This window comes from Mya arenaria, chromosome 7 (assembly GCF_026914265.1).
Source record: "Mya arenaria isolate MELC-2E11 chromosome 7, ASM2691426v1".
NCBI classification, from domain to species: Eukaryota; Metazoa; Mollusca; class Bivalvia; order Myida; family Myidae; genus Mya; species Mya arenaria.
In genome coordinates this window covers 50,057,507-50,129,595 of record NC_069128.1, presented here as the reverse complement: position 1 = coordinate 50,129,595, position 72,089 = coordinate 50,057,507, and the positions used below count along the sequence as shown (strand labels likewise).

The 72,089-nt window shown below is 34.8% G+C and overlaps 1 protein-coding gene and 2 long non-coding RNA genes across 8 annotated transcripts; 1 reads left to right on the top strand and 2 right to left on the bottom strand.

Moving 5' to 3' along the window:
• Nucleotides 1-11,381: 11,381 nt before the first annotated feature.
• Nucleotides 11,382-23,253, bottom strand: LOC128240650 (uncharacterized). 5 transcript variants are annotated; one of them, XR_008262248.1, is made up of 12 exons: nt 22,953-23,253; nt 21,964-22,072; nt 21,131-21,251; nt 18,724-18,910; nt 18,064-18,227; nt 17,760-17,884; nt 16,797-16,919; nt 15,861-15,927; nt 14,622-14,790; nt 14,306-14,412; nt 13,449-13,555; nt 11,382-11,813 (listed from the first exon to the last, which is right to left on the bottom strand). It is a non-coding gene; the product is annotated as an uncharacterized LOC128240650 (long non-coding RNA). The 5 variants fall into 5 exon arrangements; XR_008262246.1 differs by having other exon boundaries at nt 13,449-14,412; nt 18,712-18,910; XR_008262245.1 differs by having other exon boundaries at nt 13,449-14,412.
• Nucleotides 23,254-45,378: 22,125 nt separating this feature from the next.
• Nucleotides 45,379-51,806, top strand: LOC128240661 (uncharacterized). 2 transcript variants are annotated; one of them, XR_008262262.1, is made up of 4 exons: nt 45,379-45,512; nt 46,369-46,471; nt 47,075-47,196; nt 51,324-51,806. It is a non-coding gene; the product is annotated as an uncharacterized LOC128240661 (long non-coding RNA). The 2 variants fall into 2 exon arrangements; XR_008262263.1 differs by having other exon boundaries at nt 45,396-45,512; nt 46,350-46,471.
• A 6,569-nt stretch (nt 51,807-58,375) lies between these two features.
• On the bottom strand, nt 58,376-66,365 carry LOC128240643 (uncharacterized). The gene is made up of 5 exons (XM_052957357.1): nt 66,208-66,365; nt 62,724-63,027; nt 61,900-62,018; nt 60,847-60,900; nt 58,376-59,693 (listed from the first exon to the last, which is right to left on the bottom strand). The coding sequence occupies exons 1-5, from the start codon at nt 66,266-66,268 to the stop codon at nt 59,437-59,439; spliced, it is 795 nt and encodes a 264-aa protein (XP_052813317.1). The 5' UTR covers nt 66,269-66,365; the 3' UTR covers nt 58,376-59,436.
• Between the last annotated feature and the right edge of the window lie 5,724 nt (nt 66,366-72,089).

Below are 72,089 nucleotides of genomic sequence, written 5' to 3'. Positions count from 1 at the left end.
CTCTCAACTTAAGATTTAAAATCCTCAAGCGCAAATGAATGAATTTTAACTCAAACAACCTTAGTACTTAAATAATCATCTAAATTTATGGGATTTGAAAGTCTGTATCATGTATTGTGTGTATATCAAAATTATTTTGTCCTTTATGGTGACATGTGATATGTGGAATAAACTTTAAAACTTATAAATGCACATAATGAAGTGAGATGGCACCATTCTTGATACCTTGATACATATATCTTTAATTTCAACACAGACATCCATGCATCAAACGTAATAGACAATACAAATCATCAAATACATAGTATATATGCGAAACGTATATAAAAAGTTTGTTCTTAAACATGTGTGAGGTCATTTCTTGGTTACTTTAACTAGCATGTCAATTTTACGTCGATGGCTTAGGGTACAGTGTTTTTAACGCAAAATGTTGGTTTTTTGTTACGAACATTTACTAGCTTGACGAAAAGTAACACACAAGTCCCCTTTTGATTTGAATCATTGAACATTAATATTGCACTGGACGACAACACGCTAATTTTACATTAGAGTCATAGATGCCTTTTTTTGCGCAATGAACTTGGTTGAGGTTATATTTGACATGTAATGCAATCTTATGTGACAAGTTAATTTCTATACCTGGGGAAAATATAATCCCATTTTAACTCACTGTCATAGAATGAAAACATAGTTGTGTGTTTCAAAATAATTGAATTAATTTGTTTGATCTATCTCTTTCTCATAAAGTAAGATAGGGGTTTCATATATTAAGCCTTTGGCTTTATCCTGAATTCTTAATTTGTATATGCAATGTGGTATAAATATATTGTATATATAATTGAGTTTATACTGTTTAAACCAAAGTAGGATACCTTCTGTTTTGCAGGATACAAACAAAGTGATGTGTCTGTTACATACATGAAATCAATATGTTAGTGGTTTGTCTCATTTTTGTTCGATATAATGTTCAAAACAAACAATGTAATGTGGAGAACATTGTAAAAGTTACACCCGGTAAACTCAAATGGAAAAAAGGACCATGGTTCACAGGAGATATGCCTTAATTAGATTTTGTTGTAAGATTTTACATGATTATATTAATGTAGTCCATATCACGCAAGTTTTCGTATATTAATTATCAAAAGGGGAAAAGTATATCGCAACATATACTCAACTTTTCTATTCATAACTTCAGTTTATCATCATATGATTCAATTCAATCAAATTCAATACTTAATTGCCGCTAACAATGAAGATATGGGAAAAGGAAATTATTGTAGAAAATAAGAAGAACACATACAAAAGAAATTAATGAATTAACAAACACGTATTGCTAGGATAAATATAAACTATTGTAAAATGATAAAATACCAAACAATATAAAAGATGAAACAGATATCGTTCAGCTATGGTACTTAATATGGAGACTGTACCAAACGAAACACTCTCAAACAACATTCAAAGGATGTTCCCCATACAGTGTTAAAGCTGCACTCTCACAGATTGACTGTTTTGACAACTTTTTTGTCTTGGAACGAGCCAATATTTGCGAAAAACCCATGTAAACCAGTTATATAAGACTGCTGACAAAAATTTAGATTGCATATTTTTACATATAATTTGTAATTTGGATCTATGGCATGTTGCTCCTCCTGTCCCAGCATCTGGTCTCATTTATCTACCAAACAACGTCTACCACTTTGTACTGTTGAAATGCAAGCTTGTCGTTATGCTCCTCGCTGCTTACCGCTGTCTGCTCCAAGTGGGCCCATGCCATCCGGTTGGCCAGTCGATTCTTTTCTTGGATATCAAGTACGTGCTGGGCCGGTTGTAAGCTCTGGTTACACCCCGGGATCACATAAACGCTGTCGGCAGGCATTCGGACTTCGTGGTCCTTGGCCAAAATATTTGGGGTGATCTCCTATTGTGTTAACCGGTATGCCCCAGTCAGACAGCTCATGTGTAGGTCCCATTCGCTTTGCTCCTATGCCAGATAGGCCCGTACCATCTTCATTATAGAGCGATTGAATCGTTCGACCTGTTCGTTGGCTTTTGGGTTTCTGGCGCTCATTCTTGTCTTTCTGCTTTCAAAGATGCGACATAGTTCCTGGAAAACAGTGCTCTCAAATGTTGCCCATTGGTTTGAGTGTATCGCCAATGGGGCTATCCATCATGAAGTGAAATCGTTGACCATCCACGCCATGCAATCCTCTGCAGTCTGATTTGGAACAGAAATCACCTCGACATACTTGTCTTATAGATGTCGGTCAGAACTAGAAAGTACCGGTTGTCCTGTTTAGTTCGGCAGAAGCAAAAGGTAACCAATGGCCAACACATCCCAGGTGCTCCCGCCCTTAAATGGCCCTTAGGCGCTCTTGGTGTCTTGTTGTGTTTTTTGTCGGCTTCACATTGCTCACATGCCAGCAGTGACTGCTCCGTGAAGTTGTTGTGGTAGACCATTTCGCATATACATAGGGACCACCAATTATTGTCGATTGATAACGACATTTACTCCTTGAAATTGACTCACTCATGTTTTTGAACCAAAAAAAAGTTGTCCCGATAATGCATCTGAAAACACTTATTTTATCCTTTTTTTACTCTATGATATCGAAATTGCAGAAAAAATACAGTTACTATGTTGCATTGTGATACCGAAGTCAACAATCTTAAAGACATTTTCTAGTCTAAAAGTGTTATCTTAATTAATTGGTTTGAAGATAGTCATATGCATGCAAATCCTGATAAATTTCAATCTCTATGTATTGGAAAATATACAGGAGGAAAAATACATTTTCTTGAGAACACAGAATACCCTGAGATTAAAGTGTTAAGCTTTTAGGTGTAGAGAATGACTCATTGTTTAATTTCGATGTTAATGCATATACATGTAGGAAAAATCAAAACAATTACCTATTCTACCAAGCGTCAGATGCTCATTTGTTATGTTGTTTTTTTCGTTATATATATATAAAACAAAATTACTATTGCCCTTTAGAAAATACTGAAAAACTTATAAGGTTACAGTACAGAGCTTTGAAACTTGTCTTTAATGACCACATGTCTATTTAAAAAGAAATTTTGAAAGGGTGAATTTGCCAACCTACATATAATTCGCCTGAGGCAAATGTTGCTAGAAGTTTTCAAATGTTTACAAAATAATTCTTATGTATATGATCAAGAATACATATAGGCCGCCTAAGTCAAATTACTACTGAAGTTTTCAAATGTTAACAAACGAGTTTTCCTGGATTATTTCAAGAACTTGTCTCTGTTTAATCTTTAAATTAGTCTTTTAGATACAGTAACATGCTTGAGATAACAATTGTAAATACAATAACTAATGGTAAGAAACAATTTCGGTTTGAAGCCGTCCAGGAATGGATCAGTCTACTAAACGAATTACGTACAACCACGGGTTTCAAAGAAGTCAAAGACTGATCCATATCCGGAATGTCTACAAAGGCAGATGTTATATGTGTCTCATTTGTTTCAACCATTGCTTTGTATTGCCATGTGTGAATTTCCTAGCTTTATTCATCATTCCTACTATTTCCTTAACTAACTACAATTGCTTGTTGTTTTAAGAGTGAGATTTGTGCACGTAAACTGGTTTAAACCCCCTGTAAATTTACATTTTACTGACTGTTCAAAGGCGGTACCTAACAATCCTTGATAAACATACCTAGTTTTGTATATATAGTATGTTTGCACTTTGATGTTTGATGAGTTTTGTGCTGTTATTCCATGTTTCGTGTTTTTGTTTTAATGTTATATGTCTTTGGCGAATACCCAGTGCCAATAAACTGGGTTTAAGTTTTAAAATTTTGCTACTGAGCTTGTTTCTGTAGCTTTTCGCATAAATATTGGTGAGGAAGCGAGGAGAATAAATAGTCATAAATAATTACGATGGAAAGTGTTGACTAAAAGACAGTGCCTTTTTTAACGTCCAGCAAATGGTACATCACTTCCTCATCAAATATTGGGCTAAATTTAATTTACTTAACACTTTCGAGAGGAAAGAAATGTTCATACATACAAGTAAATAGGTTTATCACTATGTTAATTGCTAACAATTGTTCAATGTACGTTACCTTTTCTTAATATAATGACAGGCAAAAATCGGTTGTAACCGTACATTTTGGGGTCACAGTTTTTGGATTCGATTTTCATAGTCTGTGAACAGAATTGTAATAAAAGTAAAATCACTCTTGTCGCGCCTACAGCCTTTCAACGCTTTCAGCGCTTTGATTTTGGTTTTGTTGGGTTTTAACTCTATCAATCGCTCTGGTCATTTAAAGGCGTTGTCAGTCCATACAGGATCTACATGGGCTTCAAAACAAGTGCATTCATCGGTTTCACTGCTATCGACTGACACCTGTCCCACTCAAATTAGAAATATATTTTAATGCATTGCCCATCAAATCGCCTGTTTGTCCGCTCTTTTGTTCAGACTGTGTAACATGAATAACACTTACTGCTTTTTCTAGAGTGTAAATCAAGTGTATGGCGTATAGCAAAGATCACTCATGTAGTCACATTAAAAAGCCAAAACCAAATTTCGGAGTACATGTACTTGTTCACTATTGTTTTTTTCTTCTTTGAAATGTGTGATATATGCAAGTGACACTTCATACATAGATTAATTTGTTTTCATTATATCCATTTAATAAACTAAACTGTGCCTAATTATTATTTAGATAAATGTATTTTGTATAAAACTAATTATTCTTGTGTCGTACCGCGACGAAATCCAAAATTCTTGATATCTACGTGTACTAGTAAATATAAAATGTATTATCGCATCAAGAGATGACGTAAACTCACTATTCAGCTTGTTTGGAAATAAAGTGTCGTCACAATGGCAGTGCACATGGAACCTTTTCTTCGTTCCTATTTATTGGGAAACTTATATGCAGTTTGAGTAGTATAAAAACCACTATTTTTAAATACCGTTTCCATGGAGTGTGTATTAATCATATATTTATGTTAATCCCTTACCGTTCCTGTGTTAAAAGCATTGTTTATGTCTCACTTTGGCTAATATATCCGGTGTGCGGTGATTTACCGTGATATTATATGTAGGTGCTGTGTTCCAAATATACCGTGCGTGTTCGATGTGTATAGCCCTGGTCATTGCATTGGGAATTGCTTCGGATGTTGCCATGACTTTATTTAAGAGTGAGATTTGTGCACGTAAACTGGTTTCAAGCCCCAGTAAATTTACATTTTACTGACTGTTCAAAGGCGGTACCTAACAATCCTTGATAAAAATACCTAGTGTTTTTATATAGTATGTATACACTTTGATGTTTGATGAGTTTTGTGCTGTTATTCTGTGTTTCGTGTTTTTGTTTTTATGTTATATGTCTTTGGCGAATACCCAGTGCCATTAAACCGGGTTTAAGATTAAAATATTTGCTACTGAGCTTGTTTCTGTAGCGTTTCGCATAAATATTGATGAGAAAGCGAGGAGAATAGATAGTCATAAATAATTACGATGGAAAGTGTTGACTTAAAGACAGTGCCTTTTTTAACGTACAGCAAATGGTACATCACGTCCTCATCCAATGTTGGGCTGTATTTAATTTACTTAACACTTTCGAGAGGAAAGAAATGTTCATACATACAAGTAGATAGGTTTATTACTATGTTAATTGTTAACAATTATTCAATGTACGTTACCTTTTCTTAATATAATGACAGGCAATAATCGTTTGTAACCGTACATTTTGGGGTCACAGTTTTTGGATTCGATTTTCATAGTCTGTGAACAGAATTGTAATAAAAGTAAAATCACTCTTGTCGCGCCTACAGCCTTTCAACGCTTTCAGCGCTTTGATTTTGGTTTTGTTGGGTTTTAACTCTATCGATAGCTCTGGTCATTTAAAGGCGTTGTCAGTCCATACAAGATCTACATGGACTCCATAATTAGTGCACTCATCGGTTTCACTGCTATCGACTGACACCTGTCCCACTCAAATTAGAAATATGTTACAATGCATTGCCCATCAAATCGCCTGTTTTTCCGCTCTTTTGTTCAGACTGTGTAACATGAATAACACGTACTGCTTTTTCTAGAGTGTAAATCAAGTGCATGGCATATAGCAAAGATCACACATGAAATCACAACAAATGGCCAAAACCAAATTTCGGAGTATATGTACTTGTTCACTTTTTTTTTCTTTGAAATGTGTGATATATGCAAGTGACACTTCATACATAGATTAATTTGTTTTCATTATATCCATTTAATCAACTAAACTGTGCCTAATCATTATTTTGATTAATGTATTTTGTATAAAACTAATTATTCTTGTGTCGTACCGCGACGAAATCCAAAATTCTTGATATCTACGTGTACTAGTGAATATAAAATGTATTATCGCATCAAGAGATGACGTAAACTCACTATTCAGCTTGTTTGGAAATAAAGTGTCGTCACAATGGCAGTGCACATGGAACCTTTTCTTCGTTCCTATTTATTGGGAAACTTATATGCAGTTTGAATAGTATAAAAACCACTATTTTTAAATAATGTTTCCATGGAGTGTGTATTAATCATATATTTATGTTAATCCCTTACCGTTCCTGTGTTAAAAGCATTGTTTATGTCTCACTTTGGCTAATATATCCGGTGTGCGGTGATTTACCGTGATATTATATGTAGGTGCTGTGTTCCAAATATACCGTGCGTGTTCGATGTGTATAGCCCTGGTCATTGCATTGGGAATTGCTTCGGATGTTGCCATGACTTTATCCATGAGTGTTGCTTTTCGAATCGCCTTGGAACGACCTTGTCATTAATAAAACGTTTGTGTTGCCGCGGACGTTGCCGTTTAAAAAACCCCTGGTGAGGTAGCGGACATACAACCATGATTGTTGCATAAGGAATCGCCTCGGCCCGACCTTGTCATGAATACAACGGACGTTGCCTTGTATATAACCCCGGTTGTTGATAAAGGTGTAGCAACATATGTTGGACTGTAAATTACCCTGCGTGATGAAATGGTAACTGTCCATCTGTATTGCCTTCTGTATAACCTTAGGCGTTGTCTAGGGAATAGCCCTGATCATGTGTATACCCCTGTTGGTTGCCGTTGAAATTCCGTTAGACGTTTCCATGTATAAAACCAAGGACGTTGCGCTGGGTATATCTGGCATTGCCTTGGTATTTGCCACAAATATTGCACTCATGATGAACCTTGGCGTTATTTTGATATTGCCCTGACCTTGGCATGTGAATAACCATGAATGTTGCCCTAGAACATATCCACAATGATGTGATGTTTATTACCATGGATGTTGCCTTGGGAATGACCTCGGACGTTGCCATGTATATAACCCTGGGCAGCTTCTGAACCACGATTGCCCATAGTTCCAGGGCTAGCACCAGTCCTTAACATACGAAATGAAGAAAGGCTAGCACAACACCACTGTATGTTATAATCAAGGCAAGAAACTTAAATATAAATGTATCGAGCATCCAAGAGTTTCTAAACCTTTGTGTACATGACATCCTCACTTATAGATTTAAATAATTGCTAAAAAGACTAAGAGCACAGCCAGTTAGACATATATTTTGATAGTTCACAATGACACAAGAATACACTCATTAGGACACACGGCCAAAGGAATGAAAATGATGTGCTAGTATGATCATCAAAGGTTGCATTTATGTAGTATTATAACTCGTTTGGTCTTAACTATTACTTTACTGAAAATGCTTTGCTTGTACAGATGTGTCCCTTTCTTTAGAAGCAATATAAGCTAACCTTAAAAAAAAACCGCTTGATTATAATTAAAATGATGGGAAATGCTCCGGACGTTGTTATAAATATTACCCCGTACATTGACATGTATATGACCCTTGGAGTTTCTAGTGAAAATGACCCGGGAGTTGCAGTGAAAACAAAACCATGGGTGTTTCCTTGCAAGCTGCCCCAAGTTGTTATGTATGATCATGACGTCGCATTGAATATAAATATGGACATTGTTGTTAAATTATATAAGGTATTGGCATGTTTTTTTTTTTAAACTCTTGGTGCCGCCTTTGGAATTTTACGCGTAATTTATATACAAATAATCCTTGGCGTTGCCTCGGAAATACCCAGGACTTTGCAATAATTCTTACTATGGGTCGTGTTTATAACCCCGGGTGATGTCGTAGCTGTGGCAACGGATGTTGCTTTGTATATAACCTTGTGTGTTGCATTGGGAACTGCCCATCGACACTGCCATCTTTATAACTTGTTGTCTTGGGAAGAACCCTGGTCGTTACCGTGTAAATACCCGGTACCTTGCCTTTAGAATTCCCCCAGCTGTTGCCTTGGATAATGTCTTGGGAATGGCTTCGGACGTATATAACCATAGGTGCTACCTTGCAAAATTTCCCCAAGATCATAGACCTATCGCAAACAATGCTCCTTAAACCATACCTTACCATTACAATTATTGGCATATTTAAGATGCATCTTCTTAACCACGATTGCCAAGGCCTTGCAGCAGTTCTTAAAATACGCGTTGATGCAACGATAGCTCAACATAATTGTATTCTATAATCAAGGGAAGAAACTCTAGGATGTTTAAGTGTATATAGCTTTAAAGAGTTCCTAAACTTTTGTCTACTTGTTATCTATACTTTTAGCTCTAAATAAATGCAAATGGTTCGAAGAACACATTAATTTAGACATATATGTTGATATTGCATCGTTGCGATATAATCCACGCCTAAATGGTTCACAGCGAAACGAAACAAAGTGATCAATAACGTGTTAGTATCAGTATCAAACCTATCAAAGGTCATATATATGTGATTAAATCCTTTTTGGTCGTAACTCTGACTCTACTGAAGAGGGCATTCCTTATATAGTAGTGTCCCTTTCTTGATAAAATTACCCTAAAATGTTTAGTAAGGTCATTCAATAAAACGTTTAATTGCATTGAATGAAATGGATTTTTGTTATAATCTCATCGAAATTTGGATACAATTATTGTTAAAATAAAATTACAAAATACGTACGAAAACAGACAAACGTGGGTAGTAAGATCGAGATAAGGAAATAAAGACGCTGAATAATAGTTTCATTTTTTCTCTATTTGTCCATATGAATATTTATCAACGAATTAGACATTTTCCAGTTAATTCACACTATAACGACAATGCATATTATGGAAATGAAAAATATGAGTATTAAAGGCAACAACCTACCTGAATAAACAACTCAAAAATTTACACAGCCTGACTAAAACCTTTTTTTAGAACAGACATCCACTTGGAAAGAAACCACTATTGTATTCCCGATGGGCTCGATTAAAAACTCGAAAAAGAGAGTATTTTCTTTCCACTTTATACAAAATACATTCGGAATACTTATTAGAAGATATACACCTCCTGTAAGTTCGAAGTCAGTTCTAAATGTGACAATAGGTCAACAATTGACAACGACATATCTAGTATATACATACATACACTGACCTACATTGGTAGCTATAACATACTATTGTCTTTATTCCGTAATAATCTGGAGTATTATCGTGGTACTATATAGATACCGAATGCATAAGGGGAGATTATACGTTACCGATCCAGTGTGATAATTCCCAATTCTTTTAAAGTTGTATATAAACATTAAGAACATGAGTAATATATCCAATCTGCTGCATATGAAGACATCTAACATTCATTTGAAATATGAACAACTAGTAGAAACAATATTTTATATCATCTTAATGTTCGCTCTGTATAAAGGAGTAACACCCTGCCATTTGCGTGTTGAATACTTTATTTTAAACAGGTTACTTACGTAGAGAAACTATTTGAAGATTTTTTGTAGCAAATGATACTAAACAATAAAATATGCCAACTGGGTTCCTGAGTACTCCATACAAAGTCAATCAATACTGCTAACAAACGAAGGCTTGGGTATTCATCTCGTACATGTGTATGGGTGAACCAATGTTTTTTTTAAGATTTAAAAATATCCATTTGGTTATGGATCTCCTCCATTTGTAGTCCTGTACTATTCAATACAAATTACTTCAGTTAAATGCCACATTAACAGATTAGCAGAACATACTATGCTTAATCTCAATTTCGGAAATATGTTCATAGTTTCATGTCTTAGACCGGCTCCATCGGTCACCTCTAATCTCAATTTATCGCTTTTGAGTATTCAAACCCCTTTCATATGCTAAATATTTTGGCCACTAAAAATAAACATTGTGAAATGTGGAAAATGTGATTAAAGTATGAATACGGCCTTGTGCGCCGGTGCATATTGTCTTGACAAACTTTACTTGTACCAGGCCGTTTCTTTCGCTGAGCATTTATTACATTACAGTGTATGATTGTTAACGCAGACGAATTGGCATTGGAATAGGAGACTCTATAATAAACAGTCGTCTTATTAATATTGAATTTTCAACGTTTTTTGTACAAATGTGTAAATAAATAAATGCATTAATTGTTACCCAGAAACCTAAAACAATATAGTGCGTTCATGGTGTGCCATTGTACTTGCACTTTGCTGCTTCTTACGCAGAACGTTTATAACGTCGCATCGTATGACGTTTTAAAAATAGGAGCATAAATATTCAAGGCTGCCTTATTAATAAAGTAGAAAAGGTCATTGGGAAAAATGCTGAAGACTAGCTGCTCTAATATTGATTCTTGTGGAACGTCTTTCTGGATGGTGTCAAACTCACATGCAATTTGTCCAAGTTTGACCAGTTGTTTTCTGTTTGTTAGATAGCAGTGCATTAATGTAAATACTGGGGCTGAGAGACCATATACATTAAGCTTTTCTGTACGAGATCAAAGGGCAGGCAGTCGAATGCTTTAAAGATGTCCATTAAAACTGCACCTTCATTTTTGTTCATGGGCATTTTTCAGACTTTCACCGTTCTCAAAGGGTATTTTGACATCCATTATTTGTTATGAAAGCTGTCAGGAAAGGATGAAAAATGATACCAAAATGACTTATCAGTTGATCAAAAATGACCCGTTCAAAAACATAAAGCAATTTCGATCTTAAATTTAAAATATTGACAATTTTCAGACACCTTCAATTTGGTTAAAACAATGTTAAGTGAGATTCACTACACAGAGTCAACTACCTTGCTCCGCTAAGCAGACAGTAAGTCAAACTAGCAACTAGTTCCTGCCTTCTCTTAAGCTGCAGTCTTTGGATTTGCTTACAGCGGTCAACGGGAGACAACTGTGATAATTATTGATGGATAAAATATCGTTCACATTTTAATGCTGTGTCTCCAGGCTGTTTCTTCTCTCAATTCCGTTTTCCGCCATGGAAGTCGGCTTACCCGAAATTTCGTAAACAATACAGTACTTCAGAAATAAAGATAAAGAAGTAACAAATGTGTATACCTAAAACACATGATTTTCCATATAAACAAAGTTATACATGTATTGCTAATGACTGAATTGAGACCAGAGAAAAATGGAACACACTCTTTTATTTGCAATTGCTTTAAATGCGATTAATCAGCTTTTCATCCATGGGCAGATGTAACATATAAAGTAATGAATCGACACACATGTTAAATGCATCACTCTGTTTTATGATCGTATGTACATATTCTTGTAATTGTCAACTTGATACGCCAATAAAAGCTTCAAATTAAAGTCAACTTTTTTGAAATTGGTCGTTGCCAAAATGCATCACATGTATCTAGCTATCGACATGTTAGTCTTGTCTTCGCCGGACATCTAATTACTATATCCTGCCAGGATGAGCCCCATGTGACCTCCACATCCGGGACTTAGTTTGGGAATTCTGCTTATATTCCTCTAACTGAAAGAGAAAATAATGCACTTACGATTAAATCTGATGAAAAAACTAATTCTTGAGCCCAACAAACTTAGTTAACTACAATGGTACTAAGGGTTTATGAATATACCAAGAATGAGAATACATCAATAATTCAATAAAACATACGAGGTAGTCGAAAATGCTAATAATAACAATGTTCAGGGGCACAAAGCAAGGACCCAAACGACAATAAACAAGACAGAAAGACTTGTGAACACCACATACACATAACAAATACCATAAATAGACCGCACAATATCGAACTTGTTTTACTCAAATGATGGGAATACCGCCTTGGAACAGTCCATGAAACAAAAGCTCACAGGAGGCAGAGTCAAGTGGGGGCTTAACAGATCGAAAACTACTAGACGATTGCAATACTGCAACAACCTAATACATATCAGATGATAATGTACATCTATACCTGTGTGGTCTAAATATGCAGAATATTCTCTACATATCAGACTAATGGGGACCATTGTAATAACAGTTTAACACTTTCGAAGTGTATCACAGTCAAATGCTGTGTAGAAGCATTCCGCTCCATCTCTCGGTCAATAAAATCAACATCATTGAGTAAACTGTGTGTTTACATAGTTAATCAAAACTTGTTGCATTGAATTATAAACGTGTGTTCCCATCAAATTGACATCTAGTTTTCATGTATACCAAATATTGTGTACATCCAAAAAACAAAGCTGAAAGTATGATGTTGACAATTTCTCTTCTTTATAATGCTTAATCACACTGACATTGTAGATCCTATAAAACACAATACTACACTGCTACAACAATACCAAAGTAAGTTAAACAAACTCTGGTCTTGTAAATGAAAAGACTGTTTGTCTTTGGACACAGGGTACATACCAATCTGTGACATATATTTCCTAATGCCATTTTAAAACCAATGGAAGTCTTATGAATTATCAGCACCAACACTATTAACGTTGAGGTACATTATATATACTTCTTCAAATGAAGCTCTATTAGCAACCAATATCTGATTTTCTTATATCTTCAGATACACAATCAATATCAGTCTAAGGGAGGCAGCTGCGATACCAAAAAATACACTGACCTTTTTGTAAATGAAACTTGGTGTCTGGGTCCAAGGAATGTAATTGTGTAAGTGGTTTGACAAAAATCAGTCGCTACTGAACAGAATAAAAGTGCTAAAAGATTTAAAAACGGCAAACACCTAATAAGTATCAGTTGATAATGAAAATCAATATTTTTGTGTCATAAATATGCAGAATATTATTTTATATTCAGACAATTGTAATTGCAGGTTAACACATCCGAAGATTTTGACTTTCAAAGGCACTATTAAATGATTCCGCAACATCTCCTGGTCCATGAAGTCAACATCATTAAGTAAACTGTATGTTTACATAAATAATCATAACATATTGCTTTAAATAACATACGTTCTTTTGTAAAAGAATGTACCAACAATTTTTCTGTGACAAAGGATACACACAAAGTTATGACCTGTTTTTGGTGTCATTTTAAAACTAATGGGAGTCGTATGTTTTTTCAGCACCAATAATATTAACGTTTCCTTACATTATCAATATTTCTTTAGGTGAAGCTGTATAATGTCAAGCTGTGACCTACCTAGCCATGTAGCTTGTGAATGCCGGCCAGCATAGAACAACATCCTGCAGTGAAATGCCTCTTTTGATTTCAATATCTTGGATTCAGTGCTGGTCGTATAGGTATATCTGAATGAAAACAAACAAAACAAGTTCAGTCTCAAAAGTTATTTAAACCAAGTAAAACAGTAAATATTAATTTGTCTAATTAATGTTTTCCGGCACCCAGTAATACTTATTATCTAAGTTAACATCAATCATGTTCAAAGTTTAAATGACACTGTTTTTTTAAACAACAAAGTTTTAAAATACCTCATATTCAAATATTAATGACATCTGATGGTGGAAAATCATGAATCTGTCCTAACAGGTCTTTTTATTTTACATTTCTGTTATTTAAATCTAAATTTGATGTTGTCCATTTCCTTACCCCAGCTTTCTTTATCACGTTTTGAAAATACAATATAACTAAGTTGTGAAGATGAACTGAAGAAAAAATAATAAGCACAGCTTTGGTCAGAACATTATTTCAATTTTGTTAAAGTGTTAATGATATTTTCTAAATATTTAGATTCCTTTTTAATCTCATTAATTATATACAATTCTTAATAAATGACACTAAGGAGCAAATATTGACAAGATTAATAAAGTAAGTCAATAACATATCATACGCATGTTTTAAAAAAGGCCAGTTATTTGTCCGTGGAAAAAGGATACACACCAATATCTGACTTATATCCTCTTGTGTCAAATTAAATTTTAAAACCGATGGGTTTTATGTATTTGAAGCAACAGTTATATTAACGTTTCGTAACATTAAGAATAAACTTTTAGGTGTAACTGTATGATGACATGCTGTGACCTAAATACGCTACCTACCCATCTATCTGCATTTCTGGTGAATTCAGGGCACCATAGAAAGGCCTCTTCTGACCTCAATATCAGGGATTCAGTGTGGGTCGTCTGCTCGTTTAGGCATAATATATCTGAAAAAAATATCCTGTTCAGTCTCAGAAGTAATGTACACCAAGTTATACTGAAAAGTAACTTTAGATTATATATCAACTTCGAACACAGCATTAAACGTTGTTTTAGTATGCATTAAGCAGTTTAAATATTCAATAAAACAAGTTGGCAGTTAATAAGAGTCTTACGTATTTTCAGCACCAATAATATTAAAGTTTCGTAACATTACCAATATCTCTTCAGGTGTATCTGTATGATGTCAAGCTCTGACCTATCTAGCCATCTATCTGCATTTCTTGTGAATGCCGGACATCCTAGAACAACATCCTGCCATGAAATGCCTCTTGTGATCTCAATATCAGGGATTGAGTGTAGGTCTTCTGCTCGTTAAGTCATATCTAAATGAAAATAACATATTCAGTCTCAACAGTAATTCAAACCAAGTTAAACAGATAAGTAACATTGGATTATATATCAAATTTGAATCCAGCATTAAGCGTTTGTTAGTATACATAAAGCAGTCTTAATCTACAATAACACAAGTTAGTTTAAATGACAACCGCTTTTTTGTTTGTTAATCCCCGTAAATGTCACATCTTACAAGCGATCAATATCGGCTGCTCTAATATCGTACGATAAACAATAAACATCAGTCTAAGGGAGGCAACTACGATGCCAAAAAAATCACTTACCATTTGTAAATGAAACTGGGTGTCTGGTCCAAGAAATGTTATTGTGTAAGTGGTCAGAAAAAGACAGTCGCTAGCTTAACGGAATGAAAAGTGCTAGAAGATTGCAACACTACAGTCACCTAATAAGTATCAGTTAGTAATGTACATCAATACTTTTGTGTCATAAATATGCAGAATATTATTTTATAATCAGACTATTAAGGGAGACAACTGTAATTATAGGTTAACACATCCGATGATTGTGACATGCAAAGGCTCTAATAAAGCATTTCGCACCATCTCTCGGTCCATATAATCAACATCATTGAGTAATCTGTATGTTTACATAAATAATCATAACCTTTTGCTTTGAATAACACAAATGTGTTCCCATCAAATTGTCATCTACCTTTCATGAAAAGTAAATCGCGTGTACATCCAAAACTCAGTGATTTTAGCATCTAGAACAATATTGAAAAAATAATGTTCTCATGTTCTCTTCTCTAGAATGCTTAATCACACTATCTTTGCTAGACAATTAGTTCAACCTTAACTGCACTATACTACATTAAAACAGCTTTAGAAAAGCAAGTTATAACATAGGTTTGTTTTGTTAAGGATATACCAACTATTTGTCTGTGGACATAGGATACAAACCAAGTTATGACCCATTTTTCTTGGAGCAATTTGACAACCAACGGGAGTCTTATGTATTTTCCGCACAAATAATATTGACGTTTCGTAACATTATCAATATTACTTCACGTGTAGCTGTTTGATGTCGAAATGTGACCTACCTAGCCATCTATCTGCATCTCTTGTGATCTCAATATCTTGGATTCAGCGCGGGTCGTATAAGTATATCTGAATGAAAAGAATATATTTAGTCTCAAAATAAATTTAAACCAAGTAAAACAGAAAATTAATTTGAATTTTTGATATATTTCGGAACCTTTCATTACTTGTTTTGTAAATTTGCATATAGCAGGTTCAATATTTAATTGAACACCTTTAAATGACAACGGCATTTTAAACAACAAAGGTTTCAAATATCTCATATTCAAATATTAATGACATCTGATAGTGTAAAGTCATGAACCTTTTCTAACTGGTCGATAGTGGCCGTTCAAGTCATCGAGCTAAAGGATATTCTTTGTATTTTACAATTTTTTATTTAAATCTAAACCTGATTCGCAATTTCTTTACTCCAGAATGCTTAATCACATTTAGAAAATATAATAGAACTAAGAATTAAAGATTAACTTAAGAAAAAAGGAGGATAAGCACAGCTTTGGTCAGCACATTATTCCAATTTGTTTAAGAGTTGATGATATAATTTAATAACTTTAAATGCCTGGTTAATCTCATTTGAAAGTTTTTCCTGTCAATCTGTTATTTAATATAGACAGAATTTCAATGATAATGGACATTGCAAGAATTACAGTATCTTTATACACACTTTTTAACAAATGTGACTTAGGAGCAAATATTGACCAGATACATAACGAAAGTCAATGACATAACATACGCATGCTTCATAAATGGGAAGACCGGCTATTTGCCCGTGGACATATGATACACACCAAGTTCTGACATATATATCTCCTGGTATCAAATGCAAGTTTTAGACCGATGGGCCTTATGTTTTAAAAGCACTATTAACTTTTCTTTATATTATGTATATACTTTCAGGTGTAGCTGTATGAAGTCAAGCTGTGGCCTGAATACACTACCTAGCCATCTATCTTCATTTCTGGTAAATGCAGGGTAACATAGAACGACATCCTGCCATGAAATGCTTCTTTTGACCTCAATATCAGGGATTCAGTGCGGGTCATCTGTTCGTATAGGAATATCTGAAAGAAAATAACCTATTCAGTCTGAGAAGTAATGCACACCAAATTATACAGAAAAGTTATTTTGGATTAGATATCCACTTCGAACCCAGCATTACGGGTTTTGTAAGTATACATTAAGCAGTTTAAATCTTCAATAAAACAAGATGGCAGTATAAATGACACCCGCTTTTTTGTTTGCAAATTCCAACAATTGTCAAATCAACCTATTTCTGCTTGTCTTAAATCTTTAGATCCACGATCAACATCAGTCAAAGGGAGACAACTGCAATGCCAGATAATGCACTAACTGTAATTGATTGATCAAACTGTCACACTCATTTATTTTGTATTTTCATTCCGCAATTAAGTATGTCAACAACAAACATACATGTAAACCTGCAAACTATGTTTGACAACGTTAGTAATTAAGTATGACCTTCGACCAGAACTCATATTCTTTCAAATTATTAAGCATTTAAAGGTCAAACATTTGACAAAATAGGTAATAATCGCTTAAATTCGCTCTAAAATGGGTTGGAACGAGTAACTGTTAGCTTTAATAATAAATGTTGGGTTACCGTGTAAAAACCTTGCCGAAGGCGATAATTGACGAGAGGTTTCAACAACACAACAAAAATTCATTTAATGAACATTATTAACTACATTATTTCCTAATAGAAAAGCAAAATGCTTAACGTGTATGCCAATGTCGTTAATGTCCTACCCCTGGAGAGTGCAGTAATAAGATTAATTTTTCAAATACCATTTATATAATCAGCAAAATAATATTAATATATCTCTCTGTCTTGCAATAATATCCGAGCATGACTGTAAGTTATAATTGCAGACGACATCTACCTTTGCTTCCGCCGGATCATGCCGGGCAAACCAGGACCGCATGATGCCAAAAAGCGCACCTTGTGACCATCAGATCAGGGAAACAATGTTGTCTGCCCGTATCTATCTTAAATAGGGGGTTTAAACTGAAAATGCAATCAAAAGACAAAATAATCTCCCCAACAAATATATAAACTAAGTGAAACAGGAAAGATGAAATTTAATATATACTGATTTAAACAGAAATGTTGCTAAGACATGACATCGCATTTAAACAGTTTTGGTTGTTAGAAAGTGGTGTCGAATGCAGCTTTGTATAGTTAACCTGTTGTCCATATGCATTGCTTTGCCATCTGCCTGATTTTCTTGCAAATGTCAGAGAACTCAGGACCACATCCTACCAGGAGGTACCTCAGGTGATCTTAATTTCAGAGATTCAGTGTGAGTCGATTGCTCGTAATGACTGATCTTGAAAAAAGCAACATGTTCCTGAAACCATTCAATCTAAAGAATCATGTAAGTTGAATAGGACTTTATTGTAAACGAATCCCTTTTATTAGTCATTTTGGTGGTCATTTAGCAGGTTTATGCTCAATATAATATAATTGCAGACACGAAAGAAGACACAAAATATATGTCATTTCTTACTGCCACACATATCTGAGTGTTCTCAATTCTCTAAAAATCAATCAAAGGGAGACAACTGCAATGTGGGCTAAACATAGCCAATGCTCTTATCATTTCGATGCTGTTTCTGTAACATTTTAAAGTCTAAATTGTAAGATAATTGTAAAATATTACAAACTAAATGTTGTAAAACATAAAAAAGAACGTGTCTAGTCTAGTTATTGCCAAATATCAGACAGAAAACATGATATTTTGTATTTCATTTGGTGATTTTTATGTAGAATGCCGTCATTTTTAGACGCTCTGAATGCAGCTGTGCATTATCATCCTGCGATATATGGATTACCTAGCCATCTACCTGATATCCTGGCAACTCCGGACCACATCCTACCAGGAAGTATCTCAGGTGATCTCAAGTTTAGAGCTTCAGTGTATGACGAATTTTCTGAACATCTTCAATCTTCTGAGTCATCAACGAATTCAGGAAAAGAGAGACAACCATGAAGCCGCATTGATTGATCGATAAATGGTGTTCAATATTACCGCTAAAATATAAGAAAATGAGAATCTTGTTTGGCAAATTAAATGATTAAGTATTACCGTCAACAACAATGATTGTCTTAATGACTTAACACGAAGCCAAAAGAACACTACAACAGTGATATCTAATTAGAACAATTTCATGTATTATTTATTTCTTACACTCTATGCTGGCACAATTTATATACTCTAGGCATCTAGCAATTATGTTATCTTGTAGAACTCTGTTCCATCTGATCCTTCGATATCCCTATTCCAAATTATGAGGTATATTAAAGGTCAAAGGTAGAACTCTCATTGTTGGGGATAGTTCAAATACCGACAAAACGGAATACAGAAAACACCGAAGGTGTATCGTGCTGATTAGCAAATATATTTGTACAACAACTCCCAATAAGTATGATTTTGTTTCACCAATACATGCTTGTCCTCAAACTGCAAGCCGTCGAATCAGCAAAAAGGGGATAACTGTGACGCCGGGTTTTCAGAATTTAGGATTGTATTGGCCGATTGTGTTTCTTAAGCATCTAAACACATTAGTCGGAGTATAAGCATTCGGCCCATGATTGCGTAAGATACATATTACAACAGAAGTCCATTTCTATCTGCAATTTGAGTAGTTCGCACTTAATAACTTTAGAGAATGTTTTCTTTGTAAATGAAATCATTTTTAAGTAACAAAACAATGACAAATACAACAAATTATTATATTTTCAACGTTTAAATCACTGAACATTTGATTACACTGGACTTTATTATGCTACACTAGGTAGATTTCATTTGTTTTAAAATTCCAGTAAGTGTAAAAAGGTATTATTGCATTGAAATTCCATAGATTAAAAATGTTATTTAATGTAAAAGACACATTGCAGTGAGTCATCAATTATTATAAATGCACATAACATTTCCTTTATTGACATACTCATCTGGAAACTTAATATTTGTGGGAGAATGTTGATATACACCATTAGATAACTAAGACAACTGCATTGGAAAGTCCGAGATTAGCCCAACTCCAAAAGCACCCAGCTATTTGGTTGAAAACAAGACAGTTAACATTTGGAGATTTTATTTCCAACATACCACCTTATCGGCCTGTTAATAAAAGCACCAAAGATACTACTATTGTAGCAAGGTACAGTTTTAATTAGAATGATAACTCTTGGTAAAAATGCTAGTTGGTTTAACAGGCAAAATCTCCCTTTGGTTATGGTTGTTAAACAGAAATGATTTTGCTGGAAAATAGTCATATGATCACTGGTTTTCATTGTGTGTAAAAATTGAATCATCAGGTCAGACATGTTTTATTTTTTTATGTTTGTTATGTGATAATTCACACACAAGGGTCAGTATTTGTTTGCATGTCTGGTATTTTGTATTTGTAATGTTTTGGCATTTTTTTGGAATGATTTATAGTTTAATCGGCTGTATTTATTTAGTTTGTTTCATAATTTCAGTTCAGAGTTGCTCTTTTTAATATAAATCCATAACACATGATTTTTTGTATGTTTAGTTTATAGCTGATAATCAGCATTTCAATAACAAAGACACCGTTTGTGTGTGTGTGTGTGTGTGTGTGCGTGTGTGTGTGCGTGTGTGCGTGCGTGCGTGCGTGCGTGCATGCGTGCGTGCGTGTGTGCGTGTGTGCGTGCATGCGGGCGTGCGTGTTTGTGTGTATGTGCGTGCGTGCATGCGTGCATGTGTGCGTACGTGAGAGAGAGAGAGAGAGAGCGGTTTAAAAGAGTTCAATTCCTTAAATTGGTAAGATCATTGTGAGGTGATGTTTTGTGTAAATGATATGTTTTGTGATCATTTGTCATATATGTATGTTTCAGGCATTTAATTAAATCTGCCATTGAAGAGGATTAAAATGTGCTATCTAATACCTTGAACTTCACACTATCAAAATCGTTCACAAGCTCAGTCATGTACCATTGACGTTAGTGTGTGAAAGTCATGTTTCCAAACTATTACAAGCAGTAAGACACGGGTTAAGAGCATTTTGATCAGAGTTATAAGTGTAAGCAATACTATTGCAATTGTAATTTAACTGAAAAAACAGCTATGTTTCCACGAATCAAAGTTTTCCTTGTCTTCCAGCTGGAGCTTTCAGGATTAAATTATTTTGGTTGTCGAATATAATTCCAGCAGAAATAGAAGTATTTTCATCTCAGTTTGTAATAAAATGCAACAATGACTTTATTTTTATTGACAACGACATTTACCTTTGCTTCTGGCTCATGCAGGACAACCAAAGACGGCCTTCTAAAAGGTCGCCCGTTGAGACCTACAGATCAGAAGTTTCCGTGCTGTCTGCATATATCCATCTTTAATGTATGTTTTTTACTGAAAATGCAATGAGAAGACATTTTACTTTCCTAAACAAATTTATTAACTTAGTTGATCAGAATAGTAACGTAGAATTATGAATCAAGTAAGGACAGGAATCCCCACATTAAGCCAATACTGGTGGAAATAAAGCAGAACCGAGCAAAATATTATGCCTAGGTAATTTTGAATGGAACTGTCAAGTTGGTCGAAATCTGTATAGTCTGCACTAATGCTGTTATTCGAAAAACCTCGAAATGCAGGTTTTTTAAGCAATGCTGCGGTCCATATGCATTTCACGGCCATCTTCCTGTGATTAAGTAAATGTCTGATATTCAGAATTTCATTCTTCAAGGTAGTGGCAAATGCGATGTCAAGTGTTTGGATTCAGGTTGGAGTGTTTGCTCGTATTCGTATTGGTTCTCCCTGGCACCATAAAACACGTTAATTAAACCTATTTCGTGCACGTTTAGCAGGTTCATGCTTTAGAAAATAAAATATTTGGGGCCAGAGTACCTAAGAAAAGTTTCTTGAAAGGGATGCTAGCAGTTTCAAGATTAAATGAAATGTAGTTGTTGTTTTGAATGGGACCGGTTATTTGGTAAAAAGTCTGTGAATGCATATGAACTGATAATTTTCAGCCAGTCGCGAGCTGAAATATGCTGACCTAGCTTCACTACAATATCCTTCAAATGTTATAAGCTATAAATGTTGTATTTGCATCCAATACCTGCTTATCATTAGTTTAACATCAACCAAAGGGAGGCAACAGCTGTATCGTGTTGACAGATCCTAGGCTGGTCGCATTTCGATATAGTTTCTTTAGCATGCAACCCGATCTGCAACATAAAAGCAAAGCTTCCATCTGATATATAGGGTATATGAGGACAGGACGTTCATCGCACGTCCTGTATCACGTCGAGTTTGATGTGTTAACGTGTATCCGTCGGTCGAGACGGATGCATGTTCATTAACCAAATAGGATGTCATACATGTCGTCAGTTGACGTCCTATCGTAATATTCCTTGTATTGTATGTCGCCTTTGATTATCTTAATGTTTAATCGCACAGCTTTTAATTTAAAAAAAAAGAAACTGAACTTTACACGACATTTTCTGAAAGTTCAATGTCGGAAATGACGTCTTAAATCAATTGTCTAAATGATTTGGGTAAAAGCCAATCATTAACTTGATTAATATCACATAAATGTATAGAAACTTTATATATTAAAGTATCGTTGAAAACTACATTTTTCGAATGTTTGAAATAGTATATTAATCAGTTGTGAAACTTATAAATTTTTACAAGAATGAATTGTGTACAGCAATAAATGATACTAATATAGAAATAGACATTGTTTTGAACAAACTACATTATGCATAAAAATACATGAGAGCATTTCGCTGGAGGCTGTCTCCTGATCAAGTGCTTTGAGTATGTTTGAGACATAGAGGCATGTTTCTCTAAACACAATAATGGTTTAATATCCGGCTAAAATGCTTTTCCCTGTCGTTTTTATTGTATGTTTATGAAATTTAATAGTGATGTACATGTTTATACTGTAATTGATTGTTGTAATATGTAAACATCTAAATAACTCTAGGGCTCAAATAAAGAGTAAATATATACTATTTTTGAAGAATGACGTTAACACAAAATCTACAAACAAATATTAAATAGGCAGGTAGATTTGCATAATTCTTTATTATCTTAACTTACCTTTTCAATACAACACGTTTAAGATTATTCTCTCATTCCTTATCATCTGTATAAGTATTTGTACATGTTTTAGCTTTAAGAACACTCTTTATAATCCAGCTATCTAATTTAAATCCGATTCAAATTCATTGCGTCTGCAAATTAGCAAGTTTTACTAAATTTAAGTTCCTCACGATTTCTCAAAAGTTTGTATTTAAATTGATATTAACTCAAAACTAATGAGCGTGTCCTGTGCTGAATTAAACATAATACTTCATTTTAACTCTATTCTCCCTGCATGAGAAGTAAACACTCGACTATATAGTCGATGATCAATAGCTTCTTTATAAATACTGCACATTATTTTGTGTTAACGGGTTTCTCTTACACATCCGTGACCTTACCATACGGTAAACATATAAACATATTTTGATTCCGGAAGGAAAATTAAAACGCTTCAAAATACAATTTCATTTAGCTTTGAGTACAATGTTTTTCAAGAGTTAAATAAACTCCTTTCCAATATGCTATGGTGTTATTAGGAGGTCAATATTAACAAAGGAATACTTTTCAGGTGTCAATTAGATGTGTATACTTGTGCCGTTGTACACAATCAAAATAAATGTCTAAAATAGTTGTATCCTTAGTCTGTTTTTCATTTATTTATTTATTTAAAAGTGGATGCCATGTAAACATAAGTTAAAGAACTCTTCGAAGCTGAATACCATTTTAGATCCTAGAGTTTCTTCCCTTGATATACTATAAAATATGTTTAGCTAGCCTTGCACCACGGCGTATTTAAGGACTGTCGCTAGTCTCGGGACTTCGTACAATCGTTGTAAAGAAGGTGCATTTTGAATACATTTATCAATAATGCATTTTAATAGGTATAACCCAGGGTTATAAACATGGCAATGTCCGGAGCAATCCGTAAGGCAACATTCACGGTTATTCACATGACATTTTTAGGGGCAATTTCCAAGGCAACGCTTAGGTTTACATGGAAGGCAAAGTTTGTTGCAAATCCCAAGACAATCTCCAAGGTTATACGCATCGCATTGTTCTGAGTTATATACATGGCAAAGTCTAGGGGAATTCCAAAAGCAACACTCAGGGATATAAACATGAATACGACCAGAACAGTAACCAGAATGCAGTGGTTATAAAGAGTGCAGAGTCGAGGGCATTTCCAAATGCAACACGCAAAGTTTTATACAGAACAACATCCGTTGCAACACCTACGACAGCAAACGGGGTTATATACACATACTTTGTATTCATGACCTGGTCAGTCCTAGGCAGTACCCAAAGTAACACCCAGGGCTATATGCATCGGCAACTTCCGGGAAGCTCCGAAGGCAGTAGTCACAGGTAAAAGCGTGACAATACCATTGACAATTCTAACAGTAACGTCTCAATGTATAAACTTGGCAACGCTAGGGGCAGTTCCAAAGGTAAGTTACATACATGACAATGTCTGGGGTTCAATGGATGACAACGTCCGGGGCATGTTTCAAGGCAAAGCCCAGTGCTTTATAAAGGGTTACGCCAGGGATAGCTTCTAAGCCAACATCTATGGCTATATCCTCACGGCAACATCCGAGACGATTCCCACAGCAACGTCCAGATTTATATACATGGCAACGTCACGTGAAATTCTTAAGATATTGCCCATGGTTAAAGACATGGTAACGTCCAGGACAATTACCGATGCAACGCCCAGTGTGTGCACAAGGCAACATCCAAGGCCATTGCCAACATACGTCAAAATGCATACGGAATGCGGCATCAGGGGCACTCCTTAAAACATTTTAATGACATTATGATACAACTACATTGATCCATTTCGCACTTATATAATTTTTCAAGCAATTAATGAAGATATAATCCTGAGAAATGTTTTATTCCTATTACAAATATATAGCTTACTATGTTTGTCCAAAATAAGATCCTATCATTCAAAGGTATAATATAAAAAAAAACAATAGGGAAACCAACACAGCCTTAGATGTAATAAAGGACATACGGATACGGTTTACTCTTAGGGTAAAAACATAAATGCCTGAAAAGGGAGGTGAGTGACTGTTTTGTATAGTTTTTGGCAGCACCAAACAATCGTAGTTTAAATAATATATATCACTTGAAGACTTTTGGTATAATTGTGTACGCAATTAGATAAGTTTCGGGACATTTAAATGCAATACAACTAGGCAAAGAATAATGAGAAAAACAGAACTTTGTGATATTGTACAATGTACAGCTACAGGGACATGCCCGAAACGGTAAGAAGACCTTGTTTTGAGGCGCAATGTTTATGCCAATCAAGCACATAAACAACAAACTCGTAATGTATAAACCAACACAGACGGACCGCACATACATCAATATATATTTAGAGTACTGCTTTAAAAAATGTGCAAGAGGAGTTGCAGTAACAGATGTCTTCACTGTCCGGCGCATTCCTGCAGTAAGTGATTAAGTGCATATTACTTTTCTATGTCTGAAAGTCGAAATACATGTATTTTAAATTTTGGCTTCAGCATTAACAGATCATTCAAAGGTCCTACCAAAGTTCCTATATTTTGATCATAGTGCATCAGGTCCGTTTGTTGAAAAAGGGTTGCTGTTTTTCCTCATGATTTTTTATTTATTTGCAGGTTAATTGTTTTTAAACTATTTGTTTTCAGTCTTTGAACATGTATGCGAAAAGTGTTTATAAAACACATACACAGGACCCACGCACTATCAATAACATAACAGCTTGTTAATAGATTGGTTCTGGTATTAAGCAAGCAAGTCAATTCAGAAGGTAAGTGTGGTCTTGCGGTATAGGTGACAACCTCTCACCCATGAGAATGTAGGCTTCAGTGGGTACTCTCTCGTAGCGTCTCAAAATTAGCACCGGTAATAGATCCTACTCAGAAAGCATTTATCTTGTGATAACGACTAAAGTCAGCTTTCATCAAGAGCTGCATAATTAATATTAACTTAAAGTCTAGATTTTGCTTAAATATAGCTCAGTAGTAATTGAGGAATGTTCTAACACTGAGCACAAACTATAGATTTTGCTAAATCCATTCTTTATATCATTGTGATAGAGCCGCATCAGGAAGGCAGTCAATAAAAATAACGGTACAGTTTAAGAATGCACATACATATATATATGACGACTTAAAGACGACTTTAAACACCTGTGACATAACACATGCAGGTGACGTTACATGTAGTATTTATTTGAATATGCTACAGTTGACCATCATAAAAAATATATCTGAGGTCCAAGAGAAGTGGAAGCAAGTTTTAAACTCCGAGTGTACATATATGATTATTAAATTATTCACCGCCGGTTATCTTCAAAAATAGGACAATGAGAACGGCCCCCCTTAACGTTTAGATGATATCAACAATGCAGTAACCACGGAAACACTTAGTCATGATCCGGCCGTGTTCCCGGACAACAAATACCAGTAGAGCGTATCAGTAGGCGCAAAACGGTCATCATTCATTGCAAGAAAGAACAATAAATGCATATTATATGCACACGTTTATTGGCAGATGAAAAGTTCTAACTTTAATTGCAAAACATTGTCGTCAATATAATAATACTTTTTGATATAATGTGTTGCTCAAATGAATGCATTTCCATTTATTAGTTCAGAAGAAGCGTAACTTTTAGAAACGTTGTGTTCAGTGAAACGTGAAAGAGTTACTATTAATAACCCAACCAAATTTAAAACACCAAGTTTTTTTCAATGTATGCATTAAATTTTAAACAAGATTCTAAGAATAGAAATATACTGTCGAGAAAAACCTTTGGCCTTGCCTTCTATTTTTGAGTGGTGATGGTGTTAAGGGTAGTTATTACACATACATTTGCGTATTCATTCAATAAATCAATTAATTGATCCCTGATGTCAGGGGTATCAACGCAAACCGTTTATACACTGTATAAGGAGACTGATTGCTGTCGGGTTTAGTCGGATGAAAGTCAAATGGCTAGTAATCGAGGATACTTTCACCACCATGTGACTTACTAGTGTAGTATAGTGACACCTGTTGCTATTGTACATGAGCCTAACAAGTATGTCAATTCATGAGAAAACCCAGGTTGTTTCTATTTGGCGGCAATGCAAATCTTGAGCTAGAAAGTTCAAATCTATGTATTAAAAGATCGTTCTGATGAAAATGCGTATACCATCAGCAAATGAAAGGCTCATATCAAATCTGATTTAGTTTATATTGGGTGGTGTTATAGAGTTAGTACAAAATGTTATTGTCTTAGTGCCAAAAAGTAAATGGTGATTCTCTTGCACAACTTTCCCCGGGATTCAGAACAAAATTATGTTGTCCTTGCGAAATGTTTGTTGACATTTATGGAAAGGGAAATGTCCTATGAGTACGACAGATCTGTAATGCGACATGAACATTTTTTGACCGTTTGTAGAACTTTAAAAGATGTAAAATAAGTCAATTGTTCTACTCGTGTACACAAAATAAATGCAAAGTGATCCTACCTGACGCCTGTCGATGTGTCATTCTTCTCAAAACATATGTGAGTTTCCTGTGATGATAATGAACATGATCCTAGCTGTGATCCCAGTTAATCAAAGGGAACTGATACTGATTATGAAGGACTAATAAGTTATATTGTGGATAATGTATTCTGTTTGGCTGGTCTGCTGTCCTGATAAAAGCTGAAGGGATTTAAGAAGGCTTGGCTTGATCTTGAAATTGAACTATATATACTCTGAATGAGTTGGTAACACAAATTAATAAATAGCAGGGTTGCATTGTATGGTGAAAACATAAACTTGATATATTGATTAAAACTAGTTTAGTGTAGGGATTCTACAAGCATATGGGATAATACTAATTTTATTTTCAAATTTGCAGTATGAACCCTAGAAAGCAGTGTTATTCCAAGTGGTAATGCTCTTTAATTTGCAGACATCATTATGTTCCTGCAAACAGCTAACTGCAAAAGGATCTAATGTATATATTAAACATAATTCACACTCTAGTCATACAGGGCGAAGGGAGTCCAAGCCAACGATAAACATGACCATACACATAAAACTCTCCTACGCAGGGAAATCCCTTTCCGAGCACTAGTTATATATACCAATACATACGAAAACATCTTAAATCGAGCTGTGCTGACACTTATTTATATTATATGTAGTTCAATCAAATTAAGTTCTTTACAGGGTTAAAAATTAAAACGTTTTCCAAACAAAAGAAAAATAAAACAGCCGATTTCATTTAGGCAGGAACTCGTACATCATAAAAGGAAAGATACGATATCATATGAGCATTTTATAAGTACTAGAATAAAATTCCCGGTGAAATTCCATCCACAGGGTGAATGAGTAACGGAATATAGGGTTTGTCTGTCGTTTTGCGTTTTCATTAATAATGGAAAGTATTAACGACAACGAAAACTCCTGAAAATGCACACAACATTTACTTATGTAGATATGTGTATGCGTGTGTATTGCACACTACTGCATGAAGGTGTTTATTTGTTTTCATTCAATTGCTAAGCATGCATCGCCGTGATTAGCATGATACCTGATATGTAATTATCGTTAAAGAATGTAAACATTACAAACTATCCGTGAAAGGGATCCCCGTCAAAACAAACATTTGCTGAAGTATTTATAGATGAGCTGTTCATCACTGACCCACATTTAGACTGAGTCGAGTGTTACGTTTTGTCAATAAGTGTATTATTTTCAACGTGCATTGGAAAAGGTATTTAAAAGAACATTTATTCGTTATTGTATTCATCACAAAGAAATGCTTATTGGAACTAATGCAAAATGCAAAATGATAAAATAACATTTTGAGAACCCATGAGGAATTTAGTTGATGTTATTTTTTTGCTAATTTGCAGATGAATGAATAACAAACGGATATAAAAATAGGTTGGTTGATTTATAGTGTTCCGACAGCTGACTTAACGTCGACCGGCATTCCACAAATAATGAGGAATGAACGTGACGTGGTTGAAAACATACATTTAGAGAAAGAAGTGTTATTCCTATCCACCTGGCTATTTCTTTCTATTTTGTTGGAACAAAAAAAAAGGTTTACGCCTTTCAAAAAGTCTCTTTAAATGTCACAAATTCAACATAGAATAAAAACAATAGTGGGATCTAATTCCAACACATATTTCTTTAAAAATAGCAAACTAATATTTTCAAAACTATGATTAATCCAATATATGTATCATGTTTCGAATAGTCCACTGCTTCCTCGTGTATATTCAAAAACTTACATTAAATTTATATCATATTTAAATATTCAAAATTGTTTTTCTTATTCTTTTAAGGACGCAGTCTTTTCTCAAATGATAATTAATGACAAACATTATATAACCATCTGAATCTGTATTGGCGTTTCTTAATCTGAATTATGTTAACTATGACTAGTTCTGCATTTAACAATAACATCAATCTATCAAACGATTTTTGTAAAATTGGACCTTTTATGCTTAAGACACAACATCTCAATGTAAACAGCAGTGGCTATTTATAACCCAAATTGGAGTCTTCTCCCTTTGATTGATAGACTTGAGATACACAGATACTGATAAACATATGTGTGGGCTCTTTTTGCTAGCTTGCGCAAATGTATTGTTTTTTTCTTCTCTTTTTAAGCATGTACCTGTTTAATGTCAACCCAAAAAGCTTGATAAACGGTTTCTTTTCATATTTGTATTTGAAACAAAATATCACTTTCCTATTCAATTTGCAGCATTCTTAAAACTAAATAGTCGAAGGGCCTCTTTTAGGTGTGATTATCCGAGCACTCGTTTAACACTAGAATCTCTGTACCTTAGATTACCTGATGCACTGTCTTGTGGGATGTCATCCTGAGTGGTTGTCCGGCAGTTACTTAAATAGAAGGTAGAGAAAAGCATAAACACCGCAGCATGGATATACACATTTGGAGCTTTTAAATTTACAGCATTTGATCCATATTATCAGCTGTAAACATTATGTATAGTACGGGCCAAACGTTTTACGGCTATGATGTGCATATGGACTGCAGCATTGTGGTGAGCATATGAATTAGTAGCTTCTGAAATAACTGTGTTTTATACATAATTTTAGTTATGAAAAGAATGTACAATAAGGGGTGTATGTTTGATGAAATATTCCACTGTTTTCTATCATTTGATACACATATACGATGATTTCTTGGTAGTGTGTCATTTAAAATAAACACTCAATTGGCCGACAAGATGTTCTGATTTTTGTAAGATAAATGCTGTATGTAGAACTTGAACAAAATATGAAAGATGTGTTCAGCAATATGCACTGTCTGTAAGAAGCTCATTACAAATTGTACATAATGTCTTATAATTGAGTTTGTTAAACATGTTAGAAATGTTCCAAGTTGTGTTTCTGTTGTTGACAGGCAGATTATTATGGAGTAATACAAAAGACACGGCATCAGAATACGACTTGCTGAGGATCAGTGAAACCTGCATCATTGCTCATGTGAAGAGAACCATCACCAGCTTCATGTTTCATATTGGTTACAGTAAGAACCAACGTTTATCGGGGTAAGGTGTATGTAGTGTAAGCATATTTGCACATTTAAGCTAGCTCAAACAGTTACATTTTTTACTTTTGATATAACTGACGCTGTCATTTCAAATTGCGTAGACATTTTACTTGAGATCAATACTGCTTGATATCTACCAATAATAGCTTACTGTTGGTTGTCCTTCTCCTACTCTTTAAATGATCAATAATATTACGCTTAAATCCTGCTTTACGCAGTTTCTATTATTACCCCCCTCTTTCACTTTGTTTATATATTTGATGGGGGAGATAACTGTGTGTTTCGATAAATCTTCCAGCATAAGGTTTTGTTTAAGATGGATATAAGCAGCTTTGACTGTATTCCTGATCCTAATATGACAAGGGACGCTTTCTGGCAGAATGTAGTCCTGTTTTTGTCCGGATTCAACCAGAAGAAAAAGACAGATCTGTTATGTCAAAACGGCATCGTAGTTAAATCCCTTTTACCGCTGTAACGAGAATATTCTGCAGCTTAAGGACAAGCAGGTATTGGTCGCAGTTACAAATGACATTTATGAGGGGGGTGGGGCGTTTTGCCTTTGAACTATTCAGCTAGCAAATTAGAAACTTGAAAATTGAATAGATTCTAGACCTGGGCATACGGCTGTCTTAAAGTCAACAACAATTTTAGAAAAGTGTCAAGTGTCAAGGTAAGTAAATCAACAAATGAATTGTTCTTTGCATTCAAAATCATTGATAAGATGACAAACTGTAATGTGTATATTACATTAAACAATTCAATGAAATACTCCTTGTAGCATGCACTGGGATTTAAAACAAATGCAGTCTACCTTGTGTATCATTATTTATTCCAGTTTTAGTTCAGTGAAGTAAAGTTTGCATTTATCAATGATGTACTTAAGAGAGCTTACAGATAAGGTTGAGCGAATGCTTTCTTTCCAAGTCTGGATTAATTTATCGTATAAAAAGAAAGGCTTATTATCTGTAATAGTATTGTTGTAATCAATAAAGCTGTTCAACCAGAACATCACAAAAGTTGATATCTGTTCAGCTAAATGTGTTTTTAGCAAAGGCTTTTTATCGTATATAATGGTGGATTACTAATACTTCTCTTATTTACAAACATATATGATGGCGCAATACTAACAACACAGCATTGAAATACAATAAGCTGATTATCAGTGAAACCGGCATCACTTCTGATGTTGAGAAATATCAAGCTGGAGAAAATGGTTACAGTTAGAACCGACATTAGTCGAGGAGGTGATTTAGTTTAACCGATTTTGCATAGTTAAGCTACAAACTGTATTAGCACAACCAGATATACATTTATATACCTTTGACATAATTGGCAGTGTCATTTACTTGCTGAAGCGTCTTTTAGCTCGACACTGCTTCATTCCCCTACAATACGCTAGTTTCCTGTATAGCTTAGAGTATATAATACTTTAACATTTTGTTTCACTTAGTTTATATATAAGTTTGGGAGATAAGTGTGTGTTTTTTCGATTCGTCTACAGTAAACACTTTCTATCTCAGATTGAAACGAGCAGACAACACTCAATTCCTGATCTAAAGGTCACAATGGGCGCTTTCTTACAGCGTGTAGTCATGGGCTGTCCGGCATGAACCTGAAGCAAAGGTAGATGTTGTTTGCAGTTAAAGCTTACAGTCATGTTTGCAAAATGTTTGATTGCAATTGATATTTAGTTAGTTGAATTGATTAATCACAATTGGAAAATACTAATGATAATCACAACTAACCGTTAATCTGCTGTGGACACCGTCCGATGTTTTCCATTATCTTAAAACATTTATTAAGGCTATGTTATACACCTTATTTTACAATGAATGTTAAATGCCTTGCCTGAATATAAATCAGAATAAAAATAGAATATTGCATTCGGATGTTTTACAGTTATTTTCTGAACACTTCGTTGACAGTTTTTAAGAATTGGGCTTATATCGGAATAATGGCGGATGGAAGAATTGTAAAGGAAATTTCATTGTTTTCTTGAGTAATTTTAACCATGTTTTTCTCATTTTAAAATTGAAAAGCTAAACGTAAATAGCTAAAAGAGGATAAATGCATAATATCATTAATATGAATACTGTGGCGTTTTTACTTTAGCCTGTATATCCGGAAGTTTAAAGCTGTGTTCAGTTACTTGCGGCTTGGCCAATAGGGACCTTAAAAGGCGAAACCTACACATAATTTTATTTTAAATGTAAGTTATGATCTCAACTTTTACCTGCTTTTCTCAAAATGTAGATCATTACTTCAACATCAGCCCAAGGGAGACAACTGTGATACAGTGAAAGCAGGTTTCAGGCATGTAGCATTCCGATACTGTTTATTCTGCATACCACTAGATCTGTTCTGTTTGTAAATTAAAATACAACTGCAAAATGGATGAATTAGTCAAGTAATTAACCCTGGCCCTTAATAAGCACGTATTTTCTCCAAAGCCGTAAAAATGCAGGTAGTAGGTCACTGTTTGTTTATTTATTTTTTGTTAATTGTTTTTTCTCGATTTCATTTAAGGACCGAGTTTAGAGCAGGTAAAAATGTGGAACATAGAAATGGTGACCGTATAGATAAATAAGTTATAAAATACACTTGTTTTGTATATGTATAAACCAACTATTTGTCTGTAAACATAGGTAACACACCAAGTTTTGACGTTTATTTCCTGGTGACTTTAGCCGTTCTAAAACAAATAGGAGTCTTATGTATAAACAGCACCAATAATAACAACGTTTCGTAACATTATGTATTTTATTTCAGGTGTAGCTGTATGATGTCAAGCAGTGACCTACATTGCAATCTATCTGCATTTCTAGTAAATCCCGGAAGAAACCCGAACACCATCCTTCCAGAAAATGCCTCTTGTGACCTCAATGTCAGGAACTTAGTGTAGGTCGTCTTCTCGTATTGGCATATTTGAAAGATTAAATTTGCAGGAGAAATTCAATCGCAAGACACAATCACCTTTTCAGTTACGCAGTCATGTACACAGTTGAATATAAAAGTTACTTATTTAAGTAAGTGTATAGTAAGTAGTCTCAATCTTCAATTAAACAGTTGGCAGTTTAGCATCGGCCTTTCGGTTTGTAAATCCCCAAAATTGTCAACTCTAACCCCAAACCAATATCTGCTTGGTTTCAGATCTACCATCAACATTAGCCTAAGGTAGACAATTGCGATACTAGATAATGCAAGTACTGTCATTAATTTATCAACTCTTGTCATAATCCGTTTCTTTTGTCTTTTGCAATACCATTCGACAATAAATGATTAAGTATTAACTACGACCAGAAATCGTATTCTTAAATATCCCTTAGTTAACTTACTTGTCCGGGCACTGGTTACTTGTTAGAGAAATTTCTTGACTAAGCACCATAAATATGTCATAAATATTTAATTTTGGGGTATGTCAAACTGTTTCAGAGCATCAAAACAATAAGGGCTAACATATTCTTGTTTACAGGTTGATATTTTGTGTGCATTAAGAAAAGTACAACAGAACATTGCCTTCTAATCAAGCTTGGTTTGTTTTGGTTTAAAAACTGGTAAATGCGGGCTGTGTTGTATTTGAATGTTCGACTACTTGGCTTGTCACTGTATTTTTCACTGTATAATTAATTTGTTGTTTGTCAACCTTTTTCGATTCTCTAATCCTTAGTTCCTTTGTAGTTAACATGGTTTAGAATATTATTGAGGCTTACCAATTTATTGTTTCTTAAAACTTAATCGTAATTATATACTTTTTTTTTCAGAAAGAGGAAAATGACTTCCCCCACTAAATCCCTGCAATGGAGGTCACATGGGGCTCTTCCTGGTAGGATATGATCCTTGGTTGTCCCGCAAATACCAGAATCAGAGGTAGATATCTAGATACATGTGATGCATTTGGGCAAAACAGTTACCCTTGTAGCTTTTATTGTCATATGTTATTTGTCTATTGGTTAATCATGGGATTAAGGTGTACACAATTGTTTGGAATTGTCTTCATTACTGAGATGTTGTATTGTTACCGGAAAAGGTCACATTAATGTGTCAGGAAAGCCACCTTCTATGGCCAAAGAAGGAACAAAGAGCAGTAGCTTCAAAAACTCAACCACTTTGCTTTTATTTCATTATAACCATTGTTATGATGACAATATATAACCGTGCACACCTTTCTCAAGTAGTTGTCTTCATCACTGAAAGATATTGCTATATTTGATTGCAGATTAAGTTTTTTTAAAAAGAGTAAATGTCTGATGGAGAATGCACGGTTTTATTGTAGCCATTTAAAGAAAATGCTAATTTCTAAGCAATTTTAGTTAATTTAGACTCTTATTGATGACTGTTCAAGTATCTTGGGCTTATTAAATTTAATTTCATTGCTGCTTAGTCTTAATGTAAGGCAGCTGATAACTTTGTTTGAAACCTTTGTATAAGTATCTGCATTTTGTTGGAGCCGAGGCTTCCACGCATTGGAAGAAATGGTCAATGATAAATTTGTGAAAGTTTTTAAAGTTCTTACAGTATTGTTTTTCTTTTTAACATACTGGTATGTAAGTGATAAACTAAAGGCACAACATTAAAATGTGAACAAGAATCGACCTGTCAAAATAATCATAGTTGTCTCCCTTTGACTGCTGTGACGAGCATATTATGCAGTTTGAGGACAAGCAGGTACTATTGAAGTTTTAACATGCTTTCAACCAAAGTGCACGTATTTTAAAATTGTTCAGATATTTGAGCTTGATATTGCTGAATATACAACAAAAAGTCTAAATGTTGGGTATCATGCTCTACCTAAAATTAAAATCCTACACAACATTCATTTTCAACTAAATGTATATGGATGTTCATGATATGCTTGCGGTCAAATGCAGGTAGGCCACTAAGTGCAGACGGTCCATAATGAGACCTGATCTTGAAGTTACAAAGTTCTTTTCATGGAAAGATGTGATCCTGTGATTATTAGTAATAATTAGAACAGAGGGGGGGGGCGCCGATGGTTGTTGTTGTTGTTGTTGTTATTGTCGATGTTGATGAATAACACATATTTGTATATCAGACAAGTAGGCAAAACTGTTGAACACTTTTAAATTAAAACAAACCTTCTAGATAACAAAAGATTACCTTAATTGAAAACTGTTTTATACCTGCGTTTGGGTAATGTGCATTTCTTTATTTGATTCTCTTTTACTTAATTTACGTAATTACTTAATAAAAATCATATCTGTTTGACTGTATGAAATATCACTGCTTTATAGATTTTGTCTGATTCGGACAATAAAAAATCATATAATTTGTCAGTATTGTTTTACGGATAAATAGTGCCTGTTCAATATTTCTAACGCTGTGAGGTCAAGTGTATATCTCACACCAGATTGTATCAAATTGAAAGCAAATACTTTCTGTTGGTCTCAATGGAGACATTATTCAATTATGCATGACGAGATATTATGTTTCTTTTTATAACCACATTGCATGAATAACATCACCATTGACATCATCAATTAACAAATTTATGTTATGTAGCTCTTTGTGAACACCTTTGAAGTCAGAATTGATTAGACATCAACACGTCTAAAAAGATTGCCAATAATTTACAAGTACATGTCAATCTTGATATTTTCGAAACAAAGCGTTCCAATCCATTGATCCAAAACATTAAACAAAGGACTTTGGTATCACATACTCAAAATTTGACTACCACATCTATAAAACATCTGTATTGATAATCTGTACAAAATAATACAGCATCTTGCTTCGTAAAGGACTAACTTGAGTGTTTTAACACAAACCGATTAATCCACAGAATGAAACACATGACTTAGCTATGTTATAACGATCTGGCTATTGATTCCGTGTTATATAGCTAGCTGCATACAAATACGAATGCCAGAGGTGTCGTGATTGTACAATATTTCATCAAACGATCTCCCAGTCTGATCAAACAACAGGCAGCAAGATGAATATTTGATCAATCAACCATGGAGATCATGTTAAAATGTTTACTAATTTGCTTCGAAAGTATCTCACGGAACAATTGTCTTTCCATCGCGTATTGTTTTTCGACATATCATAAACTAATTCAAACATGTATATTTAAGGATGTTTGCCCTCCAAAAGTCCTTCGACAACAATGACGTTTACAATCAGCGATATGTTAAACTCTGTTTTTTCATGTTTCTAGAATTTGCCAATGTGCATGAACTAACTCAAAATGTGAATTATATTTTGCAATAAACACATCCAGGTTTAGTATTACCATTTGATGTAAGCCGATTAAGAACTAAAAGACAAAACCGTAGTGATTACGTTGTGATAAGGTAATTAGCCAAACAGTCGGGTAATCAGATTCCACATTTATTTGTCTGTTTCATGATCTTCCAAGCCATTCAAACTCACTGGTGATCGCAAATAGTGTCGTGTATTGCACTTGTTTAAATACAAAATTCACTTCGCAAAATGCTTTATCATTCTGTTTATTAAAATCATTTAAATATAATTCGTTTAACATCAATTAATACAACATGGTTATTGCCATATTTAAATAATGCCGTTATATAAAAACTGAGTATTATCCCGCCAAAGCACATAACAGACAACTCCGTGAAGGACTGAGATAAAAATTGCTTTTCAAAATATGAAATAATGACCTCTTCTCCACACGCAGTAAAATTTAGTTAACGTAACTCCGTTTACGAGCGGATATTCAGCAATAGATCAGCTGACGTCTTGAAAATGGCCTTTGGTTTTCAACTAAATATGAGTTTGGAAATGCATATCATGAAGAAACAGTGTACTTAGCAGGTCTCTATTTGGACTTGCATTGGAATAAAATTCCTCAAATTGAAGATGGAGGTAAATATATTAAACGCCCTATGTACTCAAATTCAACAAGACGAACATAAGTTATGGAAAAAAGAGAATAGAGTGACGGATAACATCGTTGCCCAAATTCCCTGCTTGGGTGTAGGCCAATTCAAATTTCGACAGCAAGATTAAAACTGACACCGTCGATACATAAATGTGAAGCGGAAACAAACGCTATCACACCCTTATTTATAAAACATATTTCAGTGATAAAAAAGGTTGTTTCTATGAATTGTTCATATTTCAAGTTATATTAAACGAGTTTGATTGTAAACATCTTTAAAAAATCATATGATTTATGTTCTGATTTATTGAAAAGGAGCAAACAAACTTTTGTGAATTATTATGCTGAATCTGGTACATTTAACCTCCCTTGATGCATTCGGTATACATGTAATTTCAAGAAAAAAACAAGTGTATGTGTGTGCGTGTCTGTGTGTCTGTGTATGTGTGTGAGTATGTGCGTGTTTGTGTGTGTGCGTGTGTGTGTGTCTGTGTGCGTGCGTGCGTGCGTGTGTGTGTGTATGTGTGTATTTGTGTGTGGGGGGGTTGTTTCTTCATGTGTATTGTTTTCCCAAAGACTCATATTTAGCGTTTGTACATTATGCATGTATGACAGGGTTTTCCCTCTTGAAAATTCCAAAAACAAAATATTTATTTTCATTGATAACAAGTATAAATGGAACTATTATTCACCGTGTTGATTTATTCAGATGTCTCACCTTTAGGGTTAACAACCCACTCTTCATCTTTTCTATCGTGCCTTTTGTGTTAAACTTCATCTCGCGATTGTTTCCGATTTTAGAATAAATCTTAGCAAACATTTTATTCAGGGTTCATTTGATCAGGAAGATATTGATTCAAAAGTTCGTTTGAATTTATTTTTGTTTTATTTTGATGAATCAAGTTACACGTTCTTTACTTTAAACATTATATATTTTACAAAGATTGTGAAGGAAGCTATGATAGCTTATACTAAGTCACTCTCGTTGGCACGATGTTGCGCGAGAGTGTGGTCTTATGTTGTTGGGGAAACCGGAGTACCCGGTGAAAACCCACTTGTCCGGCTTGGTGACCACTAACCAAACTCACATGCGCCCAGGCCGGGAATCGAACCCGGGTCGCCTTGGTGAGATGCGAGTGCGCTAACCACTGCGCTAACCGGACAACCACGTTCTTTGTATATCTTTACGACGCATTTTAAGGAGAAATACTTATATAATTCAAAATTTCAGAATTTTTAAGCTTAGATTATTTTTAAAGAAACGAACACTACTATACAACAAAAGCTGTTAAGTAAAGTCAGAGTTACGACCAAAACAAAAATAAAAGTACCACATAAATGTGACCTCTGATGAAAGGTTTGATTCTCATAATACCACAGTTAAATAGAAACACGATAGGTAATGTACTGTTTGTAACCAAAACAAAAATTAGAGGTGAAAGTAATTACCACCTTCGATCTGAACACTTTACAAACGAACGAAAAAATAGTTCTCTATGTTTTCAGAGTTATTGTTAATAGTATCTGGTTTAAAATCATATACTTTGAATGAGAATGATCAAACAAAATTGATTATTGGTAGAATATTTGTCATGGCAATCTGTAAAACACTGCAAAATCTACCTGGCTTGCATTTTATTAAATTGAACTGGTAATTTATCTCAAAATATACCTTGTTTGAATAGGTGAGGTGTAGATCTTGAATGAATACACTTTTCGGTCATAGAGTTTCTTCATTTGGTATAAAATACAAGTATGTGCAGCTAGCCTTTTATCAACACTCGTCTCTGTCTTGCCATGAGACGGCGGACAATTATGGTTAAGAAGGTCCATTTTGAGTCAAAGGCCGTTCCCAAGGCAAGATTCAAAGAGATACATTTGAAAATGTACGAGGTTATATGCATGGAAACGTCTAGGGGCGTTGCCCATAGGCATCGTGCATAGTTATTTTCATAGCATTGTCCGGGGATATTCCCAAGACAGTGTTGTGCTGGGGCAACACTCGGTGTAGCACCAAAGCCCACACCCATGGTTATATGTTAGTGGCTATGACCGGGGCAATTCCCTTAACAATGCTTAGGCTTATTTACATAGCAACGTTTATGGTTATTCCTATGGCAGCGCTGATGGTTCAAGATATGGCAGCATCCATGAAATCTGCCCTGACAATGTGTTACAACTACATTGATCCATTTTGCACGTATAATGTGTTGATCTAAACAAGCGATTGCATGATCAAAAAAACTCGACCTTAAACCGTTTTAACTGTCAATCACCATTAAACATGCATGTTGATATAGATAAATAATTTGTTGTACTATAGTAGACATTTAAAAATGTACACTTTTCAAAATGGTAAAATCATGAACTTATAGTAAATAATTCCTTCCCTGGTAATAATAGTCGGACAACTGATGGACAGGTTGGGCAGTGAACCAATTACACTTCAATTTATATTGGCAATTGTTACAACATCGTGATATATTCAGAACAAATTGCATTGTTTAAACCTAATGAAGAATGTTAGCGGCAAAACCCGTTTATGCCCGTTTTCATTGCAAACCACTCCATAACTAGGTTTAAAACTACACACGCACACGAAACAATCACGACAACAAACATAATATGTATCGATATGCGTACATCGTACAACCAATCAGTCAGGGGTATTGCTGCAAACTTTCGATTAGATTAAAACAAAATTCTGTATCGTTGAGAATAATTACACTTTCTATAATTTGCTTTTGTGACACATGTTTAGGGTATCTTTTTTGATATTCATGTAATAATAAAAAAATACAGGCATTGTAATAGATTTTATAACACTTAATGGAAACTTTGGTTGTTCGATACACGGGGTCACTCGAGGTTTTAGCGCTGTCCCGGCGTCCTTGAGCGATCACAGTTTATCATTTTCGATATTCATGGAATAATACTCAATCTGTCTTAAAGCAAGGGTAGCTTTCAAAAGAAAGGATAACTATTGTACAGGCTAACCAATGTTAGAGTCACGATCAGAAAAGAAGTGATACCACATTTACGTGACCTCTGATAATAGGTTTTATACTCATATTCAAACATCAACGATAACTTTCTATCATGTTTAGTCGTGTATTTAAGGTGAGTTCTATTGTACCACTATGCATTGTCAAAATCTACGTCATATTCGCGGTGGTAAAACTGCAATGACAGATTAACGATTATTTTAAACAGTGTGATAACCGATAATCATTGTTTACGCGTGACCGCATATACTTGATTTGATCATTTGAGAAGATAACTGTGAAAAGACGATAATTTAATCATATTCTTATGATGTTTGTTAAGAAAATGTTGTTGTTGTTTCGTAAAAAATAAACTTTCCTTTTTATTCATTGATTAGTTTCTTTAACATTTTCACACTTAGTATACAGCTTTCGTAGGTTTCAACTCTGTTTCGGCGTCTTTGAGCGATCACAATTTTACTGTACTTCAATATCCAAATGAATTGATAGGTCAAGTATGGTTTTACTTTGTTAGAGAAAGTCTATTGAATTGGAGACATTTTGCAATGAAATACCTAGGAATATACACAGTGAATCGTCCATAGTAATCAGCACGGCAGCGCGTCTAGAACAGTTAACCCAATATTAATGTGAAAACTACAGAAACAAGCTCCGTAGCCAAATGTTTAAACATAGACACCGTTTTCGCCAAAGACGTAGAGCATACAAACAACAAATCACAAACAAGTAACATGAAACAACAGCACAAAACTTCACAAACAACAAAGTACAAATTGTACACAATTTTTATATTGATTATTTCGTATACTATTGCATATGTATGTTCTTTAGAAAAAATATGTAAAAATCAAATATTTTGAGCTGAATATCACTTCAGCAGTTTAGTTAAACGTGTATACTGCATTTTGTTTTAAAGCTGCAATGTCAAAGATTGACCACTTTGACATCTTTTTGCAGCTTTAATGAATTCCGTTCCCTTCTTCGAAAGAGTAAGAACAATGTACTGTTAAAGTTTACAAAACACTAACAATTGTGATAAAATGCGGCGTTTTCTGTTCGATGCGACAACAAATGCTCTTTTTCTCAAAAATGATATACGTTCCAGATGATGGCGGAACTCTTTTTGGAGAGAAAGAAATAATGCAGAAAATCCGATGACATAGAAATCAATTCGGTATTGCCTAAGTGATACATTATGGAAACCGGTTTGTCACTTGAAGTACGACTTATGCCAGTCATTCTACTTTAGATAAAAGCAAAGTATCGTAAGGTTGGTTTTTCATCAGAACGTGATAAAACTGCAATGATAATTTTCGTCAAATTCAAACTTTGAAGTTTAGTTAAGATAGGAGATGCGAAATTAAGCTGCAGAATTGTGCAGTAATGTATTTTTTCAAACAATAGCACTTTAACCTAATACATAGATAATCTATTCGTGCATCTTGGGCAATGTTGATTTAACTGACTTAATGTGAATGCACTGTATTATTACGCATTTATTATACCATTAAGCTGTAGTGAAATAGTGCATTTCGCTTTGCCTAATTAAGGTGTGCATATCATTTGAGTCTGCGTAGCGCTCGAACTCAGGTAGTAACATTTAAAGCGGTCCCCGTTAAATATCTTTATTTACTCTTGAAATGTTGCGGAACAAATGTTTGTTATGTCAGCCTGAGATATTACCAGTTTTAATCTTCAAAGTGTTGGGCAGGAATGTTGGGGCTGCAACGCTTTTTATTTTTACTTTTCATGGGACCTCTAAAATGGAAGAGTTCATTTTGGTGAAAGATATTATTTATAACAAGAAAAAATACATGTTTATTAATGAATTCGTAGAGCTTAAACATTCACGCAGTACAAGAACGATAAAGTATTTAAAAAATAATCGCCTGTGCAATCTAAAAAATCAGAATATAGGTTTTGGTAAATTATGTTGAATTTGATAAGATATAAAGCCACTTCAAAACGTAATGAAAAGATGATATCATTGATGTAAAATTCAGCAAGTTTCACCATCAAATGGACAAAACTTGGCTTATTTAAGTCATGAACCGAATGAAAACCTTTTTATTTATGTTCATTTTTTCATTACTATGATTGGCATGGTACATGATATTTTATTATCGTCACAGCATGTAAACATTGCCAACCATCCATGAAAGGGATACCCGTCAAAACAAACATGTGCCGTAGTATTTATAAAGGAGCTATACATACACTGACCCACATTCAGATAGCACCGAGTGTCAATAAGCGTACTATTAACATGGACATATTCACATTGGGGTATTTAAAGCATGTACCGAAGGAATGTTTTACTATTCAAATTCATTACTATGAAAGGCATGATACATGATATGTTATTATCGTAAAAGAACCATCCGTGTAAGGGATCCCCGTCAAAACAAAAATGTACTGCAGTAATTGTAAAGGAGCTATGAAGTGTCAATAGGTGTATTACTATATCATTTACGGAACCGGATATTTGAAAGAACATTTTATTTCAATTGAGGTTATTTTCATCTCATAATACGAGCATTTAGGTTAATATCAAATGCACTGCTATGAAAACTACATTTAGTGTGGAATTCGTGGGGAATTTATTAACAGCTTGTTTTGCTAATTGGCAGACGAATGATCTTGATACAGATTTAAATAATATCAGAAACCAAATCAAAACAAAGAAGTGCTGCAGTATTTATAAAGGAGGTGGTTTAAAGCATTGACCCACATTCATATAAAGATGAGTGTCATTTGGTATATTATTCCTCACATGTATTGCAAGGGTTATTCAAATAACCTTTAATTTTGAATAAGATAACCTTCTGCATAAAATACGCACAGTATATATCAAATGCCTTATTATGAAACCAACAAAATTGTGAGGAATTTATTATCAGCTATTTGGTAGATGAATAAATTTGAGACGGATTTGAATGATATGCTTGTTTATTTAAAGTACTCTGACAACTGACTTAACGTTGACTGACATTATACAAACGATGAGTTGTGGATGTGTCGTGGTTGAAAACGTAAGTTATGAGAAATACTTTTTACTCCTTTTCACCTTGCTATTTCTTACTATTTTGTTAGAACGAAAGAAATGTTGACACCTTTCAAAATGTCTGTTTAAATGCTACAAAGCCATCACAGAATGAAACATCATTCTTTACAAATAGCAAACTAATATTGGTAACGAAATGGTTTTGATTCGTTGTATTGTCGTTACTGTAGTTCTTTCAACACAATGATTATTCCCGTCACTATGTGTACCATTTTTCGCCTTGTTCACTGCATCCTTGTGAATATTGATACCTTTACATGAAAGTTATATCATATTTAAAGGTTCAAGAATTTTTCTTATTCTTTACAGGACATAGTTTTTTTCCCAAAGGATAAATATTTGTAGAACACTATACACCAATTTGAATCTCTATTGGCGTTTCGTAATCTGAATTATCTTAAATATGACAAGTTCATTTTGTAACATTTGTTTCAATTCATCAAAGATTTTTGTAAAGATTGACTTTTCATGCGTAAGACACAACGTTCAAATGTAAATAGCATTGGCTATTTATAACTCAAATGCAGTTTTCTCCCTTTGATTGATAGACATGTTATACACATATACTACTTGGCATATAATTGGGCTCTTCCGCTAGCTGTAGCAAACGTGTTGTTTTTTTCTTTTTCTCTTTTTAAGCACGTTCCTATAATGTCCACCGAAAAGACTTGATGAAGTTTATCTTTTATTTGTCTTTTATAATTGGATTTCAAACAAAATGTCAATTTTCTATTCAATATGCAACATTATTTAGAATGAACATTATTTAGAATGAATCGTCGAATGGCTCCGTTCAGATTGGCCAATACTAGCACTCGTCTTCCACTGAATCTCTGTAACTTAGATTACCCGAGGCACTTTCTTGTATGAAGTGATCTTCAGTGGTTGTCCGGCAGTTACCAATATCGAAGGAAGATGGCTAGGTGGAGCATATAGACCACAGCATGGCGATGCACACACGCATTTGGAGCTTTGATACAGTTGTTTGTACATAATATCAGCTGTAACAATCTGTATAGTACGGGCTTAACGTTTAAAGGCTAGAATATGCATATAGGCTGCAGCAAAATCGTGCTGGAACGCAAAATAATATGCTCATATGAATCAGGAGCTTCTAAAATTACTGTAATTCATACTCATACAAAATGGTGTATAGAAAGGGGCAAATGTTTGATGAAATATTCCAGTGTTCTCGATAGTCATTTGATACACGTAAATGATAATGACTTGATTATTTGCTAGTTATAATAAACAATCAAATGGCCGACAAGTATTATTTGTACTATGTAATATTTGTTCTGTATACAGAGCTAGAACAAAATATAAAATGTGAGTTTAGCAATATGCACTGTTAGGGAGGAAATCATTTCAATTTGAAGATACTATCTAATTACTGAGTTTGTTAAACATAATTGAAATGTTGTATGCTGTGTTTCTGTTATTGACAGACAGAAAACTATGGCGTATTAGTAAAGACACTGCATCGGAATACGTCAAACTGAGGATAAGTAAAACCTGCATCAATGCTTAAGTAAATGGAATCATCGCCAGATTTATGTATCCTATTGTTAATAATAAGAATTGACATTTATCTGAGTTGGGCGTGTGTAGTGTTGCCATTTTTGCACATTTAAGCTAGCACATTCAGTTGCATATTTGACTTTTGATATAATTGTCAGTGTCATTTTAAATTGCGTTGACATTTTACTTGAGCTCAATACTGCTTGATATCTACCAATAATTGGTATATAAGGTGTCCTTCTCTTCATATTTAAATAATTAAAAAATACGCAAAATTCCTGCTTCACGCTGTATATATTATACTTAAACGTTCCACTTTCACCTTGTTTATCTACGAGGTATGATCCAAAATAAATCGTATTTGTTATGGAGATTATTGTGTGTTTCGATTAATTTTCCAGTAAAACGCTCTGTTTCAGATAGATACGAGCAGACTTGACTGTATTCCTGATCCTTATATGACAAGGGAAGCTTTCTGGCAGAATGTGGTCCTGTCCTTGTCCGGCAAGAACCAGAAAAGGCAGATTTCGTTTGCAGTTAAGAAGTGCAGGGTATGTTATGTCATTTCATATAGAAAGTCATGTTTACTGCATGACGATCATTAACAGATAAGGGACACTTTGGATACCAATATGGAACTAGACGGAATCGATTATTTTACTATTTCATTTAAATCTTTATTTACTGGCAATCTATTTGTCGTTGAAAAAAATCATGAAGAATCACCTGCGGCAGGGCGTCAAACGTGGTAACCCAAAAGTATTACTTAATTACTTTTTTCTAGTAACAAGCGGTCTTTCATCCATTTAAACCCTACTTAAACCATGCGGAATTTATTTTCAATATTTTACAGGAAACAAGTCTAAAACATTTTATTAGGGCTATCATTTTCTTGAACATCGATCTGTGTTCATCACCATTTGTCCGTAGATGGTTGACCGTTTCGCAGATATATTTGTTTAATGATACAAATACGTGTCACACAAACAATGTTTTAATATTATTGTCTTGTGATATTTTATCTAATTGTTGCCTTGAACTCATTTGAAGTCGAAATACACTAGTATTAAATACCGGGTAATACGGATGTCTTACAAGATTTTCACAGAAGTATCTAGTGTGCAGATTCTGTATTAACACAACCTGTTACATATTTATAAACTTTCGACATAATTGGCAGTGTCATTTACCTGCCTAAGCGTTTCATATTGGCTCTATACTGCTTGCTTCTCACTAATAATGACTACCTTTTGGTCACGTTCTAAATAGATCTATAATTCTACGCCAGTTTTCTGTTTAACTCAGTATATATTACACTCCATCGTTCTGTTTCCCTATGTTCATATATTTGTTTGGTACATGAATGTGTTTTTAAATTGCTGTTTCAGGAAAAACTTTCTATTTTAGATAAAAACGAGCATACAACACTGGATTCCTGATCGGAACGTCACAAGGGGCGCTTTCTGACAGCGTGTCGTCCTGTGTTGTCCGGCATAAACCTGAAGCAAATGTAAAATCTGTTTGCAATTAAAACTGTCTTGTTTGCAGAATTTTGCAAGAGTGAGAATATAATAATTGCTAAAATTGCTGAAATAATGTTGCTAAAATATAAAATACACTCAATCCTGCAAGCTCCAGGCCAGTTTGTAATATTTTTAATCCGACGTGTTAAGCAAATCAAATTTAAATTTTGTAACCAATAAGCAGTTATACCGAAATTAAAATTGATGTTTGAAAAATCATAATTATAATTGATGTGAAATGATCGCATTAGTTTCACAAGAATGTTCAAGCGATATCTTCAATGATATTCACGGAGTACCGGTAATCCTTTCGACTCAAATTAATGTGACAGTTGATCTGCTGTGGACACCGTACGAACGAATATGTTTGGTTATGTTACATCGATGATATTAAGGCTGTAATGTTCTTGTTTTTTTACAGTGGACGAAACATATAACATTGCATTTGGATGTTTGACTGTCAATTCATTAACACTTGATTGACAGTTTTGACATATTTAGTCTATAACGATAAATGCTGCTTGTACTGCTTTGAGGAGAAAACTAACTTATTGCTGGCTATGGTTTAAAACTATTTTTTAATGTTTCAGATGGAGCTGTATGCCGATGAACTATATAAGAATGAGACACGCATCGACTCTGATTTGGCTGTATCACAGTTGTCTCCCTTGGGCTGTTGTTTAACTTATGATCTTCATGTTGAGACAAAAAGGTAATGGTTTAAAGGTTGAGGCCATGACTTACATTTATAATATTTTTGAGTGTAGCCATGACCGTTTATGTCACTATTGGCTTAAAAATGACAATGCCAACGCTTTGTATGGGAAAGGAGTGTTGTTCAATGTAAAAAACATGATTGTCTTTTGTTATTACATTCTGATTCTTCTTACAACCCAGTTTCCTCTTATGGGCTATAATGGGGAACATTTTGGATCCATCTGATTTAATCTCTCGAACCTGAGTTATCGCTCTTAACCATGACAGTTTCTGCTTATGATGTTTTAAAAAACAAAAACAGTTTGATTTATCTCATAATTCACGTGAAACATTTTTTAACATCTAATTGTGAAAACCATTGGTTATAGATATCCGACATCGCAGTTGTCTCTCTTTGACTGATATTTGACTAAATTTGGTTTTATAATAGAAATTTATTTTGTTAGCGACTGCAAATCTATTTTTAAGCTTTAACCTACTATGTGTTCACCAAAAAGACTTCATGTAGTGTTCCCTTTCATAAGTCTGTTTCAAACACATGTCACTTTCCTATTTAAGTTACATGCTTCTTTAGACTAGATAAGTAAGTGCGTCGGGCGAATGCTTTATCGTAGATATATCAGACTACACCCTTTTTGAACAGTCCCATACCATACCCCAATAAAATGCAGAAGGCCGAATTTTAATCCTTAAAAATGTTTATTATACATGAATCCTGTCCATTAAATACGTTTTGACAGAAGAATGACACTATGCTTAATAGAAGGAAGCACTTCTTTGCCTCTTATTTCAATAATACCTTTATATAATGACAAGCTATGTGTCATTGTAAACGTTATTGAAGATTCGCCTTCGGCAAGATTTTTTAATCCACCATTTTATTTAAAACATTCTTTATTCAAATCACAGTTACAAGTGGAAACACTCTTTGGAGCAATTATAAGCGATTTTAAACAGAATTCAAATTTTTAATATTTTACATGACACACTTCGGAAACATAAGACCATGGCTTCATGTTATTTTTTTAGGTAAACTTCAGACTATTACCAAAATCAAAATGTTTCTTCAATGTTGGCTCTTCTCGTTGTGTTTTCATTGTTATGTGGACCTCATATGAGGCTACAATCCGACAACCTGATAGCTGTGTTCTCCTGCTTGAAAAGTGTCCGAGAAAATAGCCATTTTCCATTGAAGAAATGGGTACTTAACAGAGTTGTGACACATTTTGATAAAATTCATTGTTTTTGCCTTATTTGCAAGACCGATGAGGTGGTATGCTGTAGACACTTGAACAGTTATCAGCCTTCGTTTCGTCAAAACAACATTGCAGTAATCTCCCTTTGACTGCTGGAAAGAAAACACATTTCAAGACTTTCAAACAAAGCAAGTCCCTTAAGTTATATAGAATTCAGACTTGTTTTTCGGCAAATATTGCTGTCTTAGTTATTAGATGGTGGAATTATTAGCATTAACACACATTTGTCCTGATGATATAGTCAACAAAGGGATTTAATCTGCATTTTAAATGACAAGCTGCAATGTGTCCATGCTATTAAATAACATTTTCAAACCCAGGTTTTTTAAATACAATACTTTAATGTAATTTAGTCCAAACCGATAACTTTCACTCAAATAGCCTTCTGTCGGAATACTGTTCTGACACTAGGGCTAAGTGATGACAAACTCTTTCCACTCAAAATATTTAGACAAGTGTTATTTGGTGCAGTCATAAGTCAAATTATTTATTTTTATAATGTTATCTGATCTAACTCTCAGATATGATACTGCGAAAATAGTTCTAGATACCTTGTTGCAATTAAGGGTAGAAATTAAAAAAAAAATAGTGGCATTATTTGAGTAGTTATCACAACGGCTATTTTCCTCGTTATATGCTTAATGTAAGACTTATATGAATAAGTGACCTACTGTCTGTAACTTAATTGAACTTACGCTTAAGAACAAGACTTGAAAGAAGCAGATGTATGTGTCAGGATACGTGCACCATTTAAAAAATATGGTTTCTGATCGACTGAAAAACTTAAGCATTGAAGTTGTCGAACATGATTTGCAGGTTTCTTTATGAGAATGTTGCTAACATACATATTTGCGGTATTGCAAAAACACAATAAAGGGAATGTGACTGTTTGATGAAGCAATAACAGTGTATTATCCGTGCTCGCAGTTGTCTCCCTTAGGCTGATGTTGATGGATCTGAAAATTAAAAACAAACAAATATATATTGGTAACTGGTTAGATCTTACAATTGAGGGCATTTTCAAACTTAAAAGCCGGTGTCATTCAAACTGCCAACGTGCTATATTGAAGATTGAAACTTACGTTAATACTTAAGTAGCGTTCCCGTTTATCTTTGTTTAAATGATTGTTTAGACGAAAAATGTTAATGAATCTTGCAATTGAATTTTTAATGCTAATATGGTCTTTTAGATATGCCAAAACGAGCTGACGACCCATCATCATTCAGCTACATCTGAAGTAATATGTTTTGTTACGAAATGCTTATGTTATTTGGCCTGTTAAAACATTAGACCTCATCGGGTTTAGCTTGGCATAAGACACCATGGAGTTTATGTAAAGGCTTGGTGTATAACCTATGTCCTCAGACAAATAGTTGAGTTATCCGTTTAAAACACCGATGCATGTTATAACTTACGTTATTATTCTTGTCACCTTTTGATGCTAAGTGACTAGTTCGACTAGTATTTGGAAAACACTAGTTTAGGATTAAATAATTGTCTAGAAAGGTCAGCCATATTAGCAATCTAGAGAAGGGAAATTGGCATCATTGATTATTTGACATATTTTATGCTTACAATCACTGAGCTTTGGCTGTAAATGTGACTCTACACCATAGATATCTTAAAGATGTTTAACTAAGATACTTGTTTAACCTCAATTGTTTTAGAGCATCAAAACAATTAAGGCTAACAGTTGTTTCTTGAAGATGAAAGTAGATGCCTGACTTATAAATATTTCGCTTGCAGAGCTTTGGCTGTAAATGTGAGTTACTATGTATACAACCTTCATGTAAATTTGGGAATTGAATACTAAAATAAAAGAAATATAAAATCCTGTAGTTCACAAACTGGTCCGCACATAGATTACTTGTTAGATAAATTTCATGACTCTATACCATAGATATGTTATAAATGTTTAACTAAGAGGCTTGTTTAACATAATTTGTTGCAGAACATCAAAACAATAAAGGCTTACAGTATCTTGAACGATGAATGAAGATGCCTGACATGTAGATCTTTCGTTTGCATAATGTAGAAGAACATCATAAAAAATGTATTCAGATCAAAAATTGGCAGTTTTGGTTTCAAAACGGGTAAATGGGTTTAAAAAAAGTTATGTTTAAATGTAGTCCGTGTAGTTTATAGCAAGTATGCATTTTTCTTCGTTATAGGCTTCGTTCCAATGTTGGCCTATTATCTATAATCGTTGCCTTGAACAAACATTATCATTCAAAGCAACATATGATAATCAAGTTTGTATATATACATTTAATTGATTCGTGTTGACGATACGGAATTCTTGCTTGCTTAGTACAACCAGTAAAACCTTTACAATCTTTAGACCAGACTGCAAGTGTTATTTGCAAATGAATGCCGACGATGCTAATTTACACCCCAAATTGCATGATATTGTTTATTTACTGTTTAATTAATTTAGTATTGATAAACGTTCCGACAAGTGTGTGATTATGGACATGCTTACTAGATTAATCCCCCATTTGATACATCTTCAAGTTGTTTCACTGATAGTTTCAAGTCGGCAATCTCATCATTTGAGGAAAGCAATTTTGATAAGTGTGTGGTCTGTTTGTGGTGTTTTTAAAAGTGTTTGTATGTGTGGGTTTCATTTGTTCGTTTCTCTTGTAACTTGTTGTTTGGGCCTGACCTTGTGCCCTTTAACAGGGTTTATTTTTTAACTTAGCACCTGGGCTTGTCCCAGTATTTTACATTGTATCATGGATGTATTGTTTCTTATTTTATTACATCACTAACACTCAGAACCTCTTACGTAAACTTAGTTTAAAAGATTTTTGACATGATATTGTGTCTAACGATTTAATCGTAAGTTCAATTGATCTATTTCAGAAAGAGATATATGAGCAGACTTCCGACAGAATATCCTTGAAATGGAGGTCATATGGAGCTCTTCCTGGCAGGATATAGTCATTGGTTGTCCATCAAAAACCAGAAACACACATAGAAAGATAAATACATGTAATGTGTTTTGGTTTGTTTACATGTTTGTCGAGTCAGAACTAATATGAATATGTTACATCTACCAATGGATAAATAGCTGATTTCTCGCGGAAACATTACATGCAAATGACAGAGTGTTTTTGTGGTTCACCTATGACGCTCTTGTCTCAATTGAGTAAACAGCAATAGAAGTTTAACTTTTTGTTGTAAATGCTGTTGTTTTTTGTATAGACATTTTTTTATAATTGTCTTTACAACTGCAGTGGTGTAATGTTTACGCGAATGGTGATTATGAAATCTCATGTAAGCCACCATTCATGACAGAAGACAGAATTGAGAGCAGAAAGTCGAAAGTAACCATATGTGTTTGTAATAACCACTTGCAGTTATTTGCCTTTATCCCTAACTCATTTTGGTATTTGTTTTACAATGGAATAATTTTGAAATATATATCACTATTTTAATTTAGCAAAAAAAAAAATGTGTATTCCTTTTTTTTTTTTTTTTTTTTTTGCTTATTGTTTAAGTGCTTTTAGCTTATTAAATTTAATTTCTTTGTTTTCTAGTCCTAATTTAACTTTTTGAAATACTGCTGTGTCCATCTACCTGCATTACTTTGAAAACAAGCCTTTCCAAAATTTAAGTCCACGCTTTGGAAATGGCTTTCAGCTGGTGTTCAATAACAATAGAGTTTGGAAATGCGTTTCATGTAGAAACTGTGTACTTAGCAGGTCTGTGTGGACTTGTATTGGGATTAGCTTTCTTAATGTGAATGTAGAAGTTATAACATTAAACGCCTTCTGTACTTGAACTCGACCAGACGAACATATGTTATGGAAATAATGTTGTAGCCTCGATTCGAAGCAATGAGTGACGGACATCATTGCCGACCGAGTTCCCTTCTTGTAGGCACATTACTGAAATTTCTACAGAAAAATTACAACTGACATAACGTCGATGCATTATTGTGAAGCGGAGGGAAATCACACCTTTATATAGAGAACATATTTAAGTTGTATTAAAGGTTGTTCCTATTACGTATTCATATTTAACTTATACTAAACGAGTTTTAAATATAAACATCTTAACAAAAGCATGTTACTTGAGTTCTAATTATTGTAATGGGCAACAAATCTTATGTGAGTTATAATGCTGAATCGGTTACTTTTAACCTCCCCTGATGCATTTGGTATAACAACATTACATTAAGTAAAAGATAGACGATATTGCCTCTTTCGATGTCAACACTTTACTAACGAACGGAAAACAGCTCTTCGTTTACACAATTATTGTAAACATTATTGGATTTAAAAGATACGTTAAATGTTACTGGTCAAATACTAAAAATGGCAAATAATATTAATTAATGGTAGCAACTTTGTGTTGCAAAATTTACCTGGCATATTGTAAATATTAACTAAACTGGTAAATAATCTTATTGATAAGCCTTGTTTGAATAAGTGAGTAGTATTTCGAACCCTTACAGCCTGCTTTAACGCATTTTATTTGCCCGGTATCACATATGTTTTTCCACACTACATGTACTTTACTCTTTTTACATATTGTCATTGTGATGGGAGTAAAATGAAACTGTATACACCAATGATCAAGTTCTTTCGTTCGACCATAGGTCATTTACACTTGAGCCGATATGAACTGTCAATGGATATGTGATATATATTTGTGGTTAATTTCCCAGTCTATTTTGCTTTGTTCTAAGTGGGTGTGGAGTGTGGATGACAAGTAAACAAAAGTTAACTCTTCTTATCTGATTACACTTTTAGATCATAGAGTTTCTTACCTTGGTATGAAATACAAAAATGTGTCACCTAGCCTTAAATCAGAGCTGGTGCCTGTTATAAGAATAATGACATTTAGGTGCAGTTTGAGTTAAGGGCCGTCTCCAAGGCATGATTCAGAGTTGTATTTATGAAATTGTCCGAGGTAATATGCATGACAATGTCCCGGAGTGTTGCCCATAGGCATCATGCACTGTTAATTTAATAGCATCCTTCTTGGAAATCTTAACGACAAAACCGAGTGTTTTGCAAATGGCAACACTCGGGGTAGCACCAAAGCCCTCACCATTGTTATATTTTAATGGCAATGTTCTGGGCAATTCCCGTAGCAACACCTAGGTGTATGTACATGGTAACGTTTAGGGCTATTTTTTAGGCAGCGCTTATGGTTAAAGATATGGCAGCGTCTGGGAAAGCTGTCCGAGACAAGTTGAAATGACATTGAGATACAACTTCATTGATTCATTTTGCATTGATAATGTGTTTATCTAAATTAGCGATTGAATGAGTCAATAACGACCCGACCTTAACTGCTTTAAGTGGCAATCGAACAGGAATGCTGATATAGATGAATACTTCGTTGTAATAGTGTGGACTTTGTTAAAAAGCAAACTTTTAAGCTATAACTTTCAAATAGATAAAAGCTAAACTTATAGTATATAATCACATCCCTGGCAGTTTCTGTTGAATAACTGTGGAAAATGAACCAATTACACTTAGTCAATTCATATTGGCAGGAGTTACAACCTTGTGATTCAGAACAAATTGCAATATTTAAACCTAATAAAGATTGACAGTGTCAAAACCTACTATGTCCGTTTCCATTGCAAACCACTTATTTACCAGGTTTATGAAAACACTACAATAATACACGATAGCAAATAGTATATATACCAATGAGTTCATCGTACAAACATCTACTCCGTGGTATTGATGCCAACTCTCGTTAAAATCTCAACAAAAACCAGTTTCGTTGAAAATTATTCATATAAGGGTTGCTTAAATTAAAATCGTGAGGATAATATCAAGTTCTGCATATCTTTCACGATTGTATTTGATTTTGCGCCTATGACTGGGGAGCCTCCGGAAAGGCTGCTGGGTGAGTGTCTTGAAGGGGATCTGCGGATTCAGTATCGTTCGTTTAGACGAGCTGCTGTCGTTGAATTTTAGTGACGTCCCTATAAAGATTGATGTTGATAAATGTGCGTGCAGTTGGAAGGGATTCTTGAAAATACAGGTGCGTCTTAAAAAAGCTGAAATGGATGGATAAGCGTGCGCTTAATCGCTGCAACAGGTCAATGAACGCGCCTCTTGAAGAGATCTTATGCGGGTGAGTGTGCTTGTTCCTGGAGAGGGTACTGTGGTCATGTTTAAGTGCTGCTGCGGATGAGCGTGCGACTTCAATGACCGCTACTGCTGGTAGGATGGCGTACGTGGTAGACGTGCGTTCAACACTTCGAGCTGCTGCGTCTGTATGAGCGTTTGACTATTAAAGCAGCTAAAGGTAGATAACTGTGCGCATTGAGGATGACGTGACATATTTTAGGAGATTAATGTTAAGGACACTTATACAAATTTTGCATTCGACTTTGTTTTTTTTTAAGGAATCGACTTAAGTTATAAAATGACTTAAGAAGCTTTATGAATACCGCCGAAATATTTTGTTTAAACTTCCATTTGGATCAGTATGCTCAAGATGAAAGTAACCATAGTGAACGTCTCTGAACTTCCATTCGGTAAGATGAACATTGTAAATATAAGTAAGGTTGTAGCGCCTTATGTAAATTTCAGTGACGCTAGTGCTTTTGCTCCGTAAGAGGCCAAATACTCAACGTTAGATAGTAAAACAATATAGTCGAATTGCTGCATTATTGTGAAATTTGATCACTACCTTTACACACTCGGCAAAGCCAACGTGAACTGCATCTAACATGACAATAAAGTGTAGCCTAATACTGACCGCAATATCTGCATAACTTGTTTTATAGTTGTTGTCATATTTTCAGGATAACACATTCAATTGTCTATAATTGTCCAATCAGATGCAGCCATCGTAGTTCAAGTAACTTCACTCAAGACAATACAACAACGCATATGAGTGAAATCACATCTAAAATCTTTCTCCTTTTACAGTATTTACAATACAATATAAGAAGTGTTCCGGATACTGAGTTTATGGGAGAGGTTTGAAGAAACCAGAAAGTGAGATATGATGACGAGATTGTGTCAGTTTAATAACTCAATACACTGACGGGATGTAAATATGGACTTGCTTTCGAAACTGAAACTGAGGTTATTAAGTGCACAAGAGGCTATGGTGTTACATCAATATAGATAGTAATTAGGTGAGAGATATAAACGGTTGTTTCTAAGAAGACGAATATTTAATTTCTTCGTCTGTATCAATATAATTCATAAAAGGGCCAAACAGGACAGGTGCTTATTAAAACTCTATATCATTTGCTTAACACATTACTGTGTCGTTTGGAATACTTTACATATATTTATGTTCGTGAACATAATTAATCTGCTGATCATTTACCAAAACTCCAAGCAGAGGAATTTTTCTTATAGATGTGAGGAAACATTCGTTTTATATGATACATTATAGTTCATGTTTGACAAGGTAACAGTCCACCAAATCACCGCACCCTTTCTTATTTTGTTCTGGCTTCATGGTCTGTTATGAGCTGTTATCAACCGAGGCCTTCTTCGTGTAGGTCTCTTCCCGGGGCACCCTTTATCCCTCTTTTTTCCCAAATACCTTTAATGCATTTTAAAATTGTTTTGAATTTATTTTTGTATGTTCGACTATTGCCCTTTTATTGTATCTGTCATTGTAATATTGAAATCGATCTTAAAAGGGAAATCTTTCGGTTGCACAATGCTCACCCAACGTTAGGAAATAACGACTTCGGTAGAATTGAAACTGTTCAGTAGCTACAATTTATGAACAGGATTACCGTCGGCCTCTAGATCCGACTGGAAAAAATGCTATTCTAACGGCTCCTAATACCGACTGAAATAAATGGTTTTCTTACGACCCCTAGATCCGAATGAATTAAATGGCATTTTAACGGCACATATTACCGACTGATATACACGGAATCCTAACGGCCTCTAGTTCCGACTGATATAAATGGCATTCCATTCGTATGGCGCCTAGAATCGCCATTAATCATTTGAGATATATCAAGCTTTCTTGAAGGACAGGACAACAAATAACTTCACGGTTTTAAACCATGCAGTATGTCCGGAGAATAATTTACATTCTGAAATTCAATAAAAAGATTTTAGAACTGTGTTCTTAAACCCCGCAAATAAGTTGCCATTTGTTTCTGGAAATGATCATGTCTCCTGTGATAAGTGAAAGTCGTCTGCTAAAGAGAAATATGAGAAAGTCACTCTAGGGATTCTTGCATTTCTCTATAATGTGTTAAGGTTCTGACTGAACTCGGCAATAATGTTCCTATCATTACAATCTTTGTAAACAGCTTCAATTAGTCCGTTCGTTTTATTTAGCGGTACAACTATCAATCCGTGCTATTAGTCTTTCAACTTTTTTAACACATCAGCGAGCGATTTAAATATCGATGAATCGAAGCTTTCTGTTTGTAGTGTTCAATGTGTTTAGCTGGTGCTATACATCAGATGACCATTTCTAACATGCATTTGAATGATTGTTCATCTGTCGAGATGGTAATAACTACAAATATGATGGTCATATAATGTACAGTTTTAATATACCGTTTTGGAACCACAGCGTACGTAATACCATGTCACCTGCTGTTCTACGAATATCAAAGGTTTAAGGATTTCATCACGCCAATTGACATCGACAAAACACTTGTATATAGTAGATTATATTCCCTCATACTTGTGAAAGCCGACAAACACACCCTCAGACTCATACTTTTTATTCAACTAACCTTTTTACATTTCAAATTCTAAACAAAGCAATCAATTGTAAGCATTTTATCAGCTTTTAAAAACACATTAGGTCTAAAATTGTATCAATGCAAGGGAACTCATTCGCGTTTGAAAACATGTAATATCGATTTAAGATTGGTTATAAGCAGTCTTTTTTGTCTGAATTCGCTGTTTTACTATTTTATGAATATATTATAACTAGCCTTCTATCACATCGACATGCCATTTAGACTTAACCAACAAAATGAACGTTCAACTGTTAAAAAAACTGCTGATTTCATGAGAATATTAGGATTAACCCTCTGCTTCTGATATCCATTATATATATGGAGCTCAGCTCCAGGCTAACATTTTCCCTGCCACGCAATGTCATCTCATATAGTAATGATAAATATTTTCTATTGTTACCTGTTACAGTATTCGTTTTCTTTTTTCAATAAGAATTATGTTTGCACTCATCAGTAATGTATTCAAGGGAAGATACTCTAACCGACTATGCCATATTATAGGGAACAAAGTCGTCCCTTGATACAAATTTAGTCTTACATAATATTTACATGGCAAAGACAATTGTACTGTTCCCAATATTTGATGACAAATTGTGACAAGTATGCATAAATGTTTTAAATTTTGCATTTAATGAGGTGCAAATCATGTGCAAAATTCGCTAGTTTCGATTAATGTAACAACTGCACTGACTCGCAGTTTTCCTTTGTAGTTTTCTTCACTTAATTCCTGCAATTAATTAGTTTGTAGAGTTTTGTGTTTTGTTTCATGTTTCTGGTTTTTGAATGCTTTTCTATTCTTGTCATTGTCTGTTCTATGCTATTGGCGTTGACCCTGTGCAAGTTCGACTACTGGGATGTTTCTGTTGTTTTCATTTAGATATTGCTCAAACGATTAAACTATTAAGAGCATCGGATCAATTGTGTTGTTAATACTTCATTGTGAGCGATTTGTTCTTTATCATCGAAAACCTTTTTCTAACAGAACTATAGTCATCTGTAGAGTTATTTATAACTCAAAATCTGATACCCATGTACATTTATTAGTGATACCTTAAGCGTTAAATACAGGGTAGTAATATAATGTCAACTTCATTTCCAAGAATGTAAAAGTGTTAGGAGTTCAGCACGGCAATAGACATTGCCGATATATATGTACCACAAAGGTAGACCATATTGTTTTGTAACAATGAAAACAAGGACAACAAACTATCACACTTTTTATTCAACGAACACAATGTTACAATTCAATTTTAATTCGTTTTTACAGCCATTCTGTCATCTAACAAAAACAAATCAGGACTTAATGATTATCAATAAAAGAAAATAATTGCTTTCATATTACATTCATTTAATATATGTTAGTCATGTTCGTTGAACTGTTAGTAAATAGCAGAAACAATTACATACAAGAACAGAAGACTGATGAAAATTTCATTTTCAAAACCCATAGGATTATCATTTTGGAATGATCATCTTTTTTAAAAAGAATATAAAAAATACAAAAAATATCGACATTATCTAGAATAGATATCATTAAAATAATACGTACGAGTTAACATTTTGTGTAAACGACATTTTCCTATTCAAAATCACTACAATATTTCTTATCGATGTCATACTATTGATATAACGCTGGTAAAGATTTGATACAGGTTTTCAACTAGATGGCTTAGAGATTACATTGTTCCGAGTGTAAATCACAAACATGGTGTAAGACCAAAAACTATAAACAGTTAAATTTGCTTTTCAATTATACAATAATATTAAAATAACTAATAAACAACTACACGATGTACTTAAGTGTTGTTAAAAGACTGTGCCATGCCATTTCGAATTGTTGTATCGAAACAGTTCTTATGTTGGCAAACCTCATATCGAATTTAACACTGTTTGAACTTTGCTTGAATAAAGATTGCGCTTAGATATTTGTTTTAAATAATATAAACATCATATATATCATTTGCATGGCATATTCATTCCAGATAAGGGATATAGTCACACAAAAGTAAAACTAACCAACATCGGTGTCCATGACAACCAAGTCATGTATCACAAACAATGCGGCCGAATATGTAAAACATAAACAAAAGTATTGGATAGGTGAAATTGTCCAGTTGTATACAATATATCTATTTTACCCTTTATTGAAATAAAAAATATGTTTACTACATGAGCGTGTATGTATTTATCTTAATGCTCACGCACTTTATCATATGAAAATGGTGTGTTACTTAGTATACGTTTTTAAATGCGAAAATTGTTCAATTAAAAGAATAAATGAGTTGCCACGGAAACAGCTAGCATGCTTATAAGAGCTGCAACTTGTCCGGCCCCACTACTACTACTACATTGCAGTACTACATGGATGCCAGTAGCTAAGCTGTCGTCTACCCCGGTTGCCGTTGTCGATCCTACAATTGTGAAGGTGTAATAGGTTTTTGTCGCAACAGCAACAGTCTGACCAGTCGCTACGGTTATTTCTCCAGTTGTAGCAACTGCAAAAATAGTGTTGTCCGTGCCAGCTGAAATATAAAAAGATACAAAATGACAAATATGTTCCACAAATAATAGCTAAAACAATTAATACACTTATGTTGAAAGAATACGTTAGTATATAATCCCGATGATTAAAACACTGAACACTCTTTTGCAGAAGGCCACGGGCATCCCTAGGCATATCTAGTACATCCGGGCATACAATACAATTTTGGTTTCGGCAACACAATTTTGGTACCCCCGAAATAGCAATAACATCAGCAGATAAACAATATAAAAAAAAATAAAGCTAAGGTATGTATATACATGTAACCTTTTTTGGTAAAAGTTTAGAATGCTTGTTAATGATTCTTTCATGTCTATATTCCTCAATAATAGTAGGAAACTCTCCTCTCTCTTCGACCCAATGAAGCATTTTGATACTATACTAATGAAAGTATTTCACTCGTCGAAAATTGTCTCATATGTACGTGCATACAATTAGGAAAACAGCGGGTACGCGCTTGTCGGCCAAACAAACCAAACAAACATTTAACGATCATGCAAACATATGATTAAGGTTTACAGATTAAATAGTTCAAATGAGGTAAAATGTACCCAGCATCGGAAACTTTTTTATACCACTTCAATTATCAAGCAAGTTTTCCGAATTAATATGACCGTTACAAACTATGTTAGCCGCAAAACTTAAATGGTCTTATGCCAAACATAGTTACAGCTTTGTTGGAAAATTGGAATTGTATCCTTTCGTTTTCCTTTAATGAAGCTTGTTAGAAAATAGGTATGCCTTAAACTTGAAAAAAAAAATGCAACTATCAAACTTTTTTTCTGAGAGGATTAAGTTGTGTCCGGTATCTGCTCAAGACGGACAATGAATAATCATATTTACTAACTCTGATACAGTAGGCTAAATAATTTGTTTCCTCAAACCATTCCAAATGTTGATATCATCATGCTATATCAGGCTTATTCCTCTAATTAAAGGTATTCAGCTGGGGTTTTTATTTTCTTTTTGTTTAAGGGTTTGGTTTCCTACTTTAAGTATTATCGTTTGATTGGAACATGGGTGTTCTTATGCTCCAAAAAATCAATATTTTACCGGTCCACTTTAAAACCGTCAACGTGAGCTTGGTTGTATCTGATACAAGCGGTCAGGTTGTAAATTGTAAGCATTCTTACCCAGTGTACCATATGTCGCAGTCTGTTCTGACATAAGGGTGCCTATGCTAGAACCTGCAAGGCATAAACAAATATAAATGTTTGCACAACGATCTGAGTATTGTTTCCATTGGGATATCAGTGGGTTGAGTGCAGTCAATGGCAATAGGTGTTATGTGCAATTCCATTTTCAGCACGAAATAAATGTACTTTACATAACTTAATTTATAGAAAAAATGGCGTAATATTTATATACGTCGTCAACATTAATGAATTGTGTATCACTATGCTCTAAACACATGCGGAGTATTAAAAAAAACATCGTTGCTTTTCTGATGGATAATTTGAATTCAAAGTTTGCGAATGGCTTATATATGTTGAGTCAGTAAAATACGTTTAATCACACTCTTTTACTGAAATTACTGTGCACAAGTAGTTTAGCTGCTTTTGAAATGGCTCTTCAAGATTTTTTATTTATATAAAAAGTAAGTATTTCATACTTTTCTGGCAAATAGGTTTCATAACCTGTCTTATAAATGTTTTTTTTTTAAGATAATCATTAATCGTTTATGTTTTATTTTAAATCATTTGTACAGGTAGGTTTCAAAATTGATAAAGAAGGATCCCAATTGCTAAAAATAGTTTTCATTGAACAATATTTCTTAAAACAATTACTGTAAAACTGTGACCGCTCGAGGGACCGAGCCAAAACCTCGAGCGAACTGATGTTTCGAACGACCCGATTTTCAATTTTCCAGTTTGTTATGAAATATATTTCAGTGTATTTTAAGTTTGAAGTCGTCAAACCGACTGTTTACTAAGACACCGATTATGTGTTGCGTTGTGGAAATCGCTAATATGTCCAAATGCTGTCGTAAACTAAATGTATATTTAACGTAAAACGCAAAAGAAATATTAATAAATTAATAAATAAAATGTATATTTTAACACATAACTTAATACAGTTCCGTTTCGCTAAGAACTTTAACCAGTTAAGTTCAATAAACTGTTAATAAATTATCAATATTTTATGTCTTAACAAAAAAACACACAATTGAATCAAGCTTTACATACCAGCTGCGTACGAACTTTCGGATAGACAAAACCCTGTCCGTGTGATGTCAACAGCGTCCGTAATACTCAACGTGACAGTCACAGTTCCAGTTTTAGTATTGTCACCACCTTCCTCACCACTAAATGTAAAGTTGTTGTAATGTTATGTTATTAAAATCAAATAAATTAAGAAACCACCTGTCAAAATCTTTTTTAAGGTAAATATTCGAATGCCTATCGGATCTTTTTAATGGAAGACAACTAAAATATATATCACAAATGTAAAGCATTCACATTATCGAAATCTTACCTAGCAAAGTGGATTTACCTTTGACGATTTACTTTTTTATTTTAACAAATATTGAACTATTTTGAGGAGCAACTTATGCATCTGTTGTAGTTTCTGAGTTAGTATTACGGTTTGGTACAAACGGACATTATTCAATACTGCAGGACATGTTATTTATGTTTTTTTTATACTTTCATATAGTTCATACAGCTCGTGAAATGTTTGAGGTCATTAAAACAAATACACACACACACACACACACACACACACACACACACACACACACACGCACACACACACACACACATACGTATATATATACAGCCTTGATAATGTTTGTCCTAGATTAACAGAAGTAATACTTATTCAATCGATTGTCAGATTAGATTGAAGTGGCACAATATAGGTTGATCCAAACACTTTACTCCTTTTGAGTTTGAATGCATTTTTATGTTTAACTCATTGAACTTTAAGGATCAAAACCCAAACAACATAAACAAATTGGTCATATGTTTTGCATCAACCTATATTGTGCCACTTAAAGTAATTTACTTACATAATCTTGAATTCATATGTTTTAGTTGTTTCGTAGTCGAGCGATTTCCCCGTAGCAAGCGTAATTGCTCCAGAAGAGGCGGTCGCTATATTTCCAATGTCACCAGGATTTCCGTCTGCGGCGACAAACGTATACGCTAATGCAGCACCGGTTCCAGTTGGCGTTGCCGTGACAGTAAACAACGTACCACCTACAGCTGTAGCTTCAGCAATTGAAACTGTCGCAGTTCCAGCGGGAGCAGTGCCAGATATTGTGCCAGCAGTGCCGCCACCGTCGGTAATAGCCCATGCCGTGATTTGTGCATCTAAAGTAATTAAGATACCACACGTTTATTTTTATTTTACTATTTATTTTATAGGTTCAATTTATCAATTAAAGTAAAAAGGCGATTGATTGTTATTTGTTTATTAAAAGCTGAATAGGGACAAGTGAAATTGAATTATGATCTAATTAGATACCAGAGGACATAATTGAGATTTTATTGTATTACCTTTTTCAATGACAATGTTCATCTCGTTATAATGTCATGTTAACCATTTAACAATATATAAAACAAAATGATTCATGTTAATTAGCGCGCTTGACATAGCATTCGTCTCTTTGGTGATAAACAAAAGAGGTTTAGTTTGAGCTGTTCAATCTGATCATCACAGCGTTTCAATTACCTTTTCCTCTCGGGTTATCATTGAGCTAGCTTAAAAAGTCTGACATGTTAAGGCCTGATTACTTAATATATTAATGCCCCGTTGGAGAAAATTCCGATTAAAGAATTCATGGAATAGCACACCGTTCATTTGAGTTAAAAGCTAGATTAAAAGAATGGAAAAGTAAATTACAAAGGATAAAGACAAGGATCTTCAAAAAGAAGCAGCACTGTCCATTTTGATATCATTATGTTCTCCATATGTACTTCCTTCGAAAGATAAAGTTTAACAATAAACGTTTCAATGTATGAATATTTTTCATTGAATTAATGTCATTTCTGTAAAAGAACAGCTAGATTGATTAAACTACAAAACAAATTGGAAGTTGCATACCAATTGAATTTCGCATAATATATAAATGTAAATTAATTGACAGATCGGCAGAAAACATATTTTAATAATGTATTGACAAAAGTCTTGTACACCAGCCTTCATAATTTTAGATAAAATATTCTTAATTATATTAATCGCAAACATGCCCTTCTTTAAAGAAATTTATACATATAAATCTGCTCCACAGCTTCATATCATATTAAGTTAATCACAAAATTAAAAACAAAAAGGATTCCCTAAATAAATTATTTGCTAAGAGTTTTAAAGAATTAAAGCTGCACTCACACAGATTAAAAGTTTTGACAACTTTTTTTATTTTTGTCTTGAATCGAGCCAATTTTTGCGAAAAGCCATAGAAACCAGTTATATAAGACTGCTAACAAAAAATAGAAAGCAGATTTTTATATTTAAGTTAAAAAATTGACGTGTAATGCATTTTTCTTAAACCGTTAGTAACGCCATAAAAAATAATCTTCGAACAGAAATATGAAAATCTGCGATCTGATCTTTTGTCAGCACTCTTATATAAGTGGTTTTCAGATAATTACGCAAAAAAATTCTTATTCCAAGACAAAACATTAAGTGAGAGTGCAGCTTTAAGAACAACAAAGACCCTATGCCAATGCTAAATAGTTCATTCGGTATCCTAATGATAAAAAATAAGTTCATTTATAAAGACAAGGCAAACAATGAGCAGTTCCTGTATTTCAACGAATAATTATTTTCAGTCATGAAAAGATTTATGAGTTCAACATTCAGCGGGAACAGTTGAAAATTTGTGTCTGCATTGTATAAACATAAAATGATTTTGATGATTTTGTGCCCGAAACAATACAGCCATTCTGTTGCTTTCCTTCTTTAATTGTTTAGAAAAAGGTTGGTGCTCTTCATGGCATTTGCCATGGCATTTAAGATCGTTTACATTCCCCTGAGACCAATGGCGTTAAAAACAAAAACGTTTTCCCGATCCGTAAAGCATTCAAGAACGCATACATTCCCCCGACCCCCAGGGCATTCAAGATCGTATACATTTCCCCGAGACCTAAGGCATTCAAGTTCGCATACATTTCCCCGAGACCTTAGGCATTCAAGTTCGCATACATTTTCCCGAGACCTAAGGCATTAATTATCGCATACATTTCCCCGAGACCTAAGGCATACAAGATCGCATACATTTTCCCGAGGCCTAAGGCATTAAAGTTAACATACATTTCCCCGAGACCTAAGGCATTGAAGATCGCATACATTTCCCCGAGACCTTAGGCATTCAAGTTTGCATACATTTCCCCGAGACCTAAGACATTCAAGTTAACATACATTTCCCCGAGACCTAAGGCATTCAAGATCGCATACATTTCCCCGAGACCTAAGGCATACAAGATCGCATACATTTCCCCGAGACCTAAGGCATTCAAGTTAACATACATTTCCCCGAGACCTAAGGCATACACTATCGCATACATTTCCCCGAGACCTAAGGTATAAGCTCACGCATACATTTTCCCGAGACCTAATGCATACACTATCGCATACATTTCACCGAGACCTAAGGCATACACTATCGCATACATTTCCCCGAGACCTAAGGCATACACTATCGCATACATTTCCCCGAGCCCTAAGGCATTCAAGTTCGCATACTTTCCCGACCCCTAAGGCATTAAAGATCGGATACATTTCCCCGAGACCTAAGGCATACACTATCGCATACATTTCCCCGAGACCTAAGGCATACACTATCGCATACATTTCCCCGAGACCTAAGTCATACACTATTGCATACATTTTCCCGAGGCCTAAGGCATTCAAGATATTATACATTCCCCAGACCCTAGTGTATTCAAGATAGCATACATTTCCCCGAGACCTAAGGCATACACAAGTGCATACATTATTCCGAGACCTAATGCATACACTATTGCATACATTTCCCCGAGACCTAAGGCATTCAAGATAGTATACATTCCCCCTGACCCCTAAGGCATTCAAGATCGCATACATTTTTCCGAGACCTAAGGCATTCAAGATCGCATACATTTCCCCGAAACCTAAGCATTCAAGATCGCATACATTCCCCCAACCCCTAGGCATTCAAGATCGCATACATTTCCCCGAGACCTAAGGCATACAATATCGTTTCTATTCCCCTGAACTTTAAGGCGTTCAAGATTGTCGCACATACCTGAATGAATAACAGTCTCTTATATAATTGAATTCATGGGAAGAGAAAAATAAAATTGACCAGAAATTCAAGGTATTGTCATACCGAATACCAAATGTTCAAATTTCATTCAAAGCATATATATTTTAAGATGAATGTCAGAAAAGAATCCGCCATAAATTTGATATACATTCTGCTAATTTTAGAGTAGGTTAACCCTAAAATACATCATTAAGACTTGAAGCAAAAACTAATTTCTACTAACAGACATACATTGGACACTTACCAGAATGCTTGATTAAAAAGACAGTCATTATCAAACAAGCGGCAAACATCCTCAAATCCATCTTGATGTTATAAGTACGTTCCTATTTGCAATCAAATCCAAACTAAAACTCATTGCATAGGACAAGGGCTGAGAGCTGCCTTTTATAGAATGGGGTTTCAAAGGGTCTATGGTGATCCAGTCGTCAAAACAAACAGACGGAGTTAACGATTATCTGATTACACGGTTGGATCCACAAAAACCTTAACTTTTTCGTAAGGAGAAGAATAAACTCGCCAGGGGTATCAAATATCCCCTAACTATGACGTAGGCACCACGTCGATATCACATGACTTTTTTGATTTTCGTATCGGGACCGGGCTCATTTGACTTTGTGAAATCAAATAGTTTACGACTTCTCTAGTGAATGGATACATTTTATGGCTGTCACATTTGTAACCTAAGGTAAAACGTTTAGTTTTGGTTTTAAATGATAATTTCATCGCACTGGTGAAGAATACTGTTCAGTTTTGTAAGGATTACTGCAAACCGAAAGTTTGCCAAACAAAATTGTTAAAAAGGAAAAATTATGTTTCACATTGTGTTATTTTAGCGAACCAAGTACGATATGCTATGTTTAAAAATCAGAACCTTTAAGGTATATCATCTGTTGATGCTAACTATAAAAAGTGAGGTAGCTTGATAATGTTTTATGTTCCTTCTGTATGATGCTTCTGATTTAAACTAGTGTCTCCGATCATGACGTAAATAAAAATTGGATTGAGTAAAAACTAACAAGCAATAGGTGCAGTAATAAGTAGAGCATAGAAGCAAATAACGTAATTCTGCCAATATGCGTCGGCAAAGACGTCTGAACCGATTTAACGATGTCAACAAAAAATATGTTCAGACCTTGAAATTCAAGTCTATTTGGCTATCAATAACCAAATGTAAGCGTGTTGGTTGTCCGGTTAGCGCAGTAGTCAGCGCACTCGCTTCTCACTTAGGCGACCCGGGTTCTATTCCCGGCTTGGGTGCATGTGAGTTTGGTTGGTGGTCACCAAGCCGGACAAGTGGGTTTCCTCCGGGTTCTCCGGTTTCCCCAACAACACAAGACCACACTCTCGCGTAAAATCGTGCCAACGAGAGTGATTAATATAATGTTGTAATAACTTGTTTCATAATCGTTGTAAAATAAATATGTTTAAACTTAGAGTAAGCGTACACAAGACTGTTTACATAATAGCTACATCATGTTTGAAACAATGTTTCGTTCCTAAACTGATATATAAGTGTGTGCGCTTTTCAGAGAAATGAATTCAAACACCAATTTGGATCATTTACAATAGAAGTAAAATAATTGTCTATTTCAGTGAAAGTACGCAACTGAAATGTCCGTATACGTCACTTAGCTAAAAGTCGTTGGGCTAAAAGGTGTAAAGCAGTAACGATGTAACGCTCGTTAAAGCTGCACTCTCACAGATTTACCGTTTAAACTACTTTTTTTATTGATTGTCTTGGAATAAGCCATTTTGCGTAAATTAGTGACATAATACTGCTGATAAAGGTGAGAACGCAGATTTTTTACATAAATATGAAATTCGTCGATTTAATTTTTTGTCAGCAGTCTTATATCACGGGTGTCCATGCATTTTCTCATAAATTGGCTCGTTCCTAGACAAAATATAAAACAGTTGTCAAAACATTCAATCTGTGTGTGTGTGTAGCTTTAAGTTTGTAGAAAATATGGTATCGTCATGCGCTTTGTTTTTTTATGTAAGTTTTTCAAAAAATCACTTGGTGACGCTGAAAACAAAACTGAGTGGCAAGTTGGTAGCTATGCAGCGTGAAAATGACAGCCTGTTATTGTAAAGTTTGTACCCTGACATCGTTAAGTATGCCGCCTGACAGCGTTAAGTTGGCAGCATGACAGTGTGAACTTGACGGCTTGCTAGCGTAAACATGACATAATTAACGCCGCCAGGCAGCCAACTTCAATACGCATACCTTAAACTGCCAGGCTATCAAATTAACGCATGCACGTCCGCCAATTAACCTCGAAAGAAAATCAACTTAAAACCGCCAGGCCGCCAACTTAATCAAGCTAGGCCGCCAGGTTGCCAATTCAACGCTAAATGACCGCCGAATTAATACCGCAAGGTCGCCTATTTATCATCGCTAGGCCGCAATCCGTTATTTATCCTTTTTTTACGCCGCTAGACCGCCAACTTCGAGAATCTAGACTGCGCCACTAGGCTGCAATGTTAAAGCCGATAGAAAACCTTTTCCACGTCGTTAGGCGGCAAACTCGAGGCGCTAGGCTGCCAACTTCACGCCGGTAGGCCACCTGTTTTTCGCCGTAATGTTTACAACTTAACGCTTGTGTCACAAAAGTCATGCCGCTAGGCCTCTAACGTCAGGCCGCCAGATGCCTATTTAATGCCACTAGACCCCAATTTAACGACGTCATGCCGCCAGGCCGCCTATTATTTGTAGCCATGTTGTGAACTAAAAATCAAAAAGCCGCCAACATTACAACGATAAACCGTAAACTTAACACCGCTACGTCGATAAATTAACGCTGCCAGATCGCCAATACCGCTAGGCTGCCTATTTTACGCCACTAGGCCGTCGACTTCACACCACCAGGCCACCCTCTTTATTATGTTAGTCCAGTGACTTTACTCCACCAGGCCGCTAACTAAACACCGCCAGGCTGCCAATGTGACGCCACATGGACGCCAACCTACCATCGCTAAGCCCCAAACTAAACACCGCAAGACCAATTATCTGCCGCCAGGCCGCTTACTTAAGCTGGGAAAGGTCACCAATAAGATGAAGCTTGGCCGCCAAATTCACGCTGAAATGCCGCCAAATAACGCAATGAGGCTGCATATTTAACACCACCAGGCCGCCATCTTAACCCCGCTAAGCTTGCATTTTGATTGCGCTAGGTCGCGCAAGGAAATCAACTGTACGGCCATCAGGTCCTCAACTTCCCGCAGCCTACGTCCCACTGCCAGGCCGGCATCTTTACGGCGCTTTTTGCCTATTTAACGTCAACTGCTTATCTTAGTGCGCACTCACATATCAAGTAACTAAAATTTAAAATTCGCACAACAAAATGTACGTGAAGTAAGCGGCCTTGCGGCCTAGCGGCCTAGAGGCGTGAAGTTAGCGGCCTAGCGGCGTGTTGTTGGCGGCCTAGCTGCCTATTTGATCTATTTTAAATCAATTGTTAATGCGTTTATTTTGGAACACAATGTTAAATGAAAGTTTTTTATTCATACATTTACATAGCGTCCTTAAATTGTTTTCTTTTCAGGGCATTTTAAAACAATGATAAACTTACTGTTTTAGTGCACACAATATCAATCTGAAGCGATTATAAACATTTATTTCGAAAGCGGCCTAGCGACGTGAAATTAGCGGCCTGTCGGGCTAGCGGCCTGGTGGCTTAAAATGGTATCTAATTTCAAATAATGTATACATGCCTTTTCTTCTTAAAGATAACATATTAACTGTTTGTATACACAAATTATCACTCCGAAGCGATTATCAACATTTTTTTTTCAAAAGAGTCGATCAAGCAGCCAGCTATTTCAAAGCATGTAAACATGTCTGTTTTTCTTAAAATTGATATATTTACTGTTTTGTATGCACAAATTATCACTCTGAAACGTTAATGAAGAAAATGCATGTATACATGCTTTGAAATAGGCTACCATTTAGGCCGCTAGGCCGCCAGGCCGCTAACTTCACGCCGCTATGCCGCTAAAGTGATTAATCGACTTTTTAGGAAAAATTGTTTATAATCGCTTCAGATTGATGTGTGCATTAAAACAGAACGTATAGAAGAAAGCGCTGAACAGAAAACTTTAATTTAAGGCCCCAATGTTAATGTATGAATAAATCAAACTTTGATCTATCATTGTTATTAAAATAACGCATTAACAATTGCTCTGAAATAGAGAAAAAAACGGCGCTAGGCCACTAACTTCACGCCGCTAGGCCACTAACTTCACGCCGCTAGGCCACTAACTTCACGCCGCTAGGCCGCTAACTTCACGCCGCTAGGCCGCTAACTTCACGCCGCTAGGCCACTAACTTCACGCCGCTAGGCCGCTAACTTCACGCCGCTAGGCCGCTAACATCACGCCGCTAGGCCGCTAACTTCACGCCGCTAGGCCACTAACTTCACGCCGCTATGCCACTAACTTCACGCCGCTAGGCCACTAACTTCACGCCGCTAGGCCGCTAACATCACGCCGCTAGGCCGCTTACTTCACGCCGCTAGGCCACTAACTTCACGCCGCTAGGCCACTAACTTCACGCCGCTAGGCCACTAACTTCACGCCGCTAGGCCGCTAACTTCACGCCGCTAGGCCGCTAACTTCAAGCCGCTAGGCCGCTAACTTCACGCCGCTAGGCCGCTAACTTCAAGCCGCTAGGCCACTAACTTCACGCCGCTAGGCCACTAACGTCACGCCGCTAGGCCGCTAACTTCACGCCGCTAGGCCGCTAACTTCACGCCGCTAGGCCACTAACTTCACGCCGCTAGGCCGCTAACTTCACGCCGCTAGGCCGCTAACTTCAAGCCGCTATGCCGCTAACTTCACGCCGCTAGGCCGCTAACTTCACGTACATAAAAAAACACAAGCGACAGAAATCCAAATGCGCATTATAAAGCAAGTACCTAACGTTTTAGTCAGCACTAAAAAAACAAGCAACTGAAATCTCAGTGCGCACTAAAACCTCACGCACCTAAAACTTTAGTGCATGTAGAAACTCAAGCGACTGAAATCTTAGAGCGCACTAAACATAAAGCAATTGAAATGTCTGTACGCCAAAGATGCTGAAATATTAGTACGGACGAACAACGACTTATAAACCATAGTATAAAAAGAATGTGGCTCTAACAAATATACCATGTCAAAAATGTTAGCATGCACCAACACTCGAAGAGTATTTAAAATCAAACAATTTGAAAAATTATTTAATAGCTATCATGTAAGGTTTACTTTGGGATTACAGTATTAGAATACTATATGACAATTTTATTCGGGATTATGGTTTTGAGGAACGACATCAGCTAAAACGCTTACTCAATGAAAGAAAATGAAAACATCTTACATACCTTTATAACTTTTCAAACCTTTATGGAGCATATTACAAACATTTTTTTATAAATGTATCTGTTGGTCAATATATTTACAAAATTCACATCTTACAGTTTTCCAATATAAGTTGTTACTGTGTATGAACAAACTTACAAAAACTCAATCAGCACAAAATTAACACTTAGATATTGAAATGTTGTTAACGACAAGTTTTAACATCATGGCACAACTGAACATGTCAGTAAAATCGAATTAAAATGAGCTTTTACTTTTGGCGGTCATATTCTTTAAGTTATATAAAGAATGTAATTATAATTGTCTTCAAATTTAATGAGAAATACTACTATAAATCGACTTAGTTATTTAAAAAAATTAAAAACTAAATATGCAGGTAAATTGATAGATATGTTTAAAAAATTAACAAAAAAAATCCACTAAAACTACATTGATTTTGTCGAAACTCTGATAATCGTAATTAATTTAAAGATGATTTATTTTGAAAATTGTTTACTACCTCGAGTATTTAATTTCCATTTATATCAAAATCTAAGTATTAAATTAAAACAGCCGTTATATTATATAACCTTAAAACATAGAAATTTCTATAAATAAATAAAGGGCATGTACTTTTTTATAATTATTGTTGTGCATTTTCTTCTATAAGTAATGTGGCTCATGTCTGCGGATTCCATTTCACTTTTGTACCGTATTTATTTTTCAACAAATACTTATAAGCCGATCAATTTTAAGCAATGTCCCGAGGTAAATTTTAATTTGAATAAG

Coding starts and splice junctions, on each gene's coding strand:
- LOC128240643 (XM_052957357.1), bottom strand. CDS start 66,268: ATGGATTTGAGGATGTTTGCCGCTTGTTTGATAATGACTGTCTTTTTA. Junction 62,019..62,723: donor ACATATGAATTCAAGATTAT/GTAAGTAAATTA, acceptor CTTTACATTTAG/TGGTGAGGAAGGTGGTGACA. Junction 59,694..60,846: donor TGCGACATATGGTACACTGG/GTAAGAATGCTT, acceptor TTTATATTTCAG/CTGGCACGGACAACACTATT.